This window comes from Giraffa tippelskirchi, chromosome 5 (genome assembly GCF_054371585.1).
Source record: "Giraffa tippelskirchi isolate mGirTip1 chromosome 5, T2T-mGirTip1v1.2.pri, whole genome shotgun sequence".
In the NCBI taxonomy this organism is placed as follows: domain Eukaryota; kingdom Metazoa; phylum Chordata; class Mammalia; order Artiodactyla; family Giraffidae; genus Giraffa; species Giraffa tippelskirchi.
This window is the reverse complement of record NC_137279.1, coordinates 180,230,762-180,300,888: the sequence shown is the minus strand read 5'-3', so window position 1 is coordinate 180,300,888 and position 70,127 is coordinate 180,230,762. Positions and strand designations below refer to the sequence as shown.

The following is a 70,127-nucleotide window of genomic DNA, read 5'->3' as shown; positions in this document are numbered from 1 at the left end:
TCACCCATTCCCTCTTCATTCTGCAAAAACCTGCGTGATTTTCTGAAAGACAAATCTAACCACGTTACCTCCCAGATCAAGGATAGACTATGTTCTAAATCCACTGAGGGCCTAAATAGAACAAAAAGGTGGAGGAAGGCAAATTTGATCTTTGCTTGAGCTGGAACATTTGTCTTCTATTGGCCCTTGGACATCAGTTCTCCGGCCCTAGGACGCAACTGGTTTATACCACCTGCTTTCCTAGTTCTGCAGCTTGTAGAAGGCAGGCTGTGGCTTCTACAATTACTTGAGCCAATTCCTATTGTTAATTTATATATGATTTACACTTTATAAAAAATAATAAAAATGGGATAAATATATCCTGTTAGTTCTGTTTCTCTGGAGAGCCATGTTTAATACGCTGTCTATGGATTTATTTGGAATTTACTCTAGTAACTTTCAAATGTCTCCACAGTCAAAAATTTTCCATTAAAATATATTTACGAGGACATTTATTGAGTGTTTCTGTTATACTTGGTCTTCTTCTGCAAAAATCAGAGAAATTGGCTGAATAATATACATAGAATTATGTGATCCATTGGTTTAGAATAAGTGTCTAGTTCTTGGTGAAAACAATTTAGTCCTTCAAGCATTATCTTTTTTATTTCTTCTGGGTGAAGACCAGCATCTTTTGTTGTTTCTCTGGGCAGTCAAAATTAAATTCTGTTTTTCTATGCAAACTTCCATTTCCTCGCATTTTGTTGTTCCATACTTAATGGCTTTCTCCACAGTTTTTCTGTATCAGTTGAATGTGATTCATTTCAACACAACTTTATTGAGATATAATTTACGTATCATGAAATATGCCCATTATAAGAGCGTAATTTGACGATTTCTAGTAAATTTACAGTTTGACAACTCTGTAAATCACAATCCAATTTGAGCAGACTTCCATCATCCCAAAAAGTTTGCTTGCGCCCATTTTTGTCAATCCTGCTACCACCCTCAGGTCCAGGCACCCAGCTGATTTGCTCTCAGTGTCTATAAATTTGCCTTTTATGGATATTTTATAAAAGTATTTTCATATAATATGTGGTCTTTTGTGGTTGTTACCATTTTATTTTGAAGTTCACCCATGTCGTAGCATGCAAATTTTATCCCTTTATATTGCTGAATAGTGTTGCATTATCGGAGGAGGCAATGGCACCCCACTCCAGTACTCTTGCCTGGAAAATCCCATGGACGGAGGAGCCTGGTGGGCTGCAGTCCATGGGGTCGCTAAGAGTCGGACACGACTGGGCAACTTCACTTTCACTTTTCACTTTCATGCACTGGAGAAGGAAATGGCAACCCACTCCAGTGTTCTTGCCTGGAGAATCCCAGGGACACTGGAGGCTGTTGGGCTGCTGTCTATGGGGTCGCACAGAGTCAGACACGACTGAAGCGACTTAGCAGCAGTTGCATTATATGGCTAGTCTATGGTTTGTTTATCCATCCATCAGTTGATATTCAATGGGTTCCACTTTTTAGTTATTTGTGAACAATGGCGCTATGAACACTTCATGTACAAATCTTTGTGTGGATATATGTTCTTATTTCTCTCGGATAGGTACCTAGGAGGGGAACTACTAGGTCATAATTAAAAGTTAAATTTTATTAGTTGCCAAACTCCATTCAGAGTGGTTGTACCATTTACATTCCCATCAGAAATCTATGAGGATGCCAATTTCTTCATACCCTCATCAACATTCATAATTTTTTTAATAGCCATTCTAGTGACTGTGTATCTTATTTTGGTTTTAGTTTGCATATTCCAAATGATTAATGATGTTAAGCATCTTTTCATGTGCTTACTAGCTCTTTGTACCTTCCTATATTCTTTGGTGAAATGTCTATTCAAATGTTTGCCAATTCTTAAATTGGATAATTTATTTTCTTTTTAGGGCTTCCCTGGTGGCTCAGATGGTAAAGTGTCTGCCTGCTATGTGGGAGACCTGCATTAGATCCCTGGGTCGGGCAGATCCCCTGGAGAAGGAAATGGCAACCCACTCCAGTACTCTTGCCTGGATAATTCCATGGACAGAGGAGCCTGGTAGGCTACAGTCCATGAGGTAGCAAAGAGTCGGTCACAACTGAGCGACTTTACTTTCACTTTATTTTATTTTTATTGAGTGGTAGGAGTATACTATATATTTCGGGTATACATCTTTTATTAATTATTAAGAGTGAGGTGTTGAAATGCCAAGGCTATGATTATTTATCTATTTCTGTTTTCAATTCTATCAGTTTTTGCTTCATGTATTTTGAGACATCATTGTTAGTATGTATAGGTTTACAGTTGTTATCTCTCCCTGATGTCTTGACTCTTTTATCATTATGAAATATTCCTCTTATCACCAGTAATATTTCTTATCTTAAAGCTTATTTTATCTGATAGTGACACAGTCACTTCAGCTTTCTTAGAGCTACGGTTTGCATTCTTTTACTTTCAACTTGCTTGTGTCTTTGAATCTGATTTGTGTCTCTGATAGGATAGACAGCATATAACTGAATCCTGCTTTAAAAAAAAAAAATCCAATCTGACAATCTCTGCTTTTTGATGGAATTGTTTACGCTATTCACTTTTAATGAAGTTATCCATATCGTTGACTTTATGCCTGCTATTTGCTATTTATTTGCCACAGTTCTCCTGTTTTCTTTTGTTTCTCTGTCCCTCTTTGACTGCCTTCTTTCGTGTTAAAAACCTTTTTAGCCTACCATTGAAACATATCTGTTGGCTTTTGTAAAGTACATTTTATTGAGTTCTTTTCACTCATCCAAACTCAAGAATTTCACCCATCTTACTCACTCAAACTGTATTTGTAGGTAGAGTGGTTGCTCTGGGGACTGTAGTAATCATCATGACTTGTAATATTCTTTAGGTTAATACTAGCTTAAAAACAGGTAAATACAGCAACTTTGCTCCAATATAGCTTCATTCCCTACCCCCTCCTTTGTGTTATTATTGCTATATATATTACATGTATATATGTTTTAATCCCAACAATGCGTGCATGTGTGCTAAGTCACTTCAGTCGTGTCCGACTCTTTTGCGACCCCAGGGTCTGTAGCCTGCCAGGCTCCTCTGTCCATGGAATTCTCCACGCAAGAATAGACGAGTGGGTTGCCCATGCCCTCCTCCAGGTTCAATCAAGGAATCAAACCTGCATGTCTTAAGTCTCCTGCATTGGCAGGCAAGTTCTGTACCACTAGCCACCTGGGAAGCCTAGCGGTTTATAAAATCTTATATCCTTTAGAGAAGTTAACAGGAAAGAAGAGAATATATATTTGTGCAGTTCTTTACATTTATACCCTCATAAGTAACTTTTCTGGTGTTCTTCATTTCCTCCTGTGGGTTAAAGCTACCACTGGTGTTATTTCCTTTCACCCTGAAGTGCTTTATATTTCATGTTAAGTCAGGTCTTCTAGAAATTAACTCTCCCTCTTTATCTGGAAAAGTTTTCATTTTACCTTCATTTTTAATTTTTTAAGTTCAATTTACTTAAACTAAAAAAAATTATCCATTTCTGAAGGATAACATTTTTGGACACAGAAACTTGAGTGAACAGTTTATTTTTCCTTTCAGTATCTTGATTAGTTATTCCAATGCCTTCTAGCCTCTACTGTTTCTGTTGAGAAAGAAGGCTCATCAGAACTGTATTTATGAGTTTGGAGGGTTTTTTTGGCCAAAAACTGTGCTTGTGAGTTCTGATGTACTGTTTTTCTTTTGTTGCTTTCAACTTTTTCTGTGTTTAGGGACTTTTAACAGTTTGACCTTGGAGTACAGAATGAAGCAGAGCAAAGGCTGATAAAGTTTTGCCGAGAGAATGCACTGGTCATAGCAAACACCCTCTTTCAACCACACAAGAGAAGACTCTACACATGGACGTCACCAAATGGTCAATACCAAAATCAGATTGATTATATTCTTTGCAGCCAAAGGTGGAGAAGCTCTATACAGTCTGCAAAAACAAGAGCGGGAGCTGACTGTGACTCAGATCGTGAACTCCTTATTGCCAAATTCACACCAAAACTGAAGAAAATGGAGAAAACCACTAGACCATTCAGGCATGACCTAAATAAAATCCCTTACTATTATACAGTGGAAGTGAGAAATAGATTTAAGGGACTAGATCTGATAGAGTGCCTGATGAACGATGGGCGGAGGTTCATGACATTGTACAGGAGACAGGGATCAAGACCATCCCCAAGAAAAATAAATGCAAAAGAGCAAACTAGCTGTCTGAGGAGACCTTACAAATAGCTGTAAAAAGAAGAGAAGCGAAATGCAAAGGAGAAAAGGAACGATATACCCATTTGAATGCAGAGTTCCAAAAAATAGCAAGGAGAGATAAGAAAGCCTTCCTCAGCAATCAATGCAAAGAAATAGAGGAAAACAATAGAATGGGAAAGACTAGAGATCTCTTCAAGAAAATTAGAGATACCAAGGGAACACACTAGTAAAGTAATGCTCAAAATTCTCCAAGCCTGGCTTCAGCAATACATGAACCGTGAACTTCCAGATGTACAAGCTGGTTTTAGAAAAGGCAGAGGAACCAGAGATCAAATTGCTAACATCCGCTGGATCATCAAAAAAGCACTATGCCAAAGCCTTTGTCTGTGTGGATCACAATAAACTGTGGAAAATTCTGAAAGAGATGGGAATACCAGACCACCTGACCTGTCTCTTGAGAAACCTGTATACAGGTCAGGAAGCAACAGTTAGAACTGGACATGGAACAACAGACTGGTTCCAAATAGGAAAAGGAGTACGTCAAGGCTGTATATTGTCACCCTGCTTATTTAACTTATATGCAGAGTACATCATGAGAAATGCTGGGCTGGAAGAAACACAAGCTGGAATCAAGATTGCCAGAAGAAATATCAATAACGTCAGATATGCAGATGACACCACCCTTATGGCAGAAAGTGAAGAAGAACTAAAGAGCCTGTTGATAAAAGTGAAAGAGGAGAGCGAAAAAGTTGGCTTAAAGCTCAACATTCAGAAAACTAAGATCATGGCATCCGGTCCCATCACTTCATGGAAAATAGATGGGGAAACAGTGGAAACAGTGGCTGACTTGATTTTTGGGGGCTCCAAAATCACTGCAGATGGTGACTGCAGCCATGAAATTAAAAGACACTTACTCCTTGGAAGGAAAGTTATCACCAACCTAGACAGCATATTAAAAAGCAGGGACATTACTTTGTCAACAAAGGTCCATCTAGTCAAGGCTATGGTTTTTCCAGTAGTCATGTATGGTTGTGAGAGTTGGACTATAAAGAAAGCTGAGTGCAGAAGAATTGATGCTTTTGAACTGTGGTGTTGGAGAAGACTCTTGAGAGTCCCTTGGACTGCAAGGAGATCCAACCAGTCCATCCTAAAGGAGATCAGTCCTGGGTGTTCATTGGAAGGACTGATGTTGAAGCTGAAACTCCAATACTTGGCCACCTGATGCAAAGAGCTGACTCATTTGAAAAGATCCTGTTGCTGGGAAAGATTGAGAGCAGGAGGAGAAGGGGACAATAGAGGATGAGATGGTTGGTTGGCATCACCGACTCAATGGACATGAGTTTGGGTAAGCTCGGGAAGTTGGTGATGGACAGGGAGGCCTGGCATGCTGCGGTTCATGGGGTCACAAAGAGTTGGACACCACTGAGCGACTGAATTGAACTGATCACTTCTTTGGAGAAAAGTCCTTTGCCCATTAGTTAATAGGGTTATTTGCCTTTTTGCTGTTGGGTTGTATGAGTTCTTTTTATATTCTGGCTAGAAGACTCATCATATATATTATTTGCAAACATTTTCTCCCATTATGTGGGTTATCATTTCACTCTCCTGATAGTGTCCTTCAGTGCATAATAATTTTTAATTTTGATGAAGTCTAGTTTACCTATTTTTCTTCTGTTGCTTATGCTTTTGGTGAGAAAAGCATATCTAAGAAACTATTGCCAATAGTTGACATTTTTGACATTAACTCTCAATCGCTTGCTTTTGTATTATTTGATTTACAATGTTGTATTATTTTCTGGTATACAGCAAAGTGATTCCATTACACATACATATATACTTTTTCATATTCTTTTCCATGATAGGTTATTACAAGATGCTGAATATAGTTCCCTGTGCTATACAGTAAGACTTTGGTTGTTTATCTATTTTATATATAGTAGTTTGTATCTGCTAATCCCAGACTCCTAATTTATCCCTTTCCCTTCCCCTTCCCCTTTGGTAACCATAAGTTTGCTTTCTATGTCTGTGAGTCTGTTTCTGCTTCATAAATAAGTTCCTCTGTATTATATTTTAGGTTCCACATACAAGTGATATCATATGATATCTATCTTTCTTGTTTGGCTTACTTCGCTTAGTATGATAATCTCTAGGTCAATCCATGTTGCTGCAAATGCAAATGGCATTATTTCATTCTTTTTATGGCTAAGTAGTGTTCCACTGGGAATATATGTAGCACATCTTCTTTATCTAGTCATCTGTTCATGGACATTTAGGTTGCTTCCATGTCTTGGCTATTTAAATAGTGCTACTATGAACACTGTGGTACATGTATCCTTTTGAGTTAGAATTTTCTCCAGATATATGCCCAGGAGTGGGATTGTTGGATCATATGGTAACTCTGTTTTAGTTTCTTAAGGAACTTCTAAACTGTGCTCTATAGCACAAAAAGTGTAGGAGGGTTCCCTTTTCTCCACACCTTTTCCAGCATTTATTTGTAGCCATTTTGACTAGTGTGAGGTGGCACCTCACTGTAGTTTTGATTTGTATCTCTCTGAAAGTTAGTGATGCTGAGTATCTTTACATGTGCCTATGGGCCATCTGCAAGGGACAATTTTAGAACAATATTTTATTGTACATTTTTCAAAGCTGAACCCCATTGTTTGCAAATATTTTTGTCTTGTTAACCTAATCTAAACTTTCATTGCAGAAAAAAAGGTAACTTGAAAGAGAAAAATCACATGCAACTATCTCTGAATACTTTTTAAATGCAGAAATCCATAGTTACACAAGGGTTAGAGACACAAACTGTTCCCAAAGTGAACTTGAAGGAACACAAACCATTCTGAACCACTAAGAATTTACTCTCCAAATAAGTGCATGTAACTGAGTCCAGGTGTCTTGGGGACTGATCATATAGATTCCATTTTCATTTTTAAATAGAATACAATATTTATTAAAGATAAATATTCAAATGTACTAATAGGAAACATGTTCAAGAGTAGCCACGGTAATTGTTTTATACTAGCTGTCCCCAAATATGGCAGGTGAAGCTTTGCTCTCTCTCCTGCCACTTGTCTCCTGCTCTGTGGTCTGGTTCCTAACAGGCTCTAGACCAGTCTGGTCTGTGAGCGGGGGACTGGGGACCCCTGAGTTAGACAATTAAAAAAATTTGATCAGAGTTGCCTGCACATGATGATAACAAAAAATGACTGACTTGGTAATTCACTGGCAGTCCAATGGTTAGAATTCTACACTCTCACTGGCTAGGTTCAATCCTTAGTCTTGCGGCACAGCCAAAAAAAAGAAAAGATTTATACAATCTCTCCTTTATGGATAATTTCTTTGTCCTCATTCTCTGTTCAGGATCCAAAGGCCCAGCAATTATAGTTTTTTCCTTTGTCACATTCCCCCCCGCCCCGGCAAAAAGAAAAAATGACTGACTTTCTAGTTGTTTTATTAGTTTGAAAATTCTCATACACCATATACTCCTTTTTGTTTTCAGTCAGAAGGGATTGGTTCTATGCCTTGCTCTTGATATGTCACTTCTTTTCTTGGAAGAAATATTTCTCAAACTGTGCTTCCCGGGGCAGCAGCTTGAAGGTCACCTGGGCACATGTTATTAATGAACAATCTTGGTACCCTGGACCTACAAAATCGACAACTCTGAGAGTGGAGCCCAGCAACCTGTGTTCTAACAAGCCTTCCGGGTGATTCTGATGCCTGCTCCAGTTTAAAACCACATTTAGTGTTTTACATTTGGTTTTATTATCCAGACATGATTGATTAACAGGCTCTAGACTGGCCATTGGCGATTGAACTCAATTTCCATCCCTTCTTCCCTGCCCTGAGGTCAGGGGTGGAGCTTAAAGTTCCAACCCTATAAATCATGTAGTTAGTTCCTCTGGTGACCAGCCCCCATCTGAAAGCTATCTAGAGGCCTGTATTGGATAATTTTATGTATCTACTAGACTAGGTCATAGGGTGCCCAGATAGTTGGCTAAACATTATTTCTAAATGTCTTGGAGGGTTTTCTAGATGAGATTGGCAGTTGAAAAAGTGGACTCAGTAATGCTATTGCCCTTTGTAAGGTGGTGGGCATCATCCAGTCCACTGAGGGCCTGAAAGGAACAAAAGGTGGAGGAGAGGAGAATTCGTGCCTTCATCTGCCTGCATAACTGAGCTGGGACATAGCAATGTTTTCCTACTGTTGAACCAGGATTTATACAATCAGCTTTACTGTTTCTCATAATTAATCTCTCCATATGTATCTATATAATGTGTGTATATATATCTATATATACATATATATCTATTTTTCCTATTATATATAATATATATACATATCAGTTCAGTTCAGTCGCTCAGTCGTGTCCGACTCTTTGCGACCCCATGAATTGCAGCACGCCAGGCCTCTCTGTCCATCACCAACTCCTGGAGTCCACCCAAACCCATGTCCATCGAGTCGGTGATGCCATCCAACCATCTCATTCTCTGTCGTCCCCTTCTCCTCCCGCCCCCAATCCTATCCAGCATTAGGGTCTTTTCCAATGAGTCAGCCCTTCGCATGAGGTGCCCAAAGTATTGGAGTTTCAGCTTCAACATCAGACCTTCCAATGAACACCCAGGATTGATCTCTTTTAGGATGGATTGATTGGATCTCCTTGCAGTCCAAGGGACTCTCAAGAGTCTTCTCCAACACCACAGTTCAAAAGCATCAATTCTTCGGCACTCAGCTTTCTTCACCGTCCAACTCTCACATCCATACATGACCACTGGAAAAACCATAGCCTTGACTAGACGTACTTTTGTTGGCAGAGTAATGTCTCTGCTTTTAAATATGCTATCTAGGTTGGCCATAACCTTCCTTCCAAGGAGTAAGCGTCTTTTAATTTCATGGCTGCAATCACCATCAGCAGTGATTTTGGAGCCCCAAAAAATAAAGTCTGACACTGTTTCCACTGTTTACCCATCTATTTCCCATGAAGTGATGGGACCAGATGCCGTGATCTTAGTTTTCTGAATGTTGAGCTTTAAGCCAACTTTTTCAGTCTCCTCTTTCACCTTCATCAAGAGGCTCTTTAGTTCTTCTTCACTTTCTGCCATAAGGGTGGTGTCATCTGCATATCTGAGGTTATTGATATTTGTCCCGGCAATCTTGATTCCAGCTTGTGCTTCATCCAGCCCAGCGTTTCTCATGATGTACTCTGCATATAAGTTAAATAAACAGGGTGACAATATTCAGCCTTGACGTACTCCTTTTCCTGTTTGGAACCAGTCTATTGTTCCATGTCCAGTTCTAACTGTTGCTTCCTGACCTGCATACAGGTTTCTCAAGAGACAGGTCAGGTGGTCTGGTATTCCCATCTCTTTCAGAATTTTCCACAGTTTATTGTCATCCACACAGTCAAAGGCTTTGGCATAGTCAAGAAAGCAGAAATAGATGTTTTTCTGGAAATCTCTTGCTTTTTCGATGATCCAGCGGATATTGGCAATTTGATCTCTGGTTCCTCTGCCTTTTCTAAAACCAGCTTGAACATCTGGAAGTTCACGGTTCACATATTGCTGAAGCCTGGCTTGGAGAATTTTGAGCGTTACTTTACTAGCATGTGAGATGAGTGCAATTGTGCGGTAGTTTGAGCATTCTTTGGCATTGCCTTTCTTTGGGATTGGAACGAAGACTGACCTCTTCCAGTCCTGTGGCCACTGCTGAGTTTTGCAAATTTGCTGGCATATCGAGTGCAGCACTTTCACAGCATCACCTTTGAGGATTTGAAATAGCTCAACTGGAATTTCAGCACCTCCACTAGCTTTGTTCGTAGTGATGCTTTCTAAGGCCCACTTGACTTCACATTCCAGGATGTCTGGCTCTAGGTGAGTGATCACACCATCGTGATTATCTGGGTCATGAAGATCTTTTTTGTACAGTTCTTCTGTGTATTCTTGCCACCTCTTCTTAATATCTTCTGTTTCTGTTAGGTCCATACCATTTTTGTCCTTTATCGAGCCTATCTTTGCATGAAATGTTCCTTTGGTATCTCTAATTTTCTTGAAGAGATCTCTAGTCTTTCCCAATCTGTTGTTTTCCTCTATTTCTTTGCACTGATCGCTGAGGAAGGCTTTCTTATCTCTCCTTGCTATTCTTTGGAACTCTGCATTCAGATGGGAATATCTTTCCTTTTCTCCTTTGCTTTTCGCTTCTCTTCTCTTTGGGTCTTTTTCTCTGTAGAACTCTAACTAATACAGAACTCCACCATGAGTCATCTCCTTAGAGCAAACTCAGGTATGGTCTAAAGGGTTCTTTAAAAAGAACCACTTTCAGAAAATTTTAAGGGTTTTAAGGGCTCTGTGCCAGGTAGTGGGGACAAAGACCAAGTATATATATATATATATATATATATATATGTATATAATACCACATCTTCATAAAGGATACATTGTCAGATTCCCTTGAGAGTGACCTTGTTAGTAGGGAATAGCGACAGGTTCACAGGGGAATCTTGTAATCAGATCTCACAGCCTCATTTCTATGAGTGGTATCCCTCTGGTTTGTTCTGAAGACAGTGAGGTTTGTGTTTATATCCACTGCTTAGCTCCGGGAACACAGTAGGCACAGGCCTTGTTGTCAAAGAAAGAGATAGACACACACCTGGCTGCCGTCACGGGATGTGTTCCAGTCAACTGTTGGATTTGGAGGCCATGACCCCCATCTGTGGGGTAAGCAGGACCTTCAGCAAGGACTGGTGGGTGCCTCCAGATGGAGAAAGGAGAGAGCCAAATGAGCAGAGGCAAGAGAATTGAATACATGGTCAGGGCCAGAGCTGGAGTGTTGGCAGGGGTTGACTTGGCAAGGCCATATCATGGTCCCGTATCAAGGGCTCTAGGAGCCTTGTCATCAGCAGCACTAATTGAAGAAGGGAGCTCTAGGGGCTTCCCTGGCGGCTCTGTGGTGGAGAATCTGCCTGCCAATGCAGGAGACAGGGCTTCAGCCCCTGGTCTGGGAAGATCCCACATGCTGCAAGGCAACTAAGCTGGTGTGCCATTGTACCACAACTACCAAGACTGTGCTCTAGAGCCCAGGAGCTGCAACTACTGAGCTCTCATGCTACAACTACTAAAGACCGCATGCCTAGAGCCTGTGAGAAGTCACAGCAATGAGAAGATCTCACACAGCAAGTAGAGAATAGCTCCTGCTCCCTGAAACTAGAGAAAAAGTCTGTGCAGCAAAGACCCAGCACAACCAAAAATATAAGTAAATAAAATAAGAAAAAAAAGGATCTCTAGAGACTTGAGGTTTTTTAGTTTTTTCTTAAGAAGGATCACCCTCGGAACAAGCCAGAGGGTAGACTTGGGGTACAGAACCATCATCAACTCTTCCTTAGTCTGAACTGCATTAACCTCCTGGTCTTCAGGCTTCCACCTCCACCCAAATCATTCTGGGCACAATGGTCAGACTATCTTGAAGTATAAATGTGACCATGTAACTACCCATCACAACCTTCAGTAGCTTCTCAAAGCCCCCAAGTACTCCACATGGTTTGCAGAGTCATGCATCCTGCCACCCCTACCCACCTATTCTGTCCACGTCCCTTTCCTCCCCAACCCCCACAATCTGGCCTTTCAGTTCTTGGAAGGTGCAGAAGCTGTCTCCTCTCCCTGAAACCTTTTTCCCTGCTCCCTCCTCTCTGGTTCCTCTTCTTTCCAGTTGCAGTTTAAATGTGGCCTCAGAGAGGTCTTAACCAACTGCTGTGTCTAAAAGATGTGGCCCCATTTTTTGTCCCACTTGGGCCAATTTATGTATTGCAATTAGTTGATGTATTCCAGGAGTCAGTCAACATTTTTCCCAAAGATCCAGATGGTAAATATTCCAAGCTTTGTAGGCCCTGGGTTTGCCCTGCAGCCTGAAAACACTCACATATGAATACTAAAAGGAATGAGCAAGACTGAGTTCTGATAAAACTTTTTTATGAAAATTTTATCTAATATAATTTTCGCATGTCACGAAATATTATTCTTGTTTCTTCTTCTTTCCCCACCCTCCAGCTCTCTAAACATGTAAAAACCATTCGTAGCTTCAGGTTGTCCAAAAATAGATGGGCGGGGTGGCCGGCAGACGTACTTTATTGGTTGTTTATTACTTGCGGACTCCTTCTGACTCCACAAGGGAGTGTGTTCCGCAGCAGGGAGCACCGGCAGAGCCGGAGCCGTGCGGATTCGGCCACCAAGATCCACCTACGCTGCGCTCTCGGCTCGACGGCGCCCAGAGGCCGGCTCGGGTTATGCCAGAGTGGGCGGGGTCTGCGATTGCCGTACGCGGGGGCGGAGCCTTTGGGAAGGGGCGGGCCGAACGCAGGCTTCCGGCGGAAGAGCGCGAGAGCAAGATGGCCACTACCAAGCGGGTGTTGTATGTGGGTGAGCAGCCTTGGGCGCTAGGCGGAGTGTGGGCGCACCGGGCCGCAAGTAGGTCGTGTCGTGGAGCTGGACAGGTCTCCGGACGCGGGAGGCGGCGAGCAGCTGTCTAGGTGGCATCTGTGGCGGTATTGCTTGGCTTCAGGGAGTGAGCCTGAGACGTAACTATGATTGCAACTCTCTTCGAAGCCCGCCAATCTCTAACAGGAACCTCTTCATCACCTGGGACCGGGGCAGTGGTTGGAGGAATCCTCGCGTCCGTTGATTTTACATTCACCGCAGCGATGGCTCAGCCCCCACTCTTTAGGGAAAAAGTTCCCAGGCTAGCCGGCTAAAATGAGAATAATCTCAATAGCACAGTTTGATGAGAGCTTTGGTGGGGACGGACACTGATGACATAGGCCTCGGTGTGGGGAGAAATGACACCTCCATCTGGAGAGGTGAAGTCAAGTTTTCAGGTTGCGATGACGCCGGAGATGAGCTGGAATTAGCCAGGTAGCGAAATAGGAGCAAGTGTGTTTACTGAAAAGGAGCAGCACGAGCAAAAGCCCAAAGGTGTAAAATAGCCTAACACTTGGAGGCGCATGTGTCGTGTTGCGGGGAAGCAAAGGGTAAGAGGCTGAAGAAGTGGGCAGGGCCTTGTGAACAGCCTTGTGTATAGTGCTAAGTTTCTACTTTATCCCGAGGATAAAGTACTTTAAGCAGAGGAGTGGTGAGTTAAAGCCTGTACGTTCCCAGGATGTTACTGATTGGCTTTGTGGAGGAAAAGGGAGGCAGTTATGAAGCTGTTGAGGGAATCTACGGGCTAGATGAACGTCTGAAAGGAGAGTGAAGAGTGTGCTTCATAAGTAAGTGTGAAGGAGCAAATTAGAGGGATATTTATCAACCCAAAGGACTGGATGGAAAGATCCCTTCCCTGGCAACGGCATGCTAATTTTACAGCAGGGACTTCTCAAGAGAATGGAGGACGGTAGCTCAGAAGGCATATGGTGTCTTTGCAGGTGGACTCGCAGAGGAGGTGGATGACAAAGTTCTCCATGCTGCTTTTATCCCTTTTGGAGACATCACGGATATCCAGATTCCTCTGGATTATGAAACAGGTGAGTCTTCTTAGTGTTTCTCATGCCCAGAATCCTCCTGCTAGGAAAGAGCTTAAAATTTTTGTAAGTCATATTACAGTACATTCTAAATATGCTTTGGGTGCGTGACAGTGGTCTTTATGCAGAAGGACTTTTCTGAGGCTTGTGGTTGTGAGCTGCAGTATGCTTTTCAGATCCCATACATTGCATGTAAAGTAAGACAAGCTTTTCAGTTAGCCAGTAGGAAGATTGGTTGCCAGCTACATGGAGATCTGTTGTTTCAAACTGCCTGCCAGGCACTCTCCTACACCTGCTGTCTTCTTGGCAGCTGTGCTGTTAAATATGGTAGCAGGAAAGCCCAGCTTCAACAATGGGGCCTCAGGTTCTTTGCACCTGGAGAACCTTTTCTTCAATTAGTATCACAGTTGCAGTTCAGTTTTCTATCTTAACCTTTGTTGTCATTTTTAAGATTGGAGTTTTAGGCCCAGCTCTAGAGTACACAACTAGTTTAGAAATCCCACTAAGGGATCAAAGGGAATTTTGGGAGACCCTATGAGTTAATTGATCACTCAAGAAAGCAGGCTTGCTTAGCAACAAAACCAAGCAGCCCTGCTTAACAACAGCACTATATAGCAGTGACACCTGCATTCTGCTGGTTGAGGTCAGTAAGTTAATGATCCCTTGGCCATGCTCCTGTGCACACACTAAAAACAAAAATATAGGGGAAAGATGACATTATACTGAAACCTGAGATGATTTACCATATTTTAGTATCTGTTCATGCCTTCTTGCTCATTTCCATAGCACCATGACAACCCCAGTGGGGCCATACAGGGTCAAAAACTCCCCTACCCAACTTGTAGGAAGAATTAATGATGGGAGACTCAAAGAATGAGGAAGAGGGTGGTCTTCTCCTTCTCACTTTTCCTTTAATTATAAAAGTATAGCCCAGGACTTCACTGGTGATCCGGTGGCTGGGAATCTACTTGCCAATGCAGGGAAGATTCCACTTGCCTCGTGGCAACTGAGGCAGTGCTCCATAACTACGGAGCTGTGCTCTAGAGCTTGTGCTCCACAACAAGAGATGCCACTGCAATGAGAAGCCCACGTACTAGAGAGTAGCCCCGACTCGCTACAACTGGAGAAAGCCTCCGTGCAGCAACAAAGACCCAGCACAGCCAAAAATAAATAAATAAGTAATTTTAAAAGTTAAAAAAAATTAAATTGTACCCCACTAAGTTCTTGTCTTACCCCACTAAGATGCTGTGAAAGCACTGCACTCAATATGCCAGCAAATTTGGAAAACTCAGCAGTGGCCACAGGACTGAAAAAGGTCAGTTTTCATTTCAATCTCAAAGGCAATGCCAAAGAATGCTCAAACTACCACACAATTGCACTCATCTCACACACTGGTAAAGTAATGCTTAAAATCCTCCAAACCAGGCTTCAGCAATATGTGAACCATGAACTTCCAGATGTTCAAGCTGGTTTTAGAAAAGGCAGAGGAACCAGAGATCAAATTGCCAACATCCGTTGGATCGTCGAAAAAGCAAGAGATTTCCAGAAAAACATCTATTTCTGCTTTCTTGATTATGCCAAAGCCTTTGACTGTGTGGATCACAATAAACTGGAAAATTCTGAAAGAGATGGGAATACCAGACCACCTGACCTGTCTCTTGAGAAACCTGTATGCAGGTCAGGAAGCAACAGTTAGAACTGGACATGGAACAACAGACTGTTTCCAAATAGGAAAAGGAGTATGTCACGGCTGTATATTGTCACCCTGCTTATGTAACTTACATGCAGAGTACATCATGAGAAATGCTGGGCTGGATGAAGCACAAGCTGGAATCAAGATTTTCAGGAGAAGTATCAATAACCTCAGATATGCAGGTGACACCACCCTTATGGCAGAAAGCAAAGAAGACCTAAAGAGCCTTTTGATGAAAGTGGAAGAGGAGAGTGAAAAAGTTGGCTTAAAGCTCAACATTCAGAAAACTAAGATCATGGCATCCGGTCCCATCACTTCATGGCAAATAGATGGGGAAACAGTAGAAACAATGAGAGACTTTATTTTGCAGGGCTCCAAAATCAATGTTGATGGTGACTGCAGCCATGAAATTAAAAGACGCTTACTCCTTGGAAGGAAAGTTATGACCAACCTAGACAGCATATTAAAAAGCAGAGACATTATCTTTGTCAGCAAAGGTCCATCTAGTCAAGGCTATGGTTTTTCTAGTAGTCATGTATGGATGTGAGAGTTGGACTATAAAGAAAGCTGAGCGCCGAAGAATTGATGCTCTTGAACTGTGTGTTGGAGAAAACTTGAGAGTCCCTTGGACTGCAAGGAGATCCAACCAGTCCATCCTAAAGGAGATCAGTCCTGGGTGTTCATTGGAAGGACTGATGTTGAAGCTGAAACTCCAGTACTTTGGCCACCTCATGCAAAGAGCTGATTCATTTGAAAAGACCCTGATGCTAAGAATGATTGAAGGCAGGAGAAGAAGGGGACAACAGAGGATGAGATGGTTGGATGGCTTCACTGACTCAATGGACATGGGTTTGGGTGGACTCCGGGAGTTGATGATGGACAGGGAGGCCTGGCATGCTGCGGTTCATGGGGTCACAAAGAGTCGGACACAACTGAGCGACTGAACTGAAGTTCTTGTCACAGCACCCTCATGCATGCCTCCTTTCGTCTCTCATAAGCGTCATATACTATTAAATGACTCTTCTGTGTCACTTTGCCTCTCAGTGAATTCTTTTCGCGAGGAGACAAAAGAACCTCAGCTTCATTAAGTCCTGAGATTGTTTTGTGGTGTTAGCAATCTATGCTGTGCTGAGTCCTGAGACGAGTTGTGTGGCTTCAGCACTATCATCAATCTTGTATATGGATTTAACCTCCCTGGGACCTTTATATGTATGGAAACGATAAGGTTATGTTGACTCTGTAAGATTAATTAGTTACTTAAACTAATGCTGTTGTGCACTTGGCCTTTCTATTTAGCGTTGGTTAGATTAGCATTTTGCTGAGGATCAAGACTGAGCATCCTTACCCAGGTTTTAGGATTCATGACTTATGCACAGTTGATGTTCAGAATGTATGCTTGGAATGAATGATTGATAGGTTAAATGACTTCCTTTTTCTAGCTACCTTGCATGCAAAGGTTAAGATTTGATTTGGCTTTGGTAAAGAATGCTGCTTTTAAAGATTAAAAGTATAGTTCATTAATTAGTTATGTTCACTAAAAATGGGCTTCCCTGGTGGCTCAGACAGTAAAGAATTCGCCTGCAATGCGACAGCCTGGGTTTGATCCTTGTGTTGGGAAGATCCCCTGGATAAGGCAAAGGCTACCCACTCCAGTATTCTGGCCTGGAGAATTCCATGGACAGAGGAGCCTGGCAGGCTACAGTCCATGGGTTCACAAAGAGGTGGACATGACTGAGTGACTTTCACTCACTAGAAAACAGTTTAATATTACTTGAAATGTTATTTGAACTAGAAAGAATCAGAGTAGGATTCCTTCTTCCTAAATAGTGCTGGTGTAGAATTTCTAGTATATGGATAAGACATGCTACTGACTTCACTTTCTTTGTGACCACCTGCTTCTTCCCATTGCCCAACATGATAATTACTTGATTTTGTTTGCCTTTTTTCAGAAAAGCACCGAGGATTTGCTTTTGTTGAATTTGAATTGGCAGAGGTGAGAAAATTCTGTTATCTGTGTTAAGTCTTTGGCTTGTTATTATTGTTACTGATTACAAAGGGAGCTGTTCTTCATTTGGGGTTGGGTTTTTGGGCCTCATGCTGATGCTTCCAGAGCGATGAGAAACACTGTTTGAAGGAAAGCTGCCTGCACTTAATGAAACCACGGGCCGTGATTAACATCGCAGACCTGCCAGGTCTTGCCCCTCTTGCTCTGCAGAACTCCTGCAGCCCTGCTCATTGAGCCTCTTCGCCTGGTAGCACTGCTGATACTTTGTCTTCCACTAAATGGCAAATAGCTGAAGTCAGCCAGGAAGTGCACTTTGTTAGACACGTACAACCTGGGTGAGGAAGAAAAAGAGACCTTTTTCTGTTGGATTGTTTTTTTGTTGTCATTTTACCAAGTATGTGTTTAGACACTACAAGAAGCATTTGACTGCAGACGTAAATTTGTACCTCGTCTTTTTTGGCAGGATGCTGCGGCAGCTATTGACAACATGGTAAGGCTGGGAATCCTGCTTCTTACAGAAGTGGCTTTTTGGTGGTACAGAGGGCACTTAGTTCTACATTGGGTTTGCTAAACCTCCAAAGTTACAAGATTGCATGAGGAAGTACGTACAGATTGTCATCATGTGAAAATATTCACTGTGGGTTGATCACTTATAAAATTGTCCTTTCTCAAATATCTTTCTCCATTTGATAATAATGTAAAGGCTAACCATCCTTGTTGACCAGTCTCTCACTGGCTGCCTGTGTCTAGGATAGGAAATTGCAAGCAATGCAAAGTGATTGCACAATGAAATTGCATATTTTACAAAAGAGGCAGGGTTTCATAAATTGAGAAGAGAAATTTGACAAGGATAATGATAGGATGTGCTGCTGATCCAAGTGATTGGGGCAGCCTGGAGATCTCCTTGGGGCAATGGTGCAGCTCTTGAGTCTGTGTTCCCTCTTCAGGATACTTAGGATTTTCACATCAGATAAAGGCAAAGATAATCATACTGTTGATAGGATTTTATTGGAAAAAATACTGCAGATGTATCAAAATCCATTATATCTCTGTTCTTCAAATTAGGCCATAGTTTAAAAGCTGAATTTTAACTATAAGAAATTTATTTTCATTAATTTTACTTTCATCACAGTACATTCCCATTTTTTTCCCCCTTCACATTTTACCAGGAAATTTTATTCACTGCTATTAAGTGATTTCACATTGAGTGACCTTTCCTGGTACCAGTTATCTTAGGGTAATAAGGCTTTCCTTAATTCCTGTTCTGTTTCCCATTCATCAAATGTTTTCCTCAGTTCTCAAAGCGAGATCACTTCTCATTGCTTAAGGCTCACCTCGACTTTTGAAAATGAACTCAGGTACTTGGAAATTGCATTTATCCTTGTAATTTCAGAGTGTTCCAAACACAGCGTCACTTTTGTTAGCACAGGTCATTACTAGTATTGAAAGGAAGGAGGTCAGATACTACTGCATATAAACTAGATATACAACGGGGTCCTACTGTGTAGCACAGGGAACCTGTTATTCAATATCTTGTAATAACCTATAATGGAGAAGAATCTGACAAAGGAGATACATATATATATATAAAATATATAACTGAGTCAGTCTACTGTATACCCAAAACATTGTAAATCAACTATGCTTCAATTTTAAAAAAGAAAGGGACTTCCCTGGTGGCCCAGTGGTTAAGAATCTGCCTTGCAATGCAGAGGATGCAGGTTCAATCCCTGGTCAAGGAACTAAGATCCCACATTCTATAGAATAACTAAGCCTGTACTGCAGCTAGAGAGTCCATGGGCCACAACAAAGACCTCATGTGCTGCAACTAAGACTCAATGCAGCCAAATAAGGAAATAATAAATTTGAAAGAAAGAAAAGAGAAAGGAACTGTATGATGGCTCCCAGGAGGAAATTCTTTACAGCCCACAGGCTGCTTTGTGGCAGGTACATAACTTGCTGTTAGAGGCTCAGGGATTAAGGGAGAACAAATCATGAGCTTGTCCCAGATGTATCAGAAGTACATGGAAAGCGTCTGACTTTCTTTTAACCTAACAGTTTAAGCAACTGGATTTTCACACTTTTCAGAATGAATCTGAGCTCTTTGGACGGACAATTCGTGTCAATTTGGCAAAACCCATGAGGATTAAGGAAGGCTCTTCCAGACCAGGTGAGTGGGAGCAATACAGATGCTCTCCAGTTTGGCCTTGATTGCCTTCCTGTCCCAGTTTTCTTGAAAGTAGGCGCTGAATGCCTCTCCGGCGGACAGGAGTGGAGGATGGTTTACATTGGCAAAGGACCTGTGCCACCTTTGTGGGAAGTAAAGAGTGTGAGCTCAGCCACGCCAGGGTAATTGTTTCTTATATGAGAGAAGCCATGCCTGATCTCTCATCTGTCCCAGTTTTCTCAACACTTCTGGCAGGTTCCATCGGGGCCTAGGACTGTCAAGGGCTGCAATTTCCCTGGGGTATAGCCTTTTCACATAGCCCTGCTGAGAGCTTGGAGAAGGAAATCCCATGGATGGAGGAGCCTGGTAGGCTGCAGTCCATGGGGTCGCTAAGAGTCGGACTTGACTGAGCAACTTCACTTTCACTTTTCCCTTTCATGCACTGGAGAAGGAAATGGCAACCCACTCCAGTATTCTTGCCTGGAGAATCCCAGGGATGGGAGAGCCTGGTGGGCTGCCGTCTTTGGGGTCGCACAGAGTCGGACACGACTGACGCAACTTAGCAGCAGCAGCAGCAGCCAGTATTCTTACCTGGAGCATCCCATGAGCAGAGGAGCCTGGCAGGCTACAGTCCGTGGGGTCGCAAAGAGTCAGACACGACTGAGCGACTAACACACACTAGAGCTGGGCTTCAGGGCTGGCAGTCTCTAAAAGATGGGAACTTGCCTGACACGTGTGACTTTCCAAAGTGGAGGCCTCTGGCTAAGAGGGCCACAGAGTATGTTCTGCTTCACTGACCAGAGCAGCTACTTAGTAGCTGGCTGATGGCTTGAATTTGTTCTCATCTGCTTGCTTCTTTCCTTTCAGTATGGTCTGATGATGACTGGTTGAAGAAGTTTTCTGGGAAGACGCTTGAGGAGAACAAAGAGGAGGAGGGGTCAGAGCCCCCCAAAGTGGAAACACAGGAGGTGAGATTGCAGGCTGGCATTTCCCCCCAGAAGACTTTGGGTTTTTTTAAGTTTTTATGGAAATCTGCAAATGTATATACAAAAGCAGAGAGAATGAAAAGTGAACTTACAGTGTTTTGGTGGGGGTTGGTAGTGAACTGAAGAGAAGCTTTAGGCCTCTCGTCCTTGTGCTCTGCATGAGGAGCTTCTCAGCTCTGCTGGGTTCTGTTCTGTGATTGTTACTGACAAGGAGGAATCTTGAGGTGAGGAAGGGCAGTGAGTGGGCCTCTGCACCCTCCTTGTCAGTCTCCCTCCTTCACGCAAATGTTGGGCTCACCGTCTTCCTGTCCTGATGGAGGGGAGGCAGGGCAGGGTGGGGGTACCTTCCCTGCAGTCTGGGCACAGGTTTGAGGTCCTCCCTTCCAGGGAACCAGCCTTGGCACTTTCTTCTGATTCTCAGTGCACCTCTCTAACCATTGCCTCTCCGGCTGCCCCTCCCCCTTGTAATTGGTGTTCTGGGTTTCTTTCTTGACTTGTGGTCTCTCTCCCCTCTCTGCCAAAACAGCAGCAGTCACTCTGATCTTTCACGGCCTCTCCTGAGCTGTTGGACTCTCCTGGCCTCTGTTTCTAGTCCTGAGCTTCAGAGTTTCTACTGCAAGGCTCCCCCTCCCTCCTCTAATCTTGTTCTTCCTGTGTTCTCCAACTCACTAACTTGCCACTTTCCATCCACATTGATGCAAGCAGGAAATACAGACGCTAAGCAGAGCGCCTAAGTGGAGTATAAAGCAAGGTGCCGGCCACCTCCATTGTGAGCACTTCGGTGCCCCTGGCTTCCGTTGCAGCCAGCCTGTGCACACGCAGGGCTACGCACAGAGGGAGGGGATGGTGTTACAGGAATGGGTCCGTTTAACTGGATTAAGGTGGGTGACCTTGAGCTGGGGTTTGAAGGTGCTGCAAGTTGTCTGTTTGGGGCCAGAAAAGTGTTGTTTGTGACCACAGGGGAGGGTAAAGGTGAGGCAGCCTGATGTGTCTGAGGGAGTGTGATGAGATGACATGCCTGCAGGGTGGGGCTCCAGGGAGACGGTGCTGAAGTCTCCTGTCACTGGATGTCCAGCTGGGGCCATGGCCGTGGCCTTCACCTTCTGCAGCCCCAAGGCCTTCCCTGTCGTCACCCTGTTCAGTTTACTCACTGTAGTTGGGTTCTGAGGTGTGTTCATTCACACTCGCTCTCCTAGTTGGGGAGTCAGGGCGTTCTCTAACCTGGCTATTTCTCCTGCATCTAGGGAGAGCCCGCTGTAAAAAAGGCCCGGTCAAACCCTCAGGTGTACATGGACATCAAGATTGGGAACAAGCCAGCTGGCCGCATCCAAATGCTCCTGCGTTCAGATGTCGTGCCCATGACAGCAGGTGAGCAGTTTTTTTCTTTAATACGAGTGAATGTGTATTCATGGTTGTTTTTGTTTTTTTTTTAAGTACACATACACTCCAACAGTATTGAAGGCAATAAATTGAAAACCTGAGTCTTTGTTCCTTCTCCACATATAATCATACTCTTCAGAAGTAACTACCAATAACTAACAACTTCTTGAATATTTTTCATTTTGTTAAATACTGAATTCTGTTTATTCTTCTTTTCATCTGAATTTTGTCATGTAGACATCTAGTGTTTGTTTTGAAAAACACAGCAGTGCCTCCGTGCGGCCCTCCCGCCCTGCCGCCATCCCCCACCACCGTTGGCTGCTTCTCAGAGGCAGCCAGTTTCAACTCTTAGCTGATTCTTTTGGTTTTAAACCTCCATGTTTGTAGATAACAGATGTATATTGCTACTTTCTGGGGTTTTTTTGTGTGTTTTGTTATAATGACTTTTCATTTTAGACATCTATTGACTTCCCACTTGAGAAGATAAGGAATTAGCTTTTTAAATCGGCTTCCCAGCTCCTTCATCCTTATGTTGTTACCATAATTTTGGTTAGGTCACGGGTTATTCTGACTATGTAAGCATCATACCGTGAGAGCTTCTTTTCATACACAGCACTTTGTTTCCCCTGGAATTCATAATTATCTTGTTTTCACATTTGCTTGGTATTCTCTACATATCGTAGAAGGCAATGGCACCCCACTCCAGTGCTCTTGCCTGGAAAATCCCATGGATGGAGGAGCCTGGTAGGCTGTATGTAGTCCATGAGGTCGCTAAGAGTCGGACACGACTGAGCGACTTCACTTTCACTTTTCCCTTTCATGCACTGGAGAAGGAAATGGCAACCCACTCCAGTGTTCTTGCCTGGAGAATCCCAGGGATGGCGGAGCCTGGTGGGCTGCCATCTGTGGGGTCGCACAGAGTCGGACACGACTAAGGTGACTCAGCAGTAGCAGTAGCTGTACATGTATTCCTGAGCTTTCCCAAATTTTCCTGCTTGTATAAATCTCCATCATGTTCAAACATGTCAGATATTTTGTCAGTTTCACTTATTTCCCCCTAGAGCCCTCTGACCTCCCCTGGAATGGACCAGTTGCCTTCCAGGCCCATCTCATAGCTTTTGTCTTAGAATCTCCTGCTTTTGCTTCCTGTGTTGGGACCTCTGTTGTCTTTTTTGATCTATTCCCTCATTTTGGTAGAGAACATAATTCTGTAGCTTCTGGTGAAAAGAGCTTGAAGGGTCAGGTTTTTGAGACTGATGTGTGGAAATTTCTACTTTCCCACCAATGGCACCCCACTCCAGTACTCTTGCCTGGAGAATCCCGTGGATGAAGGAGCCTGGTAGGCTGCAGTTCACGGGGTCGCTGAGAGTCTGACACGACTGAGCGACTTCACTTTCACGCATTGGAGAAGGAAATGGCATCCCACTCCAGTATTCTTGCCTGGAGAATCCCAGGGACGGGGGAGCCTGGTGGGCTCCCATCTGTGGGGTCGCACAGAGTCAGACACGACTGAAGCGACTTAGCAGCGGCAGCACCTGATAGTTTGGATGTAGAATTCTAGAGAAGTCTAATGTCATTCTGATTCTTGGTCCTTTATACAAAACCTTTTTTTTCTGTTGAGCTGAGCTGTCCCAATATGGTAGTCACTGTCCACATGTGACTCTTTAAGCTTAAATTAATTCAAGTTAAATAAAATTAAAATTCACTTCTTCAGTGATTCAGATGCTTAAAAGCTGTTCGATAACACTGGTCTAGAGGCTTGGAGGGGCTCTGTATCCTGTGTTCTGAAATACTGTCCCCTTGGAGTAGATCTCTTTCCATCCATCCTGCTAGATATTCAGTGGGCCCTACTGTATTGGTTTCTCTTGCAGCTGCAACAAATTATCACAGACTTAGCAGCTTACAAGAACATGAATTTATTGTCTTAACTGTTCTGAAGGCCAGAAGTCCAACACAGGCTAAAGGAAGATGGTGGCTGGGTTACCATATTCCTTACTTGAAGCTCTATGGGTAGATCTGTTTCCAGAGACAGTCAGCTTGGTGACAGGATTCAGTTTCCTGCATCTGTAGATGAAGGTACCCATTTCCTTGCTAGCTGCCAGCTGAGGGCTAGTCCCAGCTTCCAGAGGCTTGTGGCTCCCTTCCTTTATCATCACAGCCAGCAGTGATTGATCCAGTCCCTCTCACGTTTTCAATCGCCTGCCTCCTTTTCCATCCACTTCTTTTTTTTGGGTGGGTTGTGGGGGAGATGGAGTATAATTGCTTTACAATGTTTTGTTAGTTTTTGCTGTACAACAGTCCATCCACTTCTAACTCTCTCTTTCTGCCTTTAGCTGGGAAAGGTTCTCTGGTTATAGACTTGAGATTATACTAGGCCCACTGAGGTAATCTAGGCCACTCTTCCCATCTCAGTGTCTGTAACCTTAATCACATCTGCACAGTACCTTCTGCTGTGAGCAGCATATTCTCAGGTTCCAGAAATTGGGACATGGACATCTTTCGGGAGCCATTATCCTACATACCACACCCATCAATTAGGACAGTCCTATCTTTTGAAAAATTTTCCTTGAATTATTTCTTTACTGTTATCTCTTCTGATTTTTCTCTACGCATATTCTAGAACCTTTCTAAATGTTCTTTTTCATAACATCTTGTGCTTATTTCATGCATGTACTATCATTTCTTCTTGGGAGATTAGTATACTAAAATTTCTTTTTCCTATACAGCTTATATTTGAAATCACTTTTTTCAGGTTTTTTTTTTTTTTTCTTTGTTTGTTATTGATCTGTTTGCTTGTTTCAATCTTTGCTTTTCACATTAGATGCCTTCCTCATATGTAAGACTAGGGTCCTTAAAATCTGCTTGGAAACTCCCTGGACATTGGTAAGGCTTGCTGACTGAGGCTTCCTCTATGAGGTGATTCTGTCTTTCTGTTGGACCCTGGATAGCAGTATCCCTGAGTTATAGTCTCTTGGACAGAGCAGAGGCCACAGAGAAGACTCTAGTCTCTTTGCTAATGGTCCTGTGTCCAGTTGTTTGCCATCATGGAGGGTGGGAGGTTGTGGGAGCAGTATATGAACTTCACTAAATCTCCATTTGTCATCATGGTACCTCAACCCTCAGGTATGTGTAGAGCATCCCAGACCAAAGACCCTCTGCTTTAACCGGCTGGAGGGTAGACCTCCCACCAGCAGCCAGGGCTAGGGAAGAGAAAGGATCTGGGGGCTAGCTACTTTTTTAAATGAGCTTTCAACCAGACTTACTGCTTTTAGAACCATCTTCATCCTTGTCACTGAGTTTTTGGAATTTCTGCAGCAGAAATCAAATTGCTTCTTGGCTGTGTCAGCTTAAGCTTCAGCTTTGTTAGGTCTGCTCTGTCAGTTATGGTTCCTCTGTCTTCTAGGTTCCAAAGATTTTTGTTGCTGTTGTCTCTTCTTTCGCTCCTTTTTAGGGGATGGTCATTTTATCCATTTTTTAAGTGTACGATTTACTGGCATTAATTGCATTCACAATGTTGTACAACCATCACCACTGCTGTCTACTCTCAAAACTTTTGCACCAACCCTAATAGAAACTATACAGTCCATGGAATTCTCCAGGCCAGAATACTGGAGTGGGTAGCCTTTCTCTTCTCCAGGGGATCTTCCCAATCCAGGGATCGAACCCAGGTCTCCCACATTGCAGGTGGATTCTTTACTGTCTAAGCCACCAGGGAAGCTCAAGAATCCTGGAGTGGTAGCCTATCCCTTCTCCAGTGGATCTTCCTGACCCAAAAATCGAACCGGAGTCTCCTGCATTGCAGGCGGATTCTTCACCAGCTGAGCTACCAGGGAAGCCCAATAGAAACTCAGGACTTGTTATACAGTCACTCCCCTTTCTCCTCTACTCCCAGCCTCTGGTAATTGCTAATCTACTTTCTGTCTGTCTGAATTTACTATTCTAGACATTTCATATAAATGGAGTCATAACAGTAGTTGTCCTTTTATGTCTGACTTATTTCACTTAGCATTGTGTTTTCAGGGGTCATTTAGGTATCAGCATGGCTGGGTAATATTTCATTGTCTTGGATAGTCCACAGTTTGTTTCTCTACTCATTTGTCGATGGATACTTGAACACTGGTTCCACTTTACAGTTATTATGAATAATGATACTGTGAACATTTCTGTACAAATAAGTATTTAAATCCCTGTTTTCAATTATTTTGGGTGCCTCCCTAAGACTGGAAATGCTGGATCACACGGTAATTCTAGTTTGACTTTCTGAGGAACTACCAAATTACTTCTACAGTGGCTGCACCACTTTCCATTCTTATAAGCGTTCTAGTTTCTTCACATCCTCACTTGTTTTCTGTTTATCATAGCCATCCTAATAGTTGTGAAGTGGGATCTCATTGTGGTTTTGATTTGTATTTCCCTAATGACTAATGACGTGAAGCATCTTTTCATGTGCTTAGGGATAGGGGCCATTTGTGTATCTTCTTTGAGGAAATGTCTGTACAAGTCTTTTGCGTATTTACTTACTAGGTTGGTTTTTTGTTGTTAATTTATAGGAGTTCATTGTATATTCTGGATATTAAACACTTAAGAGAGATGATTTGCAAATATTTTCTTCCATTCCCTGAGTTGCCTTTTCATTTTGTTGACAGTGTCTGTCCTCTGATGTCCAGAAGTTTTTCATTTTGATGAAGTCTCATTTGCCAATTTTTTCTTTTGTTACTTATACTTTCAGTGTCGCAGTTTAGACATTGCCAAGTGCAAAGTCACCAAGACTTGACCTGTGTTTTTCTCTAAGATCCTGTTTGGTTTTTCTTTTTAAAAATTGCTTTACCACCAGTTTAGGGTGGAGCAGATCTAGAATGCACGTTTTCACTCCTTCTTTAACTAGAATTCCTTCTAATCCTTTAAGATAATCAGTATCTCAAAGGTTTATAATGAACATATCATGTTTTGAAATGAAAATATGAACATTAAACAAATATAACATAGTTTTTCAGAGTCTAATTAGAGATCTCGTTTGGCTTTTTTTCACCATGCCCCCGAGGCATGTGGGATCTTAGTTCCCCAACCTGGGATCGAACCAGTGCTCCTTCTTTGGAAGCATGGAATCTTAACCACTGGATCACCAAGGAAGTCCTCCCATTGGTTTGTTTTTTAACTCAGACACCTTTTCCTTTCTCGGCCCCAGAGAATTTCCGCTGCCTGTGCACGCACGAGAAGGGCTTTGGCTTCAAGGGCAGCAGCTTCCACCGCATCATCCCCCAGTTCATGTGCCAGGGCGGTGATTTCACCAACCACAACGGCACCGGGGGCAAGTCCATCTACGGGAAGAAGTTTGACGATGAAAACTTTATCCTCAAACACACGGGACCAGGTGGGATCCGATTGGTGGATGATGGTCAGTGGGCTGGGCTGGGGCAGGATGACTACGCAGGGGTGGGTAACAGGCTGCGGTTCTGGTCTCCTCCAGACCCCCACCCAGGGAACAGAGGAGAGGCGTTTGGCCTGGCTGGAGCGGAGCGAGCTTGTTTCCATCTGAGTGCTGCCTGTTCCCCTACCGTGTCCACAACTGTGGGGGTAGCTTAAATTTTGTGGTCAGCCATTGTAAGCCTGCTCTTCTTCCCTCAACCCCGCTGCCAGCTTCTCTCTGTCAGACTCTCTAGTAAAAAATTTCAGTGGTTGGTTCCCTAGCAACTAGGAAAAATACAGACCTGCACCGATATTTAAGACTGCAGTTCTTTAGGGGGCCCTCGGCAGCCGCACTAGACAGAACTCCCTAGTTCATGCTCAGTCCTGGTCAGAGACGACAGTTGCCTCCTTCACTCCCGAAACCTCCACTTCACCCTCTGCCCCAGCTGATGGTTGGCCTCCTGCATCTGTCCACACCTGCCTGCGCCGACTTCCCCGCCAAGTACAGGGGCTGAGCCACCTCCCCTCTGCTCGTGATCCGGACCCTCCCCACCCCTTGCCCTTCAGGACCTGGTTCTGCATTCATGCCTCCCCTCCTACCCCGCTGCCTCGTGTAATGCCCGTCCCCTGCTCTGCCCAATCAGCCCATTAGCACAAAAGCACATGGTGTCGATCTTTTCTTTGACTCATGTTCCCCTTCAGCTATCACCCATGCTTCTGGTCCCCTTTTTCACCGAAACGTCTTGAAAAAGTTACCTAGACTCCCTGCCTTTGGTTCTCTCTGTCCCCCTCTAGACAGACTTCAAGCACCACTGGTCCACTGCAGCCACTCTTCTCCATCCGGCCCATAGTCAGCTCCTGGTCCTTGTCCCATTCACTCTCCCATCTGCAGGTGCAGAGGCAGCATCTGCACGCCCCCTCCACTCCCAGGACCACCAGCAGGGTCGGGGGAGCTGACGGGTGCTTCTCTCCCCCAGGCCTCCTCTCCATGGCCAACTCCGGCCCAAACACCAATGGCTCCCAGTTCTTCCTGACATGTGACAAGACAGATTGGCTGGACGGCAAGCATGTAGTGTTTGGGGAGATCACGGATGGCCTGGATGTCTTGCGGCAGATTGAGGTGGGTGGCTGCCGGGGCCCGTGGGGCACAGCCATGAATGTGGGAGAGCTGAATCGGGGCCTGGAGAGAGACCACAACAAGCTGCTGTTGTTGGGTGGGGTGGGCAGAGGGGCTGGTATCCCTGAGCCACCCTTACTCTCCACCCTCCTTCCCCTGATTCCCTCTTCTGTTCGGCCCGCAAAGGCCCAAGGCAGCAAGGACGGGAAACCCAAGCAGAAGGTGATCATCTCCGACTGTGGGGAGTACGTGTGAGAGGGGAGCTGCCAACCCGGGGAACCGGCACCCGAGGTGTCCTGTTGGCAACAAGCAGGGCTTCGTGTCCTGGCCCTTCCTCGGGGTCAGCGTGGGGCAGCTCCTCTGCAGGCACAGCCTGCGCCGCCTCTGATCTTCTTCAGGTGTGGCCTTGGGCCCGGGGCCATCCTCCCCACCGTGGACAGCTGTGCACGGTCTTTCCAGGCCTTTGCCGGCCTTTCAAGGCCTTTGCCACCAGGCTTCTGGGCTCACCTGTGTGACTCCTGGACATTTTCTTCTGGTAAAATAAATCCTAGTTTTTGTACTACTGCCTCCAGCTAGTTCCTGGGAGTTGTCAGACGTCGCCTATAAAGCTAAACTGTCCCCCGAGACGGGTGGGTGAAGGAATAGGGCATAATCTCTTCCCCACAACTTTTCTTTTCTTCCCTTGGACAATTCCCTGAGATGCTGGGTGATATATCTTCAGGCCAGATACCCTTGTCAGACCACTGTCAAGACCGTGGGCATCAAAGACAGTGGAAAAATTCCTGTCTTCAGTGACTCCACTCCCATATCACACTGCCAGCCTCAGAGCCAGTGAGTGTATTGCTCAGTCTCCATGATGCCATTGGTTATTTGCTCACTTTCATTCTACAGATTTTTTTAAAATGATACTTTATTACTCACAGTGCCTTCTCCATGCTAGGTAGTATACCTGTTTGTCAGGAGACAAGAGGTTAGCAAACCCTTTCGTTCTAATCCAGCCCACTACCTGGTTTTATGAGTAAAGTTTTATTGGAACACAGTCATAGCCATTGGTTTACATATTCTTACTGAAGTGACAGAGTGGAGTGATTGGTGACAGATACCATGTGGTCCCTGTAGTAGAGTTCTCCAGAGAAAGAGACCATAGGATGTGCATATGTGTACACGGAGAAAGATTCATTATACAGAATTGGCTCTACAGTTGTGAGGGCTGACAAGTCTGATAGCTGCAGGCCAGGCCAGCAGCCTGGAGCCCTCAGGGATAGTTGATATTGCAGCTTGAGTCCAAAGACTGTTCTGGAGGCAGAATTCCTTTCCCTCACAGGACCCTAGTCTTCTTTCTTCCGGCCTTCATCTGATTGCATGAGGCCCACCCACACTGTTTGGGGGAGGGTCATCTGCTTTACTTCAGACATACTGATTTAAATGTCAGTCACATCTGAAAAATACCTTCACGGCACCATCTGGACTGGTGTTGGGCTAAAATGTGGATACCATGGCCTAGCTATAGACAGAAAATTAACCAACACCATCCCTCACTAGCTCCTCCAGGGCCAGGTCCCATCTTTGCTGGGTGTGGTGGCTGCACAGAAGAGACCCAGGGTTGTGGCCCCAGGACTCTGTGGCTCGGGAGTTTCTCGTAGCATGTCTGCTCCTGATGCTGCTGGCACAAAAAAAGACTGTTGGACCTACTTTTTAGTGGTGAAAAACAGAGTTCCAGGTGATGGAAAATAAGAGAGCTATATTTTCAAAACGTATTTATTAGGGGAAGAAGTTATACCATATAATAAAGTGGAGAAAGCACATCTAAAGCAGTTTATATAATACAGTATGATTCCAATTTTGTACAAATACCTATCTAACATGTAAACATCTATATTTTATATATATATATATATATCCTAAGAAAAAAATCCTAGAAATAAATTCAACAAAATATTAACTAGCATGTTTATCTGACTTGTAGGATTATGGTGATTTGAATTCTATTTTATTTTTTTGTTTTTTGTTTTTTCCAAACTTTCCTCCAAAATTGCATTATTGCTGTAATAAAAGCACATTAAAAAAAAAAAAAGTGGGTCAAATGCTTATAAAAGGCCTCTCCATGAGGAGTAACACTCAGGATGGACAAGCCCTGTTTAAATTGCCTAAAGGGCACCTCGGCAGCACTGAGTGGAACACAGAGCACGGTGTTCCCACCCTGGTCACTGCCGCATAACTGGCCACTTGCCCAGGCCTTTAAAGCAGGTGAGAACACAAGTCCCATCCTCAAAGAATTGTGGTGTGTAAATGTTTTAGGAAAAAGCACAGCTCTGAACAAACACCATCACCCACAAAATACATTCTCAGAAGAAGAAAGTTTTAGTGACCAAGCACAGAAGGGGCTCAAAACAAGCAAATTCTTTTGTAATAATACCGACAGATACCAGTTGTTAGGTAGAATCTGCCTGCAATGCAGGAGACCCAGGTTCAATCCCTAGGTCAGGAATATCCCCTGGAAAAGGGAATGCAACTCACTCCAGTATTCTTAGGGGCTTCTCTGGTAGCTCAGTTGGTAAAGAATCCACGTGCAATGCAGAAGACCTGGGTTCAATTCCTGGGTCAGGAAGATTCCCTAGAGAAGGGATAGGTTACCCACTCCAGTATTCTGGCCTGGAGAATTCCATGGACAGAGGAGCCTGGCAGGCTACCGTCTATGGGGTTGCAGAGAGTTGAACGTGATTGACTTTCTCCAGTTATTAAGTATTTATGTGCCAGAATGGTACTAAATGTTTGTGTACACAGATGATCTTTTTAATAGCTTGGAAGGAGAGAGCCACTATCCTGCTCTACAGAGGAAGAATACCCAGGATTCAAGTCCATTTGGCTTCAAAAATCTGTGCTCTTGTTATGCCTGCTGCCTCTTTTCCTATTTCTTAGGAAATTTTCCAGAACATGTTACTAGCCTACCTTGGTTTGAAACAGTGAACCTGACATGATGACTTGGTCTTGAGGCCAGGATTGCACTGCAAATAGCAAAACTTGTGCGTTTCTCCTTTAGCTTTTTTCCCTCACATCCTCCTTACCTGTCAGCTGTCACTGACTTCTCATTGCTGTCAGTGGGTCTGAACTGACCACCTTTATTTATCCTTCTAGTCTGGCCAGGTAAACAAGCCAGGCCCTGAGCAAGAGAAAGGGAAATGGTGGCATCTCTCCTGCCACTGCACCACTTGGCTGAGCAAAGATAACTCAGGATAAAATACATGGGCCTTGTGTTCATTCACTACTGTTCCACCACTCAGGGTTTTTCCTATTTGATTTCACTTAGTGACCAGATGGCAAAAGTCACTGGAAGTCTGACTACCAGGTACATAAACAATAACACTGTTTTTCAGTTGTTCTGGATGAAAAAGCAAGATTGCAGCTCTATTCCTGCTAAGCACTTCTTGGTTGGGAGGTGAGGTGTACTCAGCATCTGCCATTTGGGTAACCGGACAGACATTCCTGGTGTACCCCTAACTAAGCCAATCACTGGCTGGGCCTAAAAATGGCAAATTAAAAATCAGTTGTCAATTCTTCCATTTTAAAGGTTGTCATTGATAAGAGTTTCTTTGGTAATTTGTAGCTGGTGAGCTAACATGTTTTGACTTTCCTCATGTGCAATAAAAATTGAAAATTATCAGTAATTTTCAAATGAAAAAAATTATCAAAATAATTGGCTAATTTAAGGTTTATACTTATTTTTCCCTGGTGGCTCAGATGGTAAAGAATCCACCTGCAATGCAGGAGACCTAGGTTCTATCCCTGGGTCAGAAGATTCCCTGGAGAAGGGAATGGCAGCCCACTCCAGTATTCTTACCTGGGAGAATCCCATGGACAGAGGACCTGACGGGCTATAGCCCGTGGGGGTCATAAGAGCTGAACATGACTGAACGACTAAGCACATGCACAGGAGACTCTCTTTGCTATTGGGACAAGAAAACTCTTAGGTAAGTACTAGAATAAAAAATAGGTTCCATGTTATGTGCCAACTCTGATTCATGATGGCCACCTGAGCTCCACGTTCAGGGTTACCAGGCTGCCTCTGGGCACAGTGTGAGACAAGCTTGGCAGACACAGTTTCCCAGGCTGAAGGCCCTTTGCAGATCAAAAAGCTTCATATTACAGATGGGAAATGAGGCCCAGAGGAGGAAGTCACAAAGTCACATCCCTAACATGGAGGCCAGAGCCTAGATCCCTACACTGTTGGGGAGCTCACCACTTTCCTGTGTCCATGGAGAGCAGCTCTTCCTGTGCACTGGCTCCCAGAGCCCTTCCCAGGTCCAGGCGGAGGGGCTGCTGTCCTGCAGCCCAGCCCCCTCTTCCACCCCTGTTGCGCTCCTGGAGCCCCTCGGGGCACAGAGTGAACTCCAGGGGTGTCATCCTGGGCTGTGCCCGTGGGTTGGGGCGGGCCTAGGATCTGTTTTTAATGATATTTTGGGGTTTGGACAGCTGGGTTCTGTCTGTTCCACCAGGTAAATTACAGGCTTACCAAGTCAGAAATCAAATAAACACTCCAGCTGCCGGTGGCTGCTCCAAAGAGAACAGTGGTTTCCGGAAACCTCCCCACCCAGCTCGGCCTAATTGCCACCTGTCACTCCCCTGGGATGGGGGCCTTTTCTTTGGCTCACAGGCCCCAAGAAACAGGACGGGACTCCAGGGCACACAGGGTGATGCAGACTTGCGTGACCAGTCTGTTTTTGACAACTTCTGGACACAGGCAGGTGCTGACCAGCCCTGCCCTCGCCCCACGCCTGGCCACAGGCCACCCAGTGTCCCTGGGTGCAGTGAATTGCTCCTTAGCAGGAGAAGGCAGACAGTTTTCACTCTACATGGCAGCTCTCATCTACTGGTGGTGGTCACTTGACTTTGGTGCTGATCACTTTGAAATTCTCTCCAGAGTTGAAAAAATATCAAGGTTGATGATTGATGACTACGGTGCAGAAAGTTAAGAGAAACTTTGTCACCCTTGCTGGGCATTATCATCCTGGGCCACCCGATGTATCCACCATACTGGGCTCAGTGAAAAGGTAACTTATTTACAGAGCTGAATGCCTGATGGTTCAACACAGTGACTGACAGATGGGGTCAGTAAAGCCCCCAAGATTTTTTGTTTAACCAAAGTGTCCATGCAAGGCACCTCTTCCCCAGACAGCAGAGACAGATCAAGCCAGGAAGACAGGGAAGGTAACTGACACTGGCCTTCGCCCTAAATCATGCTATTCATTCAGCTCTTTCTGGAGGTGACCCACATGCCTCCTTGTGGCCAACAGTTTGGTCATTTAGACCCACAAATATAGAAAACTGAAGATGACTCCACGCTCTGAGTGCCCAGAAATGCCCAGTTTTGCACCCGGGAGGGTCAGGCAACTGGAGATGGACCAGGACCTGTCTGCACATCCCCAAACCCAGTCCTGGATGGTGAAGGGCCTGAGGTGGCCATCCTGGGCTCCAGGTGCCTCAGTTCACCCCACATCTGCCCACAGCTGGGCCAGCAATGGACAAGAATGGGTCCTCAGACAGGACTCGGTGTCAACCCCAAAGAACAGTCAGTAAGAGCCTCTGGGGAGGGAGCTGGGGTAAAACCCTGCTGGATGACTGAGACCACCATGCAGAGTTCCACCAGGACATCAGGCACACGATGGGGCAGAAGGCCTGGGGAGGACCAGCCCCTGGCAGGATATGGGGAGGGAAGGAGGGCCCTCTCTGCCACCCTGCCTGAGCTGTGACCGCATTGGGGGGTCTCCCGGCTCCCGCCCCCGCGGAGGGCCGGCCGGTGGGGCGGGGCCTCAGTGGCAGCCGCAGGCGCGGACCACCATGTTGCGGTGCTTGCGCAGGATGACGTTGTTGCTGCTGTCGTAGTAGAGCACGGAGGTGGCGCTCAGCTTGGTGGGCGCGCAGCACGCCTTGGGGACCGCGTCCGGCTTCATCAGGTGCACCTGGCGGGGAGGGGGCGGTGGGCAGAGGCGTGAGAACCGCGGGCTCCGCCCGGGAGCCCCATCCCAGCGCCCAGCTCCTGCCACCCGGGGCTCCGCCGCTGGCCCCTTCCCAGCTCCACCTCCTCCCCGCCCCCGCACCGTTGCCCCCGCAGCTCGGCCGGGCAGGTGCTGGCGTGAACTCTGCCCCGGCCCTGCCCCCTTGACCCGCGCCCTGCCCACTGCCCTCAGGCCCAGACTGAGCACCTGGGGCTCCTGCCACAGCCCCTCCGCTTAGATGGGAGGACCCCGACCCCGCGGGTCCCCCGCACCTGTGCCAGCGCCGGCCTGGCGCCGCTGCAGCACTGCCTCCCCCTCCCCCATCCCCTCTGCCCCTCCTTCTTCCCTGATCGCTTCTGTAACATCCCTGATCGTGTCTTGTCCGCATGAGCCATTTCTGGTCCATCTGCCCCTCCAGGCTGGGAGCCGGTGAAGGTCCCTGTTACACCTCGTAATGACCAGACTTCCAAGCTCACCCTTGGGGGTATCCGACACTGTTGTTTCTCAAAGCACCTCCACCCCTGTAACAACTTCCAGGCAGGGACTGTTCTGGGCGGATGACCGCTGGGGGCACAGGGGCTGAGTCACCTGCCCAGTTGCATGGCTGAGGCCAAGCACGACTGGGACCCAGCTTGGGGGCTTGGGTGTCCCTGCTACCCTCCTGCAAACAGCTCTACCCCTAAAAACAGCCCACCTGAGGGAGCTACTGCAGCCTCCACACAAATATTTATGCAGAGACTTGGGCAGGATGAGCCACAGTTCGTGCTGGACTCCTCAGGATGCCGCAGGGATGGGCCCTGAAGGCACCCCCCGGTCAGTGGGGGCCTGAGAGAAATGGGAAACTTCTTCCATCCTCGGGACCTCCCAGCCCTCATCCAGGCCAATGAGCAGGACCTGGATGAAGCCATCTGAAGTGGGGGTGGCTGTCAGGCACCCTGGACCCTGGTCCCCAGAGCCCAGCCTTGTCCCGGGAGCCCCAGCTCAGAGCCAGCCTGCTGCCAGGACGGTCAGCCGGGCACCAGGCTGGTTTAGGGCCTAGAGCCTCTCTGAGGCCCCAGGGGGAGCTGAGGCCTCTGTGGGGATGTCCGGCCAGACCGGGCTGTGGGGGCGCTGCTCCCCAACTTCCCAGTCTCCACTTGGGGTGGCTGGGCTCCACTTTCACATGAAAAAAACCAGGCAACACTGCCCGCCTGCACCAGCCGTGAGGCTCTATGCGGCTCGAAACCCGGGAGGGCCTTTCCTGGGTTGGGACCCTCAAGAGAGGAGTTGGCACCACAGAGGTGCAGCTGTTCTGGAAGCCCATCCTGGACTGAGCTTCTTCAGGTGATCGACAGAGAGGATGGACGGGCTTTGTTCCGTCTGTACCAAGAGACTGATTTGCAGTCTGATGTGCCTTTCCATTCACATCACTTTAGAGCCACATGGGAGACCAAATTGGAGGCTTTGAAACTTATTGGCTGTGCATCAATCAGGAAAAGTCATGCTTCTGTGGACCTCAGTTTTCTCCTCTGCCAAATGGGTATAATGGTGTGTTTCTCCCTTCCAACACAAATGTATTTCAGACACATGCCTTGTGCCAGCCCTGCCCGGGTGGAGAATACAGAAATGTCTCAGACATGGCCCCCACTTTCATTCTCAGGACAGGAGGGGAGACGGGAACATTCCAGCAAGCACCCAGGACCCCCAAGAACAGCACAACAGTCACAGCAGTCGTCCTCGCTCTGGGAGCATGAGCGCTGGAGACTGACCCTGGTTGGGAAGGACCCAGAGACAAGGCAGCAGGGTGAGCAGGAGCTGGCCTGGCCTGGGGTAAACAAGGACGCTCCAGGGCAAAAGAGGGAGGTAGGAGAGGCAGGGAGGTGAAGGCACTGGGACGTGGGCCGGGGGACGGTGGGGAGGTGGGTAGGCCAGTGAGGCTAAAGGCTCAGGACAAGGCTGAGTCACAGGCCAAAGGCTCAGACTTCTCCCCAGGGATAAGGGATGCCATGGGGGGTTTCCTGGCCCAGAAGGAGGTGGTCACATTTGTGCTTTAGTGCAACCCTCTGGCTGCGGCATGGGGACTGTGTGGGGTGAGGCTGGAAGGACCCACTTCCTCCTCTTCGGCTCCAGGACACCCCAACCACCATCTCAACCCCTCCCTCCCACCCAGGCTCCTCTTCCTCCCCAGGCCTCTCCAGGGAGGAGGCCCGTCCTCGCCCACCTCTCCCACCTCCGCTGTCCCCCCAGAAAATCTCTTCTGTTCTCAAGACTTGGAGACTCCAGACTTGCACCCACCCACCCCCACCCCCAACTTCTCATGTAGGGTCCCACAGGGCCTCACACACATAGAGGCATAAGCAGAACTGCTGATTCCCTCCAATCCTTTCTTCAACGCAGCACCTTCACTGCCCCCTCCTCGTCCTGGGGGAGGGTCTCACCTGGAGGCCTGGGCTCCTGCCCTCCTGCCTCTACCGGCCACTTCTCACCCCACCAGGTGCCTGGTTCTCCTATCAGGACCGCAGCAGCTCCTCACTCCTCCCTGCCTCCTCCACCCTCCACCCCATGGTCTGTCCTGCAGGTGCCAGAGATGCTTCTAGAGAGTGCTCAGATCAGGCCCTGCTACTCTGAAATATACTCCAGCGCCTCAGTTTACTTGGGATTAAATCCACCACCTGCCACCTTAGGAGGGACCCCGGGACAGGCCCTGCCCAACCCAACATCACCTCCCTCCGTCCTCCTCCCCTCCAAGCCAGGGTCCTTGAGCCCACCCAGCTCACCCCAGTCTTCCCCTCCTCAAGGGACCCATCGTGTTGGCTGTTCCTTTCTTCTCGTGTTCACTGACAGCCTCCCCAGAGGGCAGCCACTGCCCTGACAGCACCTAACACAGAGCTAGCGCTCCCTCCTGCTGACTGACAGCTCAGGGAACTGAGGGGCGGAGCTGCTGCAGAGCCAGGGGACCAGTCCTGGGAGGGGCAGTGCCATCAACACCCTGTACCCCACCCTCACAGGGCAGAGAGAAGCCCACACATGGCTCATCACCCCTGAGGTTCTGCAAGGAAAGTGGCTCCCGGGGGAGGGGGTGTCCAGCAAACCCCACGTGACCACTGGGAAAGGAGGCATTCCCGGGGGTCCAAGCTGCTTTCTTAACTCACTCACTCTCACTCTGTGGCATCACCTTGAACAGCCTCTAACTAGAGTGCCCAGGTCAACGTTCTAGAAATAAGCCTCAGCACACACACACAAAACCCACTGCAAACGCTTAGCAATAAGCAGCCTTGACCATGTTCCTACTAGAAACTTACAGCGTTTAAAGTTACCCCGGACACCAGGGCATCAGAAGCGCTAAGATCTGTAGAAACACAAAGAGCGAGAGGGACCCGGAAGAAAAAGCAACAGGAGAGGAACGGGACAGGAAGCCAAAGCCAGAAGGGCACAGGGCACCCCGTGACTCGTGCAGGAAGAGAGGACAGAACCTTCACGTGTGTCACCCAGCCCGACCCCCAGGGTGTGTGTCCCACACAGGAGGCCACACTCGGCAGTGAACATGGTGCACATGTGTGTAGCTGGTGCACGGGCAGTTGTGTGGGATGCCCATCTGTCGTGAACGTGCCGTGCCTCTGACCACCAGCAGGCAGGCCCACCCAATGGACGTGAATGTCCCTCATGCGCACATGGAGTGCACACGTGTGCATGTGTGCACACCAGTCAGCGAGAGCCCGCTGCACACTGTTCAGGTGCATGGGAGGCAGGGTCTCCATACAGAGGGGCCTCAGGGGGACTGGTCTCTGTACGGCTGTGGGATTTCACTGCACGTGCAGGCAGGAAGGTTTCCATGTGAAGAAGGCTCCCTGACACAGCAGTGCCACCATCACCGCCTGGCTGCACGCCCCCCTCCCTGGGGTGAACCCCTCTCCCGGGTGTCTGGGCAGGAGGGCGCAGTACTGACCAGGGACTGCAGGATGGCGTGGTTGGTGGCGTTCATGCAGGAGTCCAGCGGGAAGGAGCACTCCCCTTCACAGTAATAGGCTGAGTAGCCTTGGGGGGCGATGACCCAGTCCTGGGGGGTAATGGGAGAAGGTGAGTCCCATCCATGTGCCCTCCCAGCCCTTCATCCAGCACCTGTCACAGCACGACTCGAGGCTGCCCCCTCCCTCCCGCAGCCTCAGGACACCTCCTGGGGCAGAGTGGCCCCCCCCGGCCAGACATCCACCGAAGTCCCTCAGTGGACAGAGCTGGGCACGAGCTCCATCCCCTTCACGCACCATCAGTGTGCAGCTGCGTCCTCCCCTGCCGCCCCCAGTCACAGCCCCGCCAGAGGCACTGCCCACCCTGGCCTCAGCTTTCCTGCTGCAGCTCTGACATTTTACGGCTGAAGACTCAGTCTCCATATTCATGATTTTACAAAAAAGCACTTTTCACTACAAAAGCAACACATTCTCCCTTTAGAGAACTTGGAAAACAAGAAAATAAAGACAATCAAAGTTCTCCGTGGGTCTACCTCCTCTGGGACACACTTGTGGTCTCCAGGTGGGGACGGTTGTTTAGGAAAGGAGGAGAGTCGGAACTCACCAGCCAGCCCAGGTCCTGGAAGCTCACGTACAGCTCGTGCCGACGGCACACCTGCCGGCCGTGGGAGCCGTGGACGTCGTCTGCAGGGACACAAGGGAAAAGGGCTTTGCTGGGCTGCCATTCCCAGGGCAGGGAATGCCATGACAGACACGTTTGTTCAATAGTAAATGCTGGGAAACTAACCCATTTGGTCTCATAAAGCCCATGTCTGCGGCTCTGCTGCTGTCATGACCCAGTTCAAGAAGCTTTGATGGCTCCCTATGGTTGCAGTCACCCCACACTCAGCCCAGGCTCCCCTGACTTTCAGCCTGTGGGGTCTTGATAATCCAGTAAAAACCCCGAGGACCCTCGGCCATCCAGTGGCCCCTCCTCCTTTCCCCCGGAGTCACCCCGACCTCCTCCGCCTCTCCTGCCATGCCCATTCCACAGGACAAGTGGCTCCCACTGAGGCCAAGCAAAGGCTGACTCCCGTGAAGGAAAGGGCCCCTGGTGGCCTTGATCCTGCAGGGCTCGGCCTGGTGGGGTGACCTTCACACAAACACCTGGAGCCTGCAGGGCACCGGGGCAGCACCGAGGGCCGCAGGGGCCCCTAGTTCTGACAGAGACCAGGGTGAGGCCTGCTGAGCCCCCGAGGGCAGAGAAGGGACTTTGGGGCGGTGGGGGCAGCAAGGGTGGATGCTCAGAGCCCCAGAGACTGGGGGGGGGGGTCGCTCCGCAGGGGGCAGGGCAGAGGGTGTCAGGCGGCAGGGTGACCATCGGCCTGACCACACTGAGGCCAGAGGGGCTCCGTCCCCACCACCTGGTCCCCAGGCTCACCAAAGATCCCCGGCAGTTTGTTCGGGGGCGGAAGCTCGTTGGTCCTTTTCGGCGGCCTCCTCTTCAGGGGCCTCACCGCCCGAGGGGCTCGGGCAGGGCCGGGGCCGGGGCTCGCCCTGAAAAAGGTGACCACGAAAGGCTGTTTGGAGCGCGGAGCCTGTCGCCCCAGCAGACCGGTCAGGCCAGGATCCACGCTGTGCCCTGAGATGGAGAGAGCAGAGAGGGGTCACTTGAGGGCAGGCGCTGCGCGGGGGACACAGCGGGGACCTCTCTGTGGGTGGCCAGGAGCTCGAGGCTGAGACCTCAGGGGACCCACTGGGCCTGGGTTTCCAGGCCAGCCCCAGCCCCTCAACCTCTGCCCCCCGCCCCCTGCCTGAGCAGGCAGTTCTATGGGGTGAGGGAGGGGCCTTGCCAGCACAGGATTAGTGATGTTTGAGGGCACGCAGGTGGACAACTTTCAGTCAGTTCACGTGAGGCTCTTAGCTGGTCTTCACGGTGACCCTGGACCCATCATTTCACCGAGAAACAGAGCCGCTCAGTGACGGCCCAGAGCCCCACTGCCAGGGACTCTCAGAACCAGGATCAAACCTCCATTGTGGGGCTCTAGCTCCCACCCCATCCTTTCTGGGGATCAGTGTAGGATTTACAACCCCCGGCTGGGAGGTGACCAGGACTCAGTGCTTGCTCTGCTGATACCACCCAAGAGCAAGCTGTTCACGTCCCCTGAAGCCCCCGAAGGAGACCCCAGGCTCAGCAGGCAGAGACATTTACCCCAAGTCCCAGAGTCGAGTTCAAACACAAGCATCTAATCCCAGAGCCCAAGTTCTTGTCCACTTATGTTCTTGGCCACCAGGTTTGTGGTTTAAAAAGGAAGAAAGAGAAAAGGCTGCGGGCAGAGACACAACTGGGGCTTTAGCAGTGATGCTAAAGCAGTGATGCTAAAGCATCCAAGCAGTGATGCTTGTAAAGGTGGAATTTTACCCACATCCGCTTAAAGCCTGAGGATGCAGGAAAAACACACTGATTATCCCTGAAAAAGTCAACTCCACCAATAAAACTATCTTCCTGTACCTCTTTGTATTCCTGATGACCTCTTGTTTTTTAATTGTCAAAGTGATTTAAAAACAACTGTAAAGAAACTTAGAAAAAATATCACCCATAAAACCCCTTCCGCACTAAAATACATCATTTTCATTTTTTCTAGGCTTTAGTTTTTCATGTTAATTTAAATTGTGAGCATAGTGCTGCAACTGCTAAAGCCCGTGTGCCTAGAGCCTGTGCTCCGAAACAAGAGAAGCCACCACAGTGAGACACTCAGGCACCACAATAAACAGCGGCTCCACTAGCCGCAACCAGAGAAAGCCCACGCACAGCAACAAAGATCCACACAACCAAAATAAAAAATAATTTTTAAAAAAATTTTCCACATAACAAAGAAGTCCATATTTTTTCCCCAGTTTTTCCACCTAAACATTTTCTCGGTTCTTAAGTCTCAACTATGAACATTTCAAATATATAAAATTCCTTTTTTTTTTTTGAGTAGATCTGAATATTTAGATATTAGTTCATCTTTAGACATGTAGGTTATTTCCTGGCTTTCATCATAAAGATGAGAATGTCTTTTCCTTTTCCATAAAGGGAAAATGTCATTTCCTTTCCTGATGGGATTTTCTCAGACTAAACAACAGGGATGTGACTGCAAGCTCACTGTCACATTTCTTAAAACACAAGGTGGAGCATCCCATTTCCACGTACATTTCAGCCCAATGTTGCAACACTGATGCACAGGCATGTACACACGTACACATAAGTGTATGTGTACACACACATACACACAGGCGTGTTGATATGAAGCAAGTGTACACATTAGCGGGTCAGTCTCATGATCTCCAATGCACACTACATGTCAAGGACATTGCCTGCCCCACACACAGCTTACCTCAAAGGTCACCCCTTACACGGCTGTGCTTTACACCCAAGTCCAGGGGCCAGAGTTGACTGAACAACCAACTGACCAGAGACAAACCTTTGACCTATGACATCACCTGCCACAACATGCACTGGGCCCATCAGAGGGCTCAGCAGAGATGACTCTGCTGAGACAGGAGCTGACACTGAAGGGGCCCAGGGAGAAGCTGTTCAGGGAGTTTGGGTCACGACAAGTGAGGGACACAGAAGAGCCGGCCCATGAGGAGGCGAAGCCGCAAGACACACAGCAGCCCCTCCCCCGAGGGAAAGGCCCCAAGGGCACTAGCGGGTGGCCATGGAGCGATGTGGGCGGGTGGACGGCTGTTGGCCACGCGGCGCTGGAGTGGAGGTCCACGCCCAGTGGACACCTGAGGCAACCTTGGTCCAGCAGCCCTCCGGGCCTGTGTGTGCAGCCCCCTGTCCTGTGAGTCCCTGGAGAGCCCAGTCCACCAACGGGCCAGAAAGACCTTCAGTGCCCCAAGGTGGGCACTGGGTCCACTGTAGGTTTTTTTTGTGCAACTGTCTGGTATTGGGGTCTCCTGGGTGCAGAGAGGTTGGGTCACAGGGCAGGCCTGGACTGTCCAGGTGGTGGCGCTCAGGCTGCCTGGCAGGACCCTTTTGAGAAAGCAGAGCGGGAACTCCAGGAGCCTCTGGGGCCCAGAGTCCCCGCTCTAGACCTGAGCTGTGAGTATGCTGGCAGGCACGCCGTCCCTTTGCAGGGGACAAGGATGTGTGGCCACACCTGGAGATGGGGGCCACACTGTGGCCTTCCCTTCCCCACTGCAGGCACAGATGAAGATGCTGCTTGTCTGGGCCAGGCGGGCCCCTGACACATCCAGCCTCCCCCCATGTCTGAGTCTTCCCCATCAGGGCCTGGGTGTCAGGGCAGCTCCCCTGCCTGTCCCATCCCTGGGGACTCATCCTCCTCCCCCTGGGCCAGACCAAGGTCGCTCCCATCCCTCCCCAAGGCCTCCTCTTTGTGTCCTGGGTGCCACCTGACCCTCCCTGCAGCCCCTGCGCCTCCCTCAGCCTGCAGTCATGGATGGCACCCTTGTGCCATGCTGAAGGACAGTCAGGATGCCTGGGGACCCTTGGAGGGAAACCAGCTGTGACCAGGCGTGCTTTTGTCCTGCAGGTTGTTTCCTCACCATGAGAACTGGGAACTCAGTGCTTTTCCTTCTTTCCACTGTTGAACAGCCCTCTCACTGCTCTGCTTCTGGAAACCTCTGCCTGTCCTGGCTGCTGCTGGAAGACTTCTCCCGACGCCCAGGGCACATCAAGTCCTCGTCTCCAGAAGCCCTGGAAGGACACCCATCCCCTGCGCGCCTGGTCACGGTCCCCTGACACCCCGTGGCTGTCCGTTCAGGTGCACTGTCTCCACTCCAGGATCTGGGCCTCCTGCCAGGGTGAGGCTGCAGGAAGGCCTCTCGGAAAGGCCTTCCCTGACCAGCTGGAGCTTCGTGTTCTTACCCACGAGCTCCTGTGCAGCCCTAGGGCCTCACTGAGAAAGCCTGAGTTCCATGGCAGGCCTGAGTTTGAACCCTACACACACACACACACACACACACACACACACACACACTTTTTTCTGTTTAGCTTGTGAGACTGTGGATTCATGATGAAGTACCTCTCTGCCCCTCTTGGGTTTCAAGGGCGTGTGAACAAGAGCTGGGTTTAGCCTATGTGATAGAGAGGAAGGGTCCAGTGTCTGATCGGGATGATCTGAGATGCAAATACCCACTGAAGTCCATCCATCAGGTTTCAAGATCCCTCCCATCCTAAGCCAAAGCCTTTGGAAGCACATGGCTGGACTGTTTATTCAGAGGAGACCCCCCTGCAGAACATCAGCACTCACAGTCTCTCCCCCTTCAATTGCCCCTATGACCAGTTTACTGGCTGCCTAGACATTCTTGCTTCCCTTTTAGAGACATATGCTTAGCTACAAGGAGGAAAAATACGAGGGGCAGAGAAGGTGAGGCTACAGTGAAAACAAATCTTAGGGACAAAATGAAAGGTCCAGAAGGAAAGTCAAAAGGGCCAAAGGAAAAAAAAAAAAGTCATTCTTTAAAACAGCATTTCTCCTGATCACAAATTCACATTTACATGTGTATGTTTTCATGGTTCTAGGAAACTCCAGACACAGACTCCGGGGGAAGTTGTTCCTCCCCTGTCACTTTCCCTATGGTTCATGATTCATTCATGCCAGCAGGCACTTCAATGAAACCCTTTCTATGGGATCATCTCAAACCACATAGAATTTAATGTAAATATCACAGACAGCGAGGAGGGCAATGGGAGCAGAGCTTTCTCAGAATTCACAGGACATATAAGGTCAATGTCTTTGTTTTCCTTTGGTTTTTAATTAAAGGCATGTCTCTCCTGAGAGAACAAAGCCTATCCAGGGGCAACCAGCCTGGGACGGCAGGACAAAGCCGGCCAGATGCTGGTGAAATGTACAAATGTGACTGTGGCTTCCTTGGGATGCAGTCCTGGGAGGTGAAGGCAGAAGCACACGCTCTGGGACCGAGGTTCACTCTCGGGCTACATTTTGACCTGCTACATGGGTCTGAGGTTCGGGGAGACGGCAAAGGGGCTCCCCGTGCTCGTTTCGATGTCCTCCACTGTTAGGCCGTCCCAGAGCTCGATCAAGGTCAGTCCTGTCTGCTTGTGCACGTTAAACACGGCCTTCTCGGTGATGATTCGGTCCACGCACCGCTTCCCAGTCAGTGGCATGGTGCACTTCTCCACGATCTTGGGTTCCTTGGCCTTGTTGCAGTGCTCTATGGTGACCACCACTCGCGTCTTGGAACTGGACACCAGATCCATCGCACCCCCCATGCCTTTCACCTTCTTGCCAGGGATCATCCAGTTAGCCAGGTCACTGTATTTGGAAACCTGCATGGCTCCCAGCAAGGTCAGGTTGATGTGTCCCCCTCGAATCATGGCAAACGATTCATTGCTGGAGAAAAAAGAGCCCCTGGGAAGAAGGGTGACTGCTTGCCGGTGTTGATGAGGTCCGCGTCCTCCTCCTCTTTTAATGGAAAGGGACCCAAGCCCAAGATCCCGTTCTCACTGTGAAGGTGCACGGTGATGTTGGGGCTGATGTAGTTGGGGGCCAGGAGAGGGATGCCGATGCCCAGATTGGCGTACATGCCATCCTCAAATTCAAGAGCTGCCCTCTTGATGATCCATGTCCTTATGTTATCTGAAGACTTGCATATTTCATCATCCTCTTTCCGGACGGTTAAACGCTCAATTCTTTTCTCATATTTTTCCCCCTATATTATGCGATCTACGTAAATGTTAGGAACATGGATGTCTTCTGGGGCAAAGGACCCCACGTCCACAATTTCTTCAACCTCCACCACGGAGGTTCTGGCAGCTTTGCACACGGGCATGTTGAAGTTCCTGGCGCTGGCCCTGAAGATGACATTTCCTGCCCAGTCGGCCTTCCCAGTCGGCCTTCCACCCTTTCACCAAAGCAAAATCAGCGGTGATGGCGTGCTCCAGCAGGTAGTGCTGGCCATGGAACTCCCGCACCTCCCTGGGCTGGCTGAGGATGACCATGTGGCCGTCTGGTAAGTACCTGATGGGTGCGCCCCCTCCTGGACCAAGGTCCCGTAGGCCGTGGGGGTGTAAAAGGCGGGCACACTGGCGCCCCCTGCGCGGATGCGCTCGGCCAGGGTGCCCTGGGGCGTGATCTCCAGCTCCAGCTCGCCCGCCAGGTACTGATGCTCACAGAGCGAGTTCTCCCCCAGGTAGGAGCAGATGATGCGGGTGATCTGCTTGGTCCCCAGTAAAAGGCCGAGACCGAAGTTCTCCACCCCCACGTTGCTGCTGACCACTGTCAAGTCTTTCACGCGGGTCTTCAGCAGTGCCCCTATCAGGTTCTCCGGGATCCCGCAGAGCCCGAAGCCCCCGATCATGATCCTCGAGCCATCAGTGATGTCTCTCACGGCCTTCACCGGGTCCGTGTAGAACCTGGCGCGCGCGCCGGCGCCGCAGGCGAAGCCTCACGCGCCACCCTTCGCCAACGCGCGCCCCGAGCGGCCGGCGGGGACCCGGCGCCCGAGCACCGACGCCAGAAGCCGCAGGGCCGCCATCGTCCGCTCCGCTCCGGCTCGGGCTCGGGCTCCGGGCCCAGCGGGGACAGGCGGGGACAGGAGGCAACCGTGCGTCCCCGCCCGCGCGTCACAGAGCAGGGGGCGCCCAGCAGTGATGCGCCCGCCCGGCTGGTTCCCGCCGGCGCCGGCCTCCTGCCCTCTCCATCGTCACCCTTCCTCCCAGACTATGCGGGTGATCTGCTACTCCCGTCGCCCCCCACCCCCCAATCCACCTCTGGGTCACGGGCTCCAACACCTGTGTCCCCAGCACTCCCGGTCCTGAAACATTTCCACGGATGTCTAGCGGGGCCTCAACGACACCCCCGCCGAAGGAGACCTCTTGCCTTCCTGCCTCAAACCTGCTCCTCCTCTGTTTTTTCCCCAACTCGGGCAAGAACAATACCAAACCTGTTAAAAAGAGCCACTGGCTCAGTCCTGTCACCTGCACCTTCTCCAAGCACCCTCCTCCGTTCCCACCGCTGGACAAGCTCCCCCACCCCCAGCTCCCTCCTCGACCCAGTGAGGCTCTGGGGCCTCTCTGACTTCACTTCCGTCCCCCAGAGTCTAGTCTCCCGACTGAAGTCAGGGGGTCTTTATTTTATATATAAGACAAATGAACTTTTCATTTTACCATATTTGAGATTCATAGAAAATACACCAAGATAGTACAGAGAGTTCTCATACACCCAGACCAGGTTTCCCCTGGGAAGTGTTACCATTTAAACAACTATGGTACCTTTGTTCCCCATTCAATGCACATGAATTTGAGCAAACTCTGGAGAGAGTGGAGGACAGAGGAGATTGGTGGGCTTCAGTCCATGGGGTTGCAAAGAGTCAGACATGACTTAGTGACTGAACAATGTTTGTTACAACTAATGAACCAGCATTGGTGTCTTATGATTTACTAAACATCATGACTGACCCGAGTTCACTAGCTTCTCTAGTGTCTTTTTCCAGGATCCCACCCAGGGTCCTACATAGCACTTAGTCATCACAACTCCTTATGCGCCTATGGGCTGTGAATTTCTCAGATTTCCTGAGGTTTTTGATGACCTTGACAGTTTTTGTATTTGTATTTGTATTCTGTGGCGTGTTCTTCAGTTTCGAGTTGTCTGATGTTTTTCTCATGGTGAGACGGTTTCAGGGATAAAGACCACGGAGATAAAGGGTTCTTATCTTGTCTGGGAGCTACATGAGGTGTTCGTGGGAGCTCAGGAGCCTGGCTGAGGGGGTGCTGCTGAGGTTCCCCCGTAAATTAAATTTACTGCCTCAGCCTGTGCACACTTTGGAAGCAGGTCACTAAGTGTAGCCCACACTGAAGGAGGGGGAGAGGCTACACCCCCATGTGGGGGAGTGTCTCAGAGGGTTGTTTTATAAAAAGCTGAATCAGATCCTGCCATCCTCCATTGCTCTTAAATAAAATAATACTGATTTCATACCTTATATTTTACCCACTTCTCTCAACCTCCTCACAATCGCTCCCTGGCCCCCTGTGCTCCAGCCATGGCAGCCCCTTATTGCACCTCAGACACACCAACCGTGAGCCCACCTTCGGGTTTTCTAGCCGCACTGCTGGGATAAAAGAGGCCCTCCCTCAAATACCTGCTGAATGAATAAATGAAGGCATGAATCCTCATTTTACACATGAGGAAACTGAGGCCTGGAAAGGCAAGCAACCTGCCCTTCTATTGTCCGCACTGAGGAACCCTCACCCCCTACCCACTGAGTCCCCTCGACTGAGAAAGGCCAGGCCTCCAGGGCCAAATGAGGGGGATCCCGCTGTGTCTGCTGCCAGCAGCTTCCTTGGAGGAGCCCCCAGGGGAAGGTTCGACGCTGACCCCAGTCTTACCATCATCTGTTTCCACATAGAGGCGGAGTCCCAGGTCCTTGTTACGGTTCAAGAGCCCGCGGCCACTGGCTGCTGTCATGTCCAACACCAGCCAGCCCTCGTCCCCAGATCGGAGCGTCTGAAGATCCAAAAAGAACAAGTCAGACTCCCTGTGGACACGAAAGAACAATTAACCGAGGGCCGGCACAGCTGCCTTTGTGTTTCCAGGGCCCACTGGGGGACCACTAGTAGGGCATCACCCGCCTGGCTCTGGCCTGGGTGCCTCCCAGGCCTTATTTCACTGTGTCTACTCTACAAAGGTGTTACAGAGCCCGTATACAGATGGGGAAACTGAGGCTCAGGAGTTCAGTGACCCATCCATGGTCCCACAGCCAAGACATCAAGGCGGAGACTTGAATCCAGGGCTGATGCTGGCCTGTCCCCTGGGTGACGTGAGGCCTTGGGCCAAACATCTTCTCTGAGGGTGGGCTGCCCAGAAAGCTCCCCTTCTGTCTTCTGGGAAATGCACCCCAGGGCTGGACCAGACACTCCGACAGAGGCTTGAGCGGGTGTGTGGGGGGGTGTGGGGCAGGCACCTGTTGGACTGCTCCGGGACCACCTCGAACATGCTGATGTGGAGCGTCTGGTTGAGCGGGTGGGTGCTGGGCAGCTTGTAAATCCGGAACTCCGCGGCCGTGACAGCCTCCCCGGCTGGGATCTGGGTCAGGTCAAAGCGGAACTCCTTCCATTGGGGCTCCTGGTGGCCCAGGGCAGGGTCGCGCTCCACTGCAAGACAGAGCGGGGCTGGCGGTCACTTGTGGTTCGGGCTCGGGCTCCAGGGTGGGAGCGGAGGGCCTGGGCAGTTTGGGCGGAACTGACTCCCTCCTCGAGAACAGGCTTGTCCCAGCTCTGCCTCCTGGGTGCTCAGAGGGCTCCGAGAGCTGTGTGGTGAGATGCCCGGCTCAGCACCCAGCGCATGGCAGTGCCACGGCAGCGTCCACGTCTGGTCCCTGAGCCCCAAACCCAGCCAGCCTCGCTCAGCATCCTGCTGGACTCACAGATGGGGTACAGGACAGGTCAGGTCCTCCTCTGGGGAGACAGACCCAGACCCAAGGTTGAAAAGAGACATAGCTGAATGCATTTGAGTGGGACGAGGGCTCCCAGAGCCTGCTTGTGTCTGGATGGCAGGTGAGGGGAGATTGGGCGTGTAGCTGACTTTGGAGCTGGGCCTTGTGGGTAAGAGTGGATGTGCCATGATGTCAAGGGAGAAGGACACCACAGAGGCAGGCACTAGCGTTAGTAAATGTCTAGAGCTGAGGGACAACAGCGCCAGCAGGGAGAAACAGTCATAACACCCAGAAAAGGGCAAGAGAAACAAGGGGAAAGAGGGAGGGGGACCTGAGAGAAAGGACCAGGAAAAGGCACGGTAAGGGGGAAGCTCCTGGAAATGCTGGGTGGGGAAGTTGGAGGGTCCCATGGCGTGATCTGAGGGGGCTTCCTGGAGGAGGTGACACCTGAACTGGCCTTGAAGGACAGGAAGGAGTCTTGGGAGGACAGGTTTTCTAGGCAGAGGGGACCTCTACGCACAGGTGCACGGAGCTGGGGCTCGGGGTGTGAGTCTGGCTGTGGCCCAACTGCAAGGGCTGGAATCCTGGCCTCGGAGCGTGGGCTATGCTCTGACCAGTGGAGGGCCAGGGTTCTGGGCAGCAGGGGATCATGGGCAGAGGGTGGAGTGGAAGCTATGTGTGGAGGCGAGGGTAAAGCCCAGGCTGCAGGGACCCGAGGCGGGCTGGTGGCGGGGCTGCTCTCACAGTCTGGGCAAGAGACCGCAGGAGTGGAGTAAACCTCACATTTCCCCAGCTGCCGGAAATGCCCAGGACAGTATATTTAGGGCATCTCACTTTAGCCTCCTGTCACTTTCAAACACTAAAAATCTGTGTTTCCACAAAGCAGGGGCGGGAGCCGCCCTCAGCCTTCCCCTAAAACCAACACTGAGATTTTAATTACATGTTTGTGAGTCTTTTTAAAAATTCTCTCTCTGGCTACTGGACTCAGCGACCACAAGTCACCAGGCTGGTGGTGGAGGCGGATGTGGGATCACTTCCTGTCCTCGCAGTGGGGACCTGGTCCAGGGATGGGCAAACAGCTGTGCTGGGCGGGGCCAGTGGACACACATGTTTGGGCAGGAGATGGGCTTTTCATCCCCAGACAAGCGAGGAGGGAACAGAACCTCCATCGTCTGTCAGGGGCTGGACCCGCAGCAAACGCCCACCCATGAGCCAGGCTGTTTCGTGGGCAGCATGACATGGGCAGATCCAGGTCCTCCCACATAGGCACGGTGTGGAGGGCAGGGTTCTGGACCTTCACCAAGTGATGCTCGGCATGAATATCACCACACAAATCTCCTTCTCCCTACAGACACACAAATACAGCTTTGGGGACAATTTCCGTGGATTAGGTAACTGCAGAGACCACCTCTGTTACGTGGCTATGGAAGCAGCCCTGATCTGCAGGATGAAATAGGTCCAGGCTGTTGGCTGTTCCAGGGAGTGACCCCAAGAATGAAAAGATGTAGCTCAGCCATGCCCTGTACCAGACCCCTCTCAAAGCATCCTTAAGTGTATCTGCCCCCAAGGCACAGAGGGGGCTGACAGGTGGGTCCCTGGGAACCTGTCTGCAGGCCTGACACTGACTCAGGTTGGCTCCAGGACTGAGGGAACAACCATGAACCTTCCAGCTCCATGGGCACCAAGCTCTGCAGTCTCTGTCCCTTGCTGACCTGGGGGCCCACAAGGGCTGGGTCCAGAGAGCCCTGTTTTGCTGGACTGACCTCAGCTCCCAGCTTCTGTGCTGTGGGTTTGTGAAAGCAATGCCCACCCAACCCCCACCCCATAGTTCCCGCACAGGAAACTGCCTGCCCCAGCTGTTCCAAGCAAGCACTAGCGGTGGGACATTTTTAGGAAAATGATTTTCATTAGAAACTGGTTAGGGTTAGGGTTAGTGGGGAGGGAGGGAGAGGCCACTTTGTATTTGCAGCTTTTTCAGTGCCTGTGGCCTTGAGTTAGGAGAGAGATTTTTCCAAAAGTTGGTGTTCTAAGAAAGCATTTTTCTGGCACCTCTCTGTCCCCCTTGTTAACTATGCAGACCAAGCCTGCTTTGGCCAGGGAGGCAGCCTAAGGCAGCCCAGAGGGCTCTGGCCAGGGGTCAGGGCTTCCTTGCAAGCCTGTCCCTGAACTAACCAGGAATGGACATTCCCCTCTGGACCTGGTCTCCTCCTGTGTGAACTGAGAATGAGGAGACAGCCCAGCTTTCCTCACGAAGTCATGAAAGGACTTAGTAAACAGTCAGGCAACAGACTGGGAGGAATGGCTGTTCAGTAGGAGTTTGGGATGAGCTTGACTTGCCATCTCCTAACTTTGAGTGAAGATGTGAGATGTCAGCAGTTCCAAGGCCAAGCGGTGGAGGGGAAGGGGAGAATTTGAGTGATTGTTATCTAAATAAATGTACTCATCATTCATTTATTAATCCATTCATTTATCAAGTTCAATTTATAAACAAATTTATCAAGTTCTTACTGTATGTGAAAGCATACTGTTCTAAGCACTGGGAACACAGCAGTGAACAAGACAGAACCAGACCGTGCATTCAAGGGACTTTTCTGGTTGTCCAGTGGCTAAGACTCCGTGCTCTCAATGCAGGAGGCCCAGGGACCATCCCTGGTCAGGGACCTAGATCCCACATGCGATTACTAAATATCCTGGGGCTTCCCCTGTGGCTTGGCAGTAAAGAACCCGCCTACAATGTCGGAGACACGGGTTCGATCCCTAGGTCGGGAAGATCCCCTGGAGAAGGGAATGGCAACCCACACTCCAGTATTCTTGCCTGGGAAATCCCATGGACAGAGGAGCCTGGCGGGCTACAGTCCATGGGGTCACAAGGGTCAGACATGACTTAGTGACTAAACCACCACCATGCTGCAGCTAAGACCCAGTGTAGCCAAATAAATAAATTGAAATGTTCTTTTTAAAAGAACACATTCATAGTGTTTCCAGTCTAATGAGGGAGACAGAATGGAAACAAACAAGTAAAATAGGGGGTGTCATTTCTATTGTAAGTGAACTACAAAGCGATCTGGGCTCAAGGAATTGGAAGGGGTGGGGGGCTTGTCTGTGGGCGCTTAGTATGACCTGCGAGAAGGAAATAAGTAAGTGCAGTTGTGCATCGTCCCATATATGGTGCTGACAGGAATACCATGGAGAGGACTTTGGGCAACATGTTTCTGCAATATCCTGAATTTATCCTTTGACACAAGAGTTCCAAAGACACACTGGCAAAAATATGAAAGGACAGCCACAAAGCTCTTCACTGGGCACAGGGAGAAGACAAAGCTACGTCTGGCTCCACAGGCACATTTTTGTTTTCTGAAAACTATAAAAGCTGCCCAAAATGTTCAATCACTGATCCAGCTTTTCTGCCTGGGGTGTGTGCTCAGTTGCTCAGTCATGTCTGGCTCTTTGGAACCCCATGGACTGTAGCCCGCCAGGCTCCTCTGTCTATGGAATTCTCCAGGCAAGAATACTGGAGAGGGTTGCCATTTCCTTCTGTCTGGGGAAGCAGCAGCAAATGAATCTACCTCCTAGATCACCTTAATGTGGCCCTCCAAACAATGAGCAGTCATGATTCACCAGTGAGTGCTAAATGGAGCCTCAGTCTTCTCCTCCAGCCTCTGATAAACCACCTCCAGGTTCCCCGGCTGAGAGAAGGGCCCTCTGTGGGCAGGAGGCGGCCTCCACCACCATGTCCGTGATCCTCATTCTGCCTTTCCACTTCTGAGGCTCTGCACCCACCACTCACAGGCTAGAGCTCCAGATGCCACACCCTATGTCCACCGCCCAAAACCTACATAGGCTTTGGTTATTTTTGTGCCTTCAGCAAAATTTACAGTCACCCAGACAATCTGAATCTTATTTCTGACCAAAAAAGTAAGACTTCAAAAGACACCCACTTCCTCCAGTTTGCTGTGGCTGCTAGAGCCTGGAATCTTCTGCCCTGACAGTCCTTCCTCAACCCCTTCCCCAGCCCCTCAGGGCCCATGGGAGGGTCTTAAGCTTGGCTCTGCTTCCAGGCCTCCCGAGCTGGCCTGGCCCATCCTCATGGTCTCCTGGGCCCTCTGGTGTAAACACCCTCCCCTGGAGACCCTCCTTGAAGCCCTCTCCCAGGGGTTGGCCCATCCCACCAAGTATAAAGGCTACTTTCTTCTCGGTCCAGCTGTAGCAGCCCCCTTGCCCTCCCCTGACCCCACACATCAGCCTGCCAGTCTCTCCCTTTCCTTGTCCCGGGGTCCCCATCCCTTGCTCATCTGTCCTCTGGACGGTGACCAATTTGAGGGCAGAGACTAAACAATTGGGTGGAATCGGGAGGCCTCGGAGTTCTGCTTGTCCAGCCCCTCGTGTCCCCGGGGCTCAGAGAGGGGATGTCTGGCCCCTCTTCCCAAGGGCCCCTGGTTCCCAGGACAGTGACTCAGTGTCCAGCAGTGAAGCCTCTGAACTGAGGTGTCCTGCTGGTCTGGGAGTGGCTTCCAGGTCACCTTGGGCCTCCATCTGAAGCCACCCATGTTCTCAATTTGCTGTAGGACTCGCCTCTGTTCACAGCCCGACAAGGAGGACAGGCTCCCTCGGGGCCCCGGAGGCGGACGGGCTGGGCCTGTCTGGCTGGTCCCACCAGTAATGAAGCCAAGGGGCCCCTCAGACCTAAGACAAGACCCAGGTCTCCGCAGCCCGGAGGTCCCCCCGCCGTGGACTCCATCACCTCCTGGTCCTGCCTCTTGAAGGGCTCCCTCCCACCCAGGAATCTGAGCACTGCCAAGAGGAGGCCCCTGCTTCATTCTGGGGCATTTTTAGTCAGTTCTCATTACTGACTTTTTCAGGACCTGTTTCCATAAATGGCTCCATGCTCATAATTACCATCCAGACCTCAGCCGGCTTCAGAGCCCAAATTAAAAGGGGCACCCGCCCGCCGTACCACATCAAGCCCGCCACGGCCAAAAATAGATCCCAGGAGATGTCAGCAATGAGGATGCGGCTCCTCAAGGTCAACCCGGGAAAGACCCGAACTGTGGGGCTTTCCAGAAGGACGTGGTCATGGTGACACACGCCCTCTGTCCCACGGAGAGTGCGTGCCCATGAGCACTGGCCGTGTCCTCCCTACCTGTGCCTGCCTCACCCCCGGGGTGGGGGGCGGGGGGCGCGTTCTTTGGTGGGAGCTGGAACTGAGGCCCAGGGGGGCAGAGGACGGCCGGGCGTCATGTGTCAGGTTAGGGGGTCTTTCACGTGGAATTGCAGACTTGGAGCCTGTGTGAAATGAGTGGACCTGGACTTGCTCTGGTGGTGATACTGGGATGAGGGGGGGGTCACCTGTTCACAAGGTTCTTCCATCAACAGGTGCCCAAGAGTGACCTGCTGAGGCCACGGTCCTCCAGGCAGGGCCCTGCGGGGACTCGGGTCCCGGAGGAGGGACGGGTGATCCGCACAGACGGGGAGGCTGGCCCTGCTCTATGCTCCTTCTCCCGGCTCTCGGTGCTCCCTGCCTGCCGCCGCTTCTTCCCCTCAGCGTGGCCGTCTGCCCTGAGAGCTGGCCACACAGGGATGGGGGGAGGGCTGAGGAGAAGGCATGAGAGTCAGGTTTGGTCCCTGCTTTCAGGTTGCTCATGGTTTCTTGGCAGGGTGGCGGAGGTGGGGGCATTCTGGGCATTTTTGTTCATCGTTAGTTAACTGTGTTAGTTAGCTATTGCTGTGTAACAAATCACCCCAAATGTAGCAGCTGAGAACAACCAGCACTTACTATTTCACATGGTTTCTGAAGGTCAGGAATCCAGGCACTTAGCTGGGTGACTCTGGCTCAGGGTCTCTCACGAGGTGACAGGCAAGCTGTTGGGTGGGGCTGAGGTCTCTGGAGACCTGACTGGGATGAACAGATCCTCAGCTCATGCTTGGGGCTGAGGGTATCAGCCTCCCACTGTGGACCTCTCACATGATCTTCCCTCAGGATGAGCTAACTTGGGGGTGGGGGGTGCAGGGCACATATAGAGCCCTAGATGGAAGCTGCAGTCTTTTATAACCTAATCTTGAAAGTGACACAGCATCCCTATTGTCACACAGACCAGCTCTGACCCAATGCTGGGGCGGGGGGGGCGGGGCATGAGGATGTGAAAACCAGGAGGCAGCGTTCTTTGAGAGCCATGTTGGAGGCTGGCAACCACAGCAACCCTGAGAAAGAAGCATTATTCACTGCGTTTTAGAGCTGAGAACACTGAAGATCAGAGAAGGTGGCCAATTTGCACAAGACCACACCCAGAATCCCCAAGGTGGGAGGAGAATCTAGGTGTGTCTGTCTGCAAAGTCTACCTTCCTTCTCCTCATCTAAGGCTTTGGCAGGTCAGGGACGTGTCAAGGGAACACCGTGGGGTTGCACCGGACTAGAACTGAATACTGAGTACTAAGCTGGCAAGAAGAAACACACAGAAGGACCTCAAGCAAGATAAGCCATGAGTGGATTTTCACGTGAGGAACTGGAGTTCCAAGAACAGACCAAGAGCTTCTTCACCTCCATGTCTCCCCTCTGCTTCTTCACCTTCTCCTCTCATCCCCTTCTAACTAAATTCTATCCTTCTTTCAAGGTTCAGCATAACCTCCACCTCCTCCCAACACTTCCCTGTCCCCCAGCCAAGAGGCCATTCCTCCCCGTCTCTGGCCTTGTTCATCTTCCACTGATGAGGGAGGGATCTGGTCTCTCTTCTGCAGTACTGAGCCTTCATGCTCACATCTGAGTGGGGAAATGGCCATTTCTCTCACTTGGTGATCATTTACATTGGGTTGTCTGTGGGCCTGTCTTTCCCAGTGTAATGAGCGGACCTTGGGCTCAACTCCACTTTTCTGCGGGCGCCAAGATAACCAGGGAGGGCTAGAGCACACACTGGGTTCCCAGGAGTGCTTGTGAGGGAATGACCACAGTCTGAAGGGTCCAACTTTCTCCATACCTGAGTCTTGCAGCCTTTGGCTTCCGCAGAATCCTTCCTGTACTTGGAGCCCTAGGCTGTTCTGAAGGAATGGCTGCTGCTCAGGGGACAGAGCCAGCAGTCAAAGAAAATAACTGTGCCTTACTTTAGCTCTTGTCACTACCAGCTGGACTTACTGGGGCTAAAAACAAACAAACTGAACTAACATTTACTGAGCATTTATCAGGTACTGTTTCAGCCCTTTATATAGAGTAAATTGTTTAACGCTCACAGCCATCCTAGGATGGCTATATTACAGATGAGGAATCTGAGGCACAGAGCAGTAAATAACTTACATTAAAATCAAATAAATAGGGGACTTCCCTGGTGGTCCAGTGGTTAAGAATCCACCTGCCCATGCAGGGGACACGGTTTTGAACCCTGGTCTGGGAAGATCGCACGTGCCAAGGGGCAACTAAGCCCACATGCCACAACTATTGTACCCGGAGCCCATGTTCTCCAACAAGAGAAGCCGCCGCAATAAGAAGCCTGCAAACAACTAGAGAGGAACTTCCGCTCACCGCATCTAGAGAAAGTCTGCACAGCAACGAAGACCCAGTGCAGCCATAAATAAGTATATGTATTAAAAATCATATAAATATATCCTAGGTCAGACTTCCCGGGCAACAGACTAAGTGGGAGGGTTTAGTGGAGGGGGTTTTTGTAGGGAATGCAGGGAGCAGGAGTGGGCACAGGTGATGCAATCACAAAAGGGCCAAGCCCACTCCAGCTGCATGGGCAGCTCTGGGGCTGATGGCCCTTCAGAACTGTCCCTCCTTGAGGCAACGAGGCTGGGCATTTATATTCTGATAAGCCTGTCACTGGATGTGGGGTGACCCCAGGGAGGGTGCCCAACCTTAAGCAAGAAGCTCGTGGATTGATGCCTAGGGACAGACCCACCCTCTAGGCAGCTGGAGCAATGAGTAGGGACAGATCCACCCTCTAGGCAGCTGGGGCAATGAGTGACTCAACCCCAAAGAGAAGATCTGGGCAGCACCATAGCATGCTCTAGGAAGTACACAGTGGAGTGGGGATCTAATCCTGGTACTGTGCTCTTACCACTCAGCTCCAGGTCCTCAAATGAATGATGGAGGCGGAAAGGTAGATAAACACAGCAGGCTCTTCCTCATCATTCTGGCTGCCATTTATCGAGCAGTGCCAAGCACTTGCTTGGAGAAGGAGGTGGCAACCCATTCCAGTGTTCTTGCCTGGAAAATCCCATGGATGGAGGAGCCTGGCAGGCTACAGTCCATGGGATTGCAAAGAGTCGGACATGACTGACTTCACTTTTCAAGCACTTGCTAAGTTTTTCAGTGTCTTAACCTACTTATTTAACCATTGCACTATGATACAGATATTATTTATCCTGAGTTTTAGAATGAGGAGGGACTTCCCTGGAGTTCCAGTGGCTAAGACTCCTCGCTGCCAGTGCAGAGGGCCAGAGTTCAATTCTTGGCCAGGGAACTAGATCCCACATGCCACAGCTGAGAGTTCACATGCTGCAACTAAAGATCCCACATGCTGCAACGAAGGTCAAACATCCCATGTGCTGCAACAAAGACCCGGTCCAGCCAAAGAAATAAAAATAAATAAAAATGAGGAAATTGAGATGCCAAGACTTTAAGTAAGCTATTCAAAATTTCACAGATCTCGAGTAGCAGACCTTGAATTAAAACCTGGTCTTCCGCGCTCTGCTCTCCCATTACCAAGGCAGACCCTCTTTGCTGCTGTGACCCGGCTCTCATAGCTGCTCCTTTGAATCTGGGTACCTGGGACCTTGGGTCAGTCACTTAGACTCTGACACTCTACCCGTCTGTCACCTAGGGGCAATAGTAGTCACTTACCCCAGAAGAGTGAGAAAAGACCAAGAAGATGGGGGCTGGAGAGGAGAAGTCAGTCATCAGGGATTCACAGGGCTCACCATCCTGGTGGCAGATAGGGCTTTGGAGAAAAGAGAGCCATCTCCAACTCGTGGAAACCATCAACAAAATGAAAAGGCAATCTACTAAACAGGAGAAAATATGTGCAAACCACATACCTGATAAGGGGTTAATATCCAAAACATATAAAGAACACCTACAATGCAACAGCAAAAAACCTCAAACAATCCAGTTTTTCAAATGAGCAGAGGAACTGAATAGACCTTTTCCCAAAGAAGATATACAAATGGCCAACAGGACCAAAACCACAATGAGATATCACCTCACACCTCTTTGAATGGCTGTTGTCAAAAAGATAAGAGATAGTGAATGCAGGAAAAAGGGAACTCTTGTGCATTCTTGGTGGTAATGTAAATTGGTGCAGCCATTATGGAAAATAGTATAGAGGTCCCTAAAAAAATTAAAAATAGAACTACCATATGATCCAGCAATCCCACTTCTGGATATATATCCAAAGGAAATAAAAAGGAAATATCAAGGAGTAGAAAAAGTATAACTATGTATTCAACACAAAGATTGAATCATTATGTTGTACACCTAAAACTGATATATGATGTCACTTATATCTCAGTTTTTTAAAAAAGTGAGCTATCTGTACTCCCATGTTCATTGCAGCACTATTCACAATAGCCAAGACATGGAAACAACCTCAGTGTCCATCTACGGATGAATAAAGAAGATATGGCAGGGACTTGCTTGTCAGTTCAGTGGTAAAGAATCTGCTTTCCAATGCAGGGAACATGGGTTTAGTGCCTGCTCAGGGAACTAAGATCCCACATGCTGTGGGGCAACTAAGTCCATGTGCCACTAAGGAGAAGCACACACAATGCAACAAAAGATCCCAGATGCTGCAGCTAAGACCCAAGGCAGCCAAATAAGTAGATAAATATTTTTTAAAAGATACAGCATATATATATAAATATAATATCTATGTGTGTATATATATATATACACAGATATATGAATGTTATTCAGCTATGAGAGAAAAGGAAATCCTGTCATTTTCAACAAATGGATTGAAACTTGAGAGTATTATGCTAAGTGAAATAAGCCAGAGAAAGACATATATGACATGGTATCACTTATATGTGGGTTTAAAAAAAAAGTCAAAAGAGTAGAAAAAGTGTGTGCCAGGAGCTGGGGATGGGAGAAATAGGGAGAGGTTGGTAAGACAGTACAAACTTTTAGTTATAAATTGAATAACGTCTGAGGATCTAGTGTAAAATATGGTGACTACAATTGATAATACTGTGTTGTATAACTGAAATTTGCTAAAAGAGTAGAAGTTAAATGTTCTCACATATGCAAAAAGAGGATACATAGGTGAAGTGATGAAATGTGTTAACTGGATGGGGGGGGTGTTCTACCATCCTGAGGTACACTTTAAATAACTTAGAATTTTATATGTCAATTATACTTCAATAAAGTTGAAATATCATAAAGGAAATAAGCCCTGAGTATTCATTGGAAGGACTGATGCTGAAGCTGAAGCTCCAATACTTTGGCCACCAGATGTGATGAGCCGACTCATTAGAAAAGGCCCTGATGCTGGGAAAGAGTGAGGGCAAGAGGAGAAGGGGACGCCAGAGGATGAGATGGTTGGATGGCATCATGGACTCAATGGGCATGAGTCTGAGCAAACTCCGGGAGATGGTGAAGGACAAGGGAGCCTGGCATGCTGCAGTCCATGGGATTGCAGAGTCTGACATGACCTAGCAACTGAACAACAACAACAAAGTTGAAATGAAAATAAATAAATGAAAGGTAGATAGACAAAAAGAGAAATATTGTAGTCATTCCAATATTTGACTTCCAAGATGGATAAAGGATTTATTAAGTGAAAGACAAAATGGCAAACCAGCAGGCACTAAGATCCCACTTAAGAGCTTAGAAAAGATTAACACAAATTGATTTAAAAAAAAAAAAAAAAATCAGAGCTAAGGACTTCCCTGGTGGTCCAGTGGCTAAAATACACCTTTCAAGAGACACAGGCTCAATCCCTGGTCTGGGAAGATCCCACATGCTGTGAAGCAACTAAGCCCGTGTGCCATAACTACTGAGCCCTTATGCCACAACTAGAGAATTTGTGCACTGCAACAAAAGATACTGCATGATGCAACTAAGCCCCAACGCAGCCAAATTAACTAATTGCAAAAAATCAGGGCTGGTTGTGGGGAGGGTTATGCTAAAGGATTAAGACACTGGTTCTCTCTGAGGTACACAGAAGATTACTAGAGGCTTCCATATTATATATTTCTAGACACATGGTCTGAATTTTCTATAATGAAACTCTATAATGAATTTATATGGCATAAATTTTCTAGTGAACATGCATTAGTTCTGTAAATCCCCAAACAAAGATATTTTAAAAATCATGTCCTAGTTTACAACAAAGTCTCACATTTAATACAGTCCAACTCAGTAGCACATACTGCACCTAATGATGGGCCCTGGGCCAGGGGAAGAAGCCACTTCTGTGTAGGCCAAGAGCAGAAGATACATAGGCAGGAAGATGACCAGCGGTGTGGCCTCAGGAAAACCACCTAGCTTCTCTGAGCCTTTTAAAACAAAGATGTGACAGTAATTGTGAGATGAGATGAAAGGACAGACGTGGAAATTCTGGGTGTGTGGTCATCACTGGGTGTCAGCTCACACAATCCCTGAACAGCCTCCAGGGAGGGTACTGTGAGTATCGCCGTTTACAGAGGAGGAGACTGAGGTTCCGAGAGGTGGACTGGAGAGTCCAGATCACACTGAGAGTAGGAGGTGGAGTCAAGAAGCAAATTCTGAGTCCAGGTCAGAACCCCCAGCCCAGTCCTGCCTGTCCTCACACTGTCCTTCCCCTCCTGATACCCAGAGAGGGTGTCACTGTGTGGACCAGGTGACAGTCACCTTGCAGGTGATGTACAGTTATATGTCTCTCCCACCAGAAGGTCGGCTCCACAGAGGGCCTTTGTTTCGTCCCCTCTTATGTTCCAGGAACTAGAATGGAGCCTGGCACACAGCAAGTACCACATGACTGTTTTTTGCGTGAATTCAGGAAAATATGAAAGAACTCTGTAGTAAGGAACCAAAGTAAGTGACCCCGGGGTTCATGGAGGTGAAGGGTCACTCCTTCAAGGTCAGGGGGCTGAACAGAATCCGGGCAGGCCCCTCACTCCCACGGAGCCCTGCCTCTCCCGAATCCAAGAGCCTCAGCTCTCTCACACCCTCTCCTCAGCTGCTCGGGACCACGGGAATGAGTGAGTCCAGCTCAGGGAAGGGTCAGGACAAAGGAGAAGACGATCCCGTTCAGTTCTGACTACACGTCAGTCTGCAGTGCGGTTTGTGGCTCAGTTTCTCAATCTGGAGCATGGGCACCCCTGCTCCGCGGACAGGAGGTGGGGAAGGATTCAGGAGGAACATGAGAGGTGTCTCTCCTGCCTCTCTCCAGAGGGGCCGGGCCAGCCTGCGACCCTCGGGGTCCAGCCAGTCACACCTGAGCTGGGCGGAGGGGTGGGCGGTGTGCTGAGAAGGGACCAGATAAGGGAGGGCCGTGCAAGAATCCATGGCGGGCCCGGGAGGGCCAAGACCCTGGGTGCTGCCTCCCAGCTCAGGGTCTCCTCCCCGGAGCTCAGGTGACACCAGGGACCAGCTCTGTCCTCTCCTCGAGGTCCCAGCCCTCTCTCTGTGTCCTGGCCAAAGGGAGCCAAGAGTCCACGGGCGGAGACTGACAGGCAGGCCAGGCGGGCCAGGCTCTGACCACAGCCCTGGCCCCCAGCACAGGCTCCAGTCACGCCTCCAGTAGGCCCCTGAAGTGTCTGCTCGGACAGAGGCCCGACCCCCGGACGGGAGCCTTTGAGAGGCCCAGGCCTTCTGGTCCTACAGGTGCTGCTGATGGTCAGGGCCCAGCAAGCCCCAGGCCTGACCTCTCAGGAGCCAGTGAGGCGGGCAGCAGAGGGGAGCTGGAGGCCACGGGTGTGAGAGCCTCGGTGTGGGCGCTAACGCCACAGCGACTCTGCTGTTAGATTCCATGGTGGTTCAGGGCCCGCAGACCTTCAGGGGCCCAGGGGCCGGGGCCTCCAAAGGAGGAAACAACCCTGGTAGGTGCCTAATCCCCACATCAGCCCACGTAATTACCAGTTAAACCGCTCCAACTGAAGGAGTTTTACTAGTGCAATTAGTACATCAGCATAAAGAAGGCCCTCTGACAGCTGGCTGGACCTGCTCACGCACCAGGCTTCCCCTGAACAAAGATCGGCTTGTTAAACCACAGCGTCACAGGCCTTAGATCTCCATGAAACACGCAGAGGTGGCGTGGGAAGAAACTGGAATTTGGAATCCACAGTCTGGATGATACCTCGGATGTGCTGCGTAGCCCTGGGTTGCTTATTTAACCTCTCTGAGCCCATGGCTGGTAAAACACATTCACAAGTTGCTACAGGGATGAAATGAGTATTTAAAGGACTATGGAACTTCAAATGTTAATTTTTACTCAAAAACAGATAGGGACACTTTTGCTTAGCTTTAAAAATCTGTTTCTGGGTCTCGTGCATCTATACGACAGGTGAGGACATTTCCACACATCCACACCAAGGCTGAGCAGCAGCTAGGAGAGGCTGAGGTCAGCACTGACCAGGGCTGGGTTCCCCCTAAAAGAGGGCTGACTTTCTGCTCTATCAGCCTATCTCATAATAACTCTGAGGACAGACCACGAGGAGCCCCATTTTACAAGGACAGATCTGAGGCTCAGAGAGGGCAGGGACTTCCCCAGGACCACACAGCAGAGGCAGGAGGGGAACCAGGTCCTCCTGAGCTCAGGGTGCTGCTCAACTCACAGCAGCAGCTCCCACCAGGGCCGTGTACCCCTTGCCCCGGGGGTGCTGGGGGAAGAGGGACCTGGGCTAGGTGGTGACTCACACATGGAGGGTCCCGTGGGGGCATTCTCAGGGTGACTGTATTCATAGCTCTTCTTGATCCTGTGCCTGGAGTCAGCTTGTCACCAGCACAGAGCTCCAGCCTCAGTTCCACATATGGATGCCTCTGTCCCCAGCCCCCCACCCCACCTCTAACCAGGGAGGCGGCATCTAGAATCCACCAGCCCAAGTCCCAAGCTGGCATTGGGATCTCAGCAGAGGTTAACAGCTGCTTCCTGCTGCTTGCTCTCCCACCTGAGCCCATCACCAGCTGTTTGCGGGGAACAGGCTTCCCTGACAGTCCCCTCTTCTTGCCCTACCGTAGGAAGCAAATGGCTGAAGATGCATAAAACCTGCTGTCACTCTGACCCCTGGGTCCCTCTGTCGAAACCCCTCTGACAGCTCTTTCCACCATGAAAGCCTGCCCTCCTGACGCAGAACTGTCACCTCCTTGAGCCCAGGATGGAGGGCCAAACAACCTGGGCCTGTCCTGTCTCGGCTACACAGAGGTCACATTGTCCTGAGCAAGACACTGCCTCTCTGAGCTTCACTGTCCTCATCTGGGAGATGGGGATGAATATCATCTCTGCCAACAGGGTTTCCGGGAAGGTTACAAGGTGAAGGAAGGCTGGTGGCCCTGGCAGGGGGCCTCTCCCTGCTCTGGGTCCCACGGCTTTCCCCACCTGGGCCTGAGCTGTGGCCCTTGGTCTCCAGGTCTAGCCTGGTGTCTGTCTCAGCCCAGATCCATGCCCCTCACTGGCCACAGGAAGGAAGCAAAGCGGATGGGAGACCTATGTTCATGAATGTAGATTAAAGAAAGTTTAGTTATGGAAAAGGTGATCTTTGAGAACTTCAAGGGTAAATGGCTCCACGATTTGGAGTAAAGCTGGGCTTTGCCTGGGAGAACAAAGGGGGTTCAAACTGCCCATCGGGTCATTCACTGGGCCTGGACACTCATTCCTGACAAGCCAAGTCCCAGATGTGAGCCCAGGGTGATGAGACCGCAGTCTCTGCCCCACTGAGCTCAGTCCACGCCTTTCCCTCCCCTGCCCCCACCCCTAGGTGGCCCAGGGAAGAGGCTGCTCAGCGTGGGCTCAGGACATCTGGGTCCTCACCTCAACTCTGGTGCTCTGATGACGTGACAGGGTTTTCCACGCTGAACTTTGTCCTGCTCTTCATACCGCCCTTATCACAGTGACAGCATCACAGCCTCTGTTTACTCATCTGTCTCGCCAGGACCAGACTGTCTTCCTGGCACTACCCGGGTCCACCTGACACTACAAGAATCTTACCGTCGGGGGTATTCGGGGGGCGGGTGAAGGTGCACGCCTCTGGGACTCGCATTCCTCGTCCGTCCCTGCCGGTCCAGCAGCTCACCGACCCCCACATCCCTAAGACTTCGCTGCCCTGAGCCGGGCAGGTTTTCCTCCCGCAGGTCCTTGTCCACGACAAGGTGATTCCCCGCCCCCAGCAGGCGCTCCCCCTGCCCGAGGTGGCGCACACGCCCCTGCCGCTCGCGCTCATTCCCCGTGGGGCCATTCAGCCCTCCGCCTTCTCCCGGGGTCGCCGTCGCCCGCCTGGGGCCCGCGCTCACCCATGTTGACGAAGCTCATGACCAGGTCTGCGCGGCCCAGGCGCCGCTCGGGGGCCCCACCGTCCTCGTCGTCGTCGCCGGCCACGGCGCGGTACAGGTCGAGCATGAAGAGCGGCGCGGACGCCGGCAGCAGGGCGGCGGCGGGGGGCGCGCGGGGCCGGGGCCGCCCGGGCAGCCCGAGCACCGCCAGGATCTCGCGCTGCAGGTCGCGGCGCTCGCGCGGGCCCAGGCGGCGCTGCGGGCAGCCGAGCGGGGGTCGCGGGCCGGGGACGCCGCCGCCGCTCAGCGCGCACAGCGCCAGGCCCAGCAGCCAGAGCGGCCTGGGGCGCGCGGCCATGGCGGGACCCGGCGGCCTCACCGCGCGCGCATCCGCTCCCAGAGGGGCCCGGGTCGGGGCCGCCCCGATGGCGCGAGGCGGGCCTGGCTTGGGGCCGGCGGGACGGCGCGTGGGTCGCCCGCGAACGCGGCGCGGTCCCTAGAGCTCCCGGACCGTCGGCTGCGGCCGCACCGCCTCGGGCAGGGGCTCCTCCGGGAACCAGGGACGGTCGGCTAATCTGTCCGTTCCGCTGCGCCCGACAGTCCGACTGCTGCCGAGGCCGCTCAGTTTATTGGCGCAGCGAGAGCTACCATCGGGTTCGGGGAGGTGCGGACCGAGTCTGTACCGCGCGAGGGGCCACAGCTGCCTCTCTCTGTCCCGCTGGGAGCCGTCGGGTCCCGCCCCCCCGGACCCGACCAATGGGGGCGCAGGGGCGGGGACAAGGCTCGGAACCTGTGCCCCAGGAAGGGGTGCTGGGTGGCTGGTCGTGGCGCCCCCGAGGTGAGACCCGCCTGTAGGTGGCTGGCGGGACGAGTGAGGAGTCCGCAGCCCCGCCGTCAGGGGCCTAGCTGTCGTCCTGGGTTCCGCTGCCCACTCTGGCCGCGCTGTCGGGAGGGCGCGGGGACTGGGCCTGGGGACCCAGGCTACAGGCGAGATCTGAGATCAGACCCTGCGCTCCCACGGGGCATGTTCTTGATCGCCCTGCCGGGGCGGGATCCCAACTCTCTGTCCCGCCGCGGAGTGACCCGAAAGTCCTGCCTGGTGCGTGGAGTGTCGGCCCAGGGCCGGAAACGACTCAGGCTGGTCTAGAGGTAGGAGGGTTCGCAGGTGCCAGCCAAGCCTAGAGAGTGGGGCGCATCCTTTCGCCAGTAGCATCCGGGCAGGAGTTCCTCGCCACCGCAGCTCCTGGCCGGGCTCTGCGCTTTTGGGGGACTCCTTCCGGGACATCTGACACCTGTCGGGTCCCTGCTCCCGGCGCGCCCACCCACCTGGCTCCGGGGCGCTCCGGATCAGCGCCTCTGGCCGGTCGCCCCAGCAGCTCCAGCAGCCGCGCTATCACCGCCAGGTCTGCTATGCGCCCTTCGGACCCCGTGCGGGTACAGCCGCGGGCGAGATATGCCTCCCGCCGGTCAAGGAGCTCCGGCGCCCTTCCTGATTTTTTGCGCGGTCTTAACTCTCACAGCCCTCAGCGGTTTTTGAGAGAAGGATCGTCGCGGAAACTCCTTGATTGACTGTCCCCTTCTGTATAGCCTGCTCTTCCCTAGGCGCGTTCTCACCGCATTTATTCAGTCTGGCTCTCCTTCTTAGACTTTCGACCTGGTGATGAGCTCGCCCACCTGAGACTTTGGTGCCATCATTCGGTCCTGCCGGACTCTCAAATACATCCCCAGCACAAAACTTCTCCTGGATGCCAGAACCAATGCTGACAAGAGGTGACTGAAGCCAGACACCCTGTTGGTGACCTAGGCCCTCCCTCCTGATGGCAATTGTCTACTACTGACTCTACCTTCTAATGCCTCTTGAATCCCACAGCGCTTATACCTGCCTGGTTCATGGAGCATCTCCCCCTCCCTGAACCACTGTAACAGGCTTCCAAATGGTCTCCTTGTTTCTCATCTCAACCCCATCCCTCTCTCACTCCTCATTCCCCAGACTGAATTTCTAAATAAAAACTCGATCTCTCTAAACAGCTCCAAATCTTTCATGGTCTTTCATTGCTTATAGCAGAATTTCTCAAACAGGTTTTTGAGGGGTTTCCTACAAAAAGGAGTTTAGAAAACATTACACATTCTCTCCTCCTTGGGCAAGCCCTAATGTCATTGATGTGAGGTTCTGGGAAGTCCTACAATAAAGAAATTTACTTAGCTTTAGTTCAGCGTCTTCCAAATGCATTTGACAATGATTCTGGGGTGTTTTGAGAACCACATCTCAGGGACTAGGAGGGCACTATGTGATCAAGTGCCGAGCACTCAGTGGTCTGGCCTCCATCACCTGGTCCCTATGGCTGGACCCCTCTCCGCAGTCATGTCTAGCCACTAATAGTGTACATTTTGCTCTAGTCACAGGGGACTACCTGTGGTCCCCTCACCATTCCCGCTCTTGACATTTCTGTTCATCTGAACTTTGTTTTCATTTACCAAGAATGTCCAGATCCCCTTTGCCTGTCTGGTCAAGTATGAGCTCTCTTTAAGATACAGCTGAAGCAACACCTCTTCTGCCTGATGTCCTCTCCACCTTCTTGGGTAGATAGATCTCCCCGTCCCCAACTCATTCATTTTATCAAATTGAAGGGCATTTATTCGTACACATTTCCTCCCCCAAATCCATTCCTCCACTGTGGACTATTTTGGGTAATTTTAATTATTTGTTTATTTTTGGTTGTACTGGATCTTCATTGCCGCGCGAAGCCTTTCTCTTGCTGTAGCAAGCAAGGGCTACTCTCTTGTGGTGCGTGGGCTTCTCATTGTCGTTGGGTCTCTTCTTGCAGAGCACAGGCTCTAGAGCATGCAGGCTTTAGCAGTTGCAGCACGTGGGCTCAGTAGTTGTGGCACACAGCCTTAGTTGCCCCTTGGCATGTAAAATCTTTCTAGACCAGGGACTGAACCCATGATACTTGCATTGGCAGGCGGACTCCTAACCACTCAACTACCAGGGAAGTCCTCCACTATGAATTTCTCAAGACAGAAGTGGTCATATCAATTTACCTTCAGATCCCAGTGCCAGGCTCATGTTTAGGGTTTTAATAGACATCTGTGAATTTACTAGTCTCTGAGAGAAGAGTAACCTCCAGCTTCATGAATCTTTCCATTAATTGTCCACTATTGCGTGAGAGCAACAAACAACAGAACGAAGCTATACTGGAGTGTGGGGGTCGGTGGCCAGCAAGGTTCCCTCTCCACCTGTGTGCCTGGCTCTCTTGCACAACAAATACAAATGCAAATCCATGAATTTCCATGACTGAAACCACAAAGTTAAATTTATGATTGCCAAGACCTACTCTGTACAGTATATGAAACAGACAGCAATTTTAAAGAGATGAGGGAGTTCCCTGGTGGCCTAATGATTAGGATTCCTGGCTTTCACTGCCGCTGCTTGGTTTCAACCCCTGGTTGAGGAACTAAGAACCCTTAAGGTGTGCCACATGGCCTAAATAAATAAATAAAAGAAGAAACAGTTTCCTATAAGAGGTACTACAGAAGTAGAGATTATTCAGTGTTATCACCCATACATGTAATCGTTGCATTTTATGATCTGAGGACCTATCACAGATATGAATACTGTCACAAGATTCTGTCCTGAGGTCCTATGTCACGACCATGTCAGATCTAGATGCTGCCTTGGGGTAGGTGTACCATAATGCCTCATTAAATGACCACTCAGGGGCCTCTAAGTGCCTCACTCACCTTCCTGGATGTATCCAGGATTCCGGGGAAATTCAGTTCATCATGGGCTCAAGGTGTGATTACATGGCAAGAAAAACAAGCACGATGAGACAGTCCTGTCTTCATGGGGAATGTCCAGCCAGTGGGTCAGGTCACCTCCTGTTAATACACCAATTAAAAATCAGAGATTGTCAGATGATTTAGGTGTGGGGGTAGAGCAAGAACAAATGATAAGCTAGACCCCAGTTCAATTCCTGGGTCAGGAAGATCCCCTGGAAAACAGATAGGCTGCCCGCTCCAGTATTTTTGGGCTTCCCTAGTGGCTCAGCTGGTAAAGAATCTGCCTACAATGTGGGAGACCTATGTTCAATCCCTGGGTTGGGAAGATCCCTGGAGAAGGGGAAGGCTACCCACTCCAGTATTCTGGCCTGGAGAATTCTATGGACTGTATAGTCCACGGGGTCGCAAAGAGTCTGACACGACTGAGCAACTTTCACTTTCGTAATCTTTTCAAAATCATATCATTTAAAAGATTCACTGTAAATACAAAACACAAGTTGGAAGTAAATGGATGGAAAAAATATATCATGCAAATAAAAGAATAAGAAGGCTGGGGGGGCTGTAATAATATCAAGTAGACATTAGATTTCAAGATGCAAAATGCTATCAGAGATAATGATAAAAGTGTCACTTCATGTGAATCCATCCTACTGAAACAGAAGGGCTTTGTGCAGCTGAATATGACGGACTCATGCTATTCTAAATACTGATACTTACGGTTCCAAAGTGGTTAAAAGGTCCTCACATTTATCTTGGGAGTCAATGGAAATGGGCATCTGTCCACTTGAAATTAAATCCATTCTGTGACTCGAATGATACCAGTGGATGGTTGGACAAGGGATGGGGGTGGAGGTGGGAGGAACCTCTCAAAATGAAGTTCACACATTGCCAAATCTGAATCAGACCAACTTTGGTCAATTCTTTGTGACGGATGCAGAATCCTGGCAGCAGTCTGCTTAAACACACAGAGCAAGGAGCCACCTCTCCAAAAAGCAGAGACACTGAGACTTTCTTTCTCCCCTAGAAGGGCAGCATGAGCAGAAGGCACACATGGGTGGAGGACCCAATGGCTTTGCCCTCCATGCAGCCCAGATCTCATCCCTTACCTTATGGGCATCCATGAGATTCATGATGAGATTGAGATCCCCGTGCACAGGCTGGTCCTCAGCCAGTTTTGACTTAATCTTGTACTACCAGAGGAACAAGGCCTGCAGAGTGTCCATGAACTGGCCTGAAATCAGCAGGGCCTCCTCCAACTTGCGCTGCCTGAGACAAGCACACAAACCTCACCACTTGGCAAGGGGATATCTCTTTTATGGGGCTTCCCTGGAGGCACAGTGGTAAAGAATCCACCTGTCAATGCAGGACACAGGGGTTCAATCTCCAGGTTGGGAGGATCCCCTGGAGTAGCAAATGCCAACCTGCTCCAGTATTCATACTGGGAAAATCCCATGGACAGAGGAGCCTGGCGGGCTACAGTCCATAGGGTCATGAAGAGTTGGACACAATGGAGCAACTGAGCCCACATGCACAATCTCTTTTATGAATGGCCCAACTACAGAGGAATATTGCTTGAAATCTATATAGAAAAGGACCTCCATATTGGAATGATTAGAAATATAGTTAAAAGTTATCAAGATAATGGGAATCCCCTGGTAGTCCAGTGGTTAGGACTTGGCAGTACATTCACTGCCATGGGCCAGGTTTGATCCCTGCTCAGGGGAACTAAGATCCCACAAGCCATGTGGGATGGCTTGATAACAAACAACGTTATCAAGCTGACAATAAAATTACAGACAACAAAAGAAAAAAACAGATCAAATGGACTTTTAGATATCATCAAAATTTGAAACTGTTTATCAAAGGACATTGTTAATAGAGTAAAAGGAAACCTACAAAATGGAAGAAAATACTTGCAAATCATGTATATGATAAGAAATTAATACCAAGAATAAACAAAAAACTCATAAAACTAAATAACAATAAAACAAACAACCAATTTAGAAATGGGCAAGGGACTTAAATAGACATTTCTCCAAAGAAGATGTATAGATGGCCAATAGCATGTGAGATGTTCAGCATTATTAGTCATTAGGGAAATGTACCCTGCTTATTTAACTT

General features: G+C 49.3%; 3 protein-coding genes and 1 long non-coding RNA gene across 8 annotated transcripts; 2 read left to right on the top strand and 2 right to left on the bottom strand.

Annotated features, from left to right (window-relative positions):
- Positions 1 to 12,621: 12,621 nt before the first annotated feature.
- Positions 12,622 to 29,068, top strand: PPIE (peptidylprolyl isomerase E). Of its 5 annotated transcripts, none has more exons than XM_081492068.1 (10): positions 12,622 to 12,661; positions 13,660 to 13,758; positions 17,398 to 17,441; positions 17,917 to 17,943; positions 19,542 to 19,623; positions 20,488 to 20,588; positions 21,890 to 21,974; positions 27,172 to 27,357; positions 28,370 to 28,512; positions 28,696 to 29,068. In XM_081492068.1, exons 1-10 carry the CDS (start codon positions 12,631 to 12,633, stop codon positions 28,762 to 28,764), a joined length of 867 nt encoding a protein of 288 aa, XP_081348194.1. In that variant the 5' UTR covers positions 12,622 to 12,630; the 3' UTR covers positions 28,765 to 29,068. The 5 variants fall into 5 exon arrangements, with proteins under 5 accessions (XP_081348194.1, XP_081348193.1, XP_081348197.1 ...); XM_081492067.1 differs by having other exon boundaries at positions 21,851 to 21,974; XM_081492071.1 differs by having other exon boundaries at positions 17,917 to 18,054; positions 21,851 to 21,974.
- Positions 29,069 to 32,247: 3,179 nt separating this feature from the next.
- On the top strand, positions 32,248 to 39,236 carry LOC145506749 (uncharacterized). Its single transcript, XR_014054273.1, has 5 exons — positions 32,248 to 32,477; positions 33,003 to 34,460; positions 35,918 to 36,029; positions 36,142 to 36,285; positions 37,280 to 39,236. It is a non-coding gene; the product is annotated as an uncharacterized LOC145506749 (long non-coding RNA).
- On the bottom strand, positions 33,604 to 64,584 carry BMP8B (bone morphogenetic protein 8b). Its single transcript, XM_081492066.1, has 7 exons — positions 64,248 to 64,584; positions 48,362 to 48,551; positions 47,787 to 47,935; positions 39,867 to 40,067; positions 39,051 to 39,130; positions 38,428 to 38,538; positions 33,604 to 34,466 (listed from the first exon to the last, which is right to left on the bottom strand). The coding sequence occupies exons 1-7, from the start codon at positions 64,582 to 64,584 to the stop codon at positions 34,317 to 34,319; spliced, it is 1,218 nt and encodes a 405-aa protein (XP_081348192.1). The 3' UTR covers positions 33,604 to 34,316.
- Positions 44,072 to 45,976, bottom strand: OXCT2 (3-oxoacid CoA-transferase 2). The gene is given in 4 exon segments (XM_081492065.1): positions 44,072 to 44,830; positions 44,833 to 45,298; positions 45,300 to 45,439; positions 45,442 to 45,976. Coding segments are annotated over 4 exon segments (1,542 nt in total). The 5' UTR covers positions 45,938 to 45,976; the 3' UTR covers positions 44,072 to 44,390.
- Positions 64,585 to 70,127: the final 5,543 nt, after the last annotated feature.

What these genes read in the sequence shown, in the direction of transcription:
- PPIE (XM_081492067.1), top strand. Translation starts at nt 12,631, where the DNA reads ATGGCCACTACCAAGCGGGTGTTGTATGTGG. An exon ending in TCCTCTGGATTATGAAACAG is followed by an intron (nt 13,759 to 17,397) that starts GTGAGTCTTCTT and finishes GCCTTTTTTCAG; the next exon opens with AAAAGCACCGAGGATTTGCT. An exon ending in TGTCGTGCCCATGACAGCAG is followed by an intron (nt 21,975 to 27,171) that starts GTGAGCAGTTTT and finishes TCTCGGCCCCAG; the next exon opens with AGAATTTCCGCTGCCTGTGC.
- BMP8B (XM_081492066.1), bottom strand. Translation starts at nt 64,584, where the DNA reads ATGGCCGCGCGCCCCAGGCCGCTCTGGCTGCTGGGCCTGGCGCTGTGC. An exon ending in CTATGTGGAAACAGATGATG is followed by an intron (nt 40,068 to 47,786) that starts GTAAGACTGGGG and finishes TCTCCATCTCAG; the next exon opens with GGCACAGCGTGGATCCTGGC. An exon ending in CAAACTGCCGGGGATCTTTG is followed by an intron (nt 39,131 to 39,866) that starts GTGAGCCTGGGG and finishes GTGTCCCTGCAG; the next exon opens with ACGACGTCCACGGCTCCCAC.